Genomic DNA, 72089 nt, shown 5'->3' with positions numbered 1-72089 from the left:
TCCGACAGGTGTAATTGTTTTACACTGTCGGATCTTAGGATGCAATACCGCGGCCGCCGCTGGGGGGAGTTCGCGTCGTAAACCAGCGTCGGGTATGCAAATTAGGAGTTACGGCGATCCACTAAGCTTTTTCCCGTCGTTACGTCGCCGCGAGTGTTAGTTTGCCGTCGCAAAGATAGGGCACCTTTAACAAAGTGGAAAATTACTCCACCATGTAAAAGTATACCCGTCTTTCCCACGTCGCTTTTGAATTTTTTTTATTTTTTTCTTTTTCCCGGCGCAAGTCTTTTTTTCACGTCGCGATTCACAAAACGTTGGCGCGTCGTAATTTCGCACAAAGAACGTCGGGAAATTTGCGTCGGGAGCATGCGCAGCACGTCCGGCGCAGGAGCGTGCCTAATTTAAATGGTACCCGCCCCATTTGAATTGGCCCGCCTTGCGCCGGATGGATTTACGATACACCGCCGCAAATTTCCAGGTAAGTGCTTTGTGGATCGGGCACCTAGACAGAAAATTTGCGGCGGTGTAACGTAAATCGGTTACGTTACGCTGCGCCCGGGCTACGTGAATCTGGCCCTTAATTCCCTTCATATTTGGGGAAATGGGAAGAGGAGATAGGCCCGCTCAGAGATGAGGAACATGGAAGGAAAATTCTGAGAATAGCTTGTTTTTCTTTAGAAGATATAAAGACAGTGGAAATCTGCTATAAACTCCTAGCGAAATGGTATGTGACCCCCCCCCCCCCCAGAGGGTGCACAGGATCGGGCAGAAGGACCCCCAACTTGTTGGAGGGGCTGTGATCCCCGGGGACCTTTGCACACCTCTGGTGGGAATGCACAAAGATCCAACCCTATACAGGAGAACAGGTTCAGAAGAACCCTTGGGATTGTCTATTTCATGATGCAAGGAAAACGGTCCCTCAATATAAGAATTCTCTAGTTCCTCTCCTTTTAAATTCAGCTAAAAGTTTGAGCCAGAGCTTCGGGAGGATTCAAGAAGTTCTGAGCATGAAGGACTGGGTTGTAAGGGTTGAAATGATAAGAGCCATAGAAGAAACTATGCATATAGAAGAGGACTCACTGGAGATATTCCGGAATATTTGGGAGAAATGGAGGGAATTCAGGGAGTCGGGAAGTTGGAGGAATTGAGGAAGGTATAAGGAAGCGAGCAGAGGAGGGGGGTCTTTTTTTTTCCTGGGGGTTGCGTGGGGGGAGGGTCTGGTGGGTAGCGGGAATAAATGTTTAGAGTGTAGATAAAGGAATATGATTTTTTTTTTATCATGTGTATCTGTTTATATTTGTCTAAACAATAAAAAAGAGAATATTCAATAATTGGGGATTTTAATTATCCAGACATATAACTAGATTCAGTAAGAGTTAGGCCGGCGTATCAGTAGATTATCAGTAGATACGCCGACCTAACTCGGAATCTGCGCCGACCTAAGTTTAAGTGTATTCTCAAACTGAGATACACTTAAACCTATCTAAGCTACGACAGCCTGCGCCGTCCTATCTTAGGGTGCAATATTTAGGCTGGCCGCTAGGTGGCGCTCCCATTGCGTTCGGCGTAGAATATGTAAATCACTAGATACGCCAATTCATGAACGTACGTCCGCCCGTCGCAGTAAAGATACGCCGTTTCCGTTAGAGATAGGCCGCCTAAAGATAAACATGCCCCCTAGGTGGCGTAGCCAATGTTAAGTATGGCCGTCGTTCCCGCGTCGAAATTTGAAAATTTTACGTTGTTTGCGTAGGTCGTCCGTGAATAGGGTTGGACGTAATTTACGTCCACGTCAAAACCAATACGTCCTTGCGGCGTACTTTGCCGCAATGCACACTGGGATATGTACACGGACGGCGCATGTGCCGTTCGTAAAAAAACGTCAATCACGTCAGGTCACCCCCCATTAACATAAAACACGCCCATTCAGCCTAATTTGAATTAGGCGCGCTTACGCCCGCCACATTTACGCTACGCCACCGTAACTTAGCAGGCAAGTACTTTGTGAATACAGTACTTGCCTAGCTAACTTACGGCGGCGTAGTGTAAATACCATACGCTCCGCCGCAAAGATGCAGCGGGATACTTGAATCCAGCTATTAGACTTGTTTGGAGGGAACCACGCATTTGTCTAATGCCCTGTACACACGATCGGTTCGTCTGATGAAAACAGTCTGATGGGTTTTCCCATCAGTTATCCGATGAAGCTGACTGATGATCAGTCGTGCCTACACACCATTAGTTAAAAAACCGATCGTGTCAGAATGCGGTGACCTAAAACACAACGACGTGCTGAAAAAAATGAAGTTCAATGCTTCCAAGCATGCGTCGACTTGATTCTGATTATGCGTTGATTTTTAACCGATGGATGTGCCCACAGACGATTGTTTTTTTCTATAGGTTTTTTATCCATCAGATAATTTTAATACAAGTTCCTAGTTTTTTGACTGATGGATAAAAAACCGATGGGGCCCACATACGATAGGTTAGTCTGATTAAAATGCTCCATCAGACCGTTTTCATCAGACAAACTGATCGTGTGTACGCAGCATTAGGCTCGCCAGTTCCTAAATGTCTTGCAGGACAATTTCTTGGGTCAGATGGTAGACGCACCAACTAGAAACAAGGCATTACTAGATCTAGGGCCATATTCTCTCTAAATATCCGCCTGCTGCGCTTAGGGCACTTACACTCCGCTGTCCCAACTTACTGGAGCAGGTGTTGTATTCCCCAAACACTTGCTCCATAAGTTGGGACAGCGGAGTGTAAGTGTCCCGGCGTAGCCTGGCGGATCTCCAAGGGGGCGTCTTCTATTCAAAAGAAGCGCGCCCCCGATGCGAAAGAACTGGGCATGCGCCGGGCTGCAAAAAGCCCAGTGCGCATGCTCCAGTTCTCGGCGGAAAACGTCAATGACGCCGACGTGTGCGTCATTGATGTAAAGTCGTATTCAAGAACGACTTACGTAAACGACGTACCCGACGAAAAAACACGACGGGGACCCGACGCCATCCGTAACATGGCCTACGCGAGACTTGCGGAAACTTACCCCTCATATAGCAGGAGTAAGTTTCCGCTTACGCAAACGACGTTAGCGACGGTTACGCGACGCGAACTCGTTCGGGAATCGGCGTAGAAGGATCATTTGCATACGCAAATGACTCCTTCACGTAAATGCCATCTAGCGGCGGCCGGCGTCATTGCATTTAAGATCCGCCAGTGTAAGTGACTTACAGATGGCGGATCTTAAGTGTATCTATGCAAAAATGATTCTAAGAATCAGGAGCATAGATACACGGGCCAAAAAAGGGAGTTACGATGGAGTATCCTGAGTTACTCCATCGTAACTTTACTGAGAATATGGCCCCCACTGATTACCATCAATATAGACCTGATCATGGATGTGGAAATACGGGGCACTTTAGGAAACAGCGATCACAGGTCAATTGGCTTCAGTATAAATCACACAAATAGGAAACATAAGGGGAAAACAAAGACACTGAATTTTAACTGGTTGCCGACCAGCCGCCGTCGTTTTACGGTGGCAGGTCGGCTCCCCTGCACGAGAGCACGTAGCTATACGTCAGCTCTCGTGCAAGCCACGCGATCGCTCGTTACAGAGCGAGAACCGGGAGCTGTATGTGTAAACACACAGCTCCCGGGCCTGTCAGGGAGAGAAATGCTGATCTTCTGTTCATACAATGTATGAACAGAAGATCAGTAATTTCCCCATGTCAGTCCCACCCCCCCACATTTAGAACACACCCAGGGAACATATTTAACCCCTTCCCCACCCCCTAGTGTTAACCCCTTCACTGCCAGTGGCATTTTTATAGTAATCCAAAGCATTTTTATAGCACTGATTGCTATAAAAATGCCAATGGTCCCAAAAATGTGTCAAAAGTGTCCGAAGTGTCCGCAATAATGTCGCAGTACCGAAAAAAAAAATACGCTGATCGCCGCCATTACTAGTAAAAAAAATATTAATAAAAATGCCATAAAAATACCCCCTATTTTGTAAACGCTATAACTTTTGCGCAAACCAATCAATAAACGCTTATTGCGATTTTTTTTTTACGAAAAATATGTAGAAGAATACGTATATTCTTATATATAAGATTTTTTTAACAATAGCTCATCCTTGCGGGCCACAGAAGAGATAAAGGCCAGATTTCTCAGGGGATAAAGAAAAAGAAAATATAGATTTTTTACAACCTGAGCTCATCCCTACCCTGAGCAGAGCTCTGGAATTTGTTGGGGGCCAAAGAGGAAATATATATATATATATATTCACTACACACAGCCACAAAGGTAGGATCATTCTTGTTTGGCAGTGTCTTATTGCTCGGACGAACACACTTACACTGAATTTTAATGGTTCAAAGAATGTCCGGCAAAATGGTCGGCCCTTGCGCACATTCACTCCATTAAATCTGGCCCTCTTTCAAAAAAGTTTGGACACCCCTGGCCTAGGGAGACACTGCACCACTCGGGCTATTATTCACTACTATCATCTCTATTGAGCACAAACTACTTCAAGCCAGGGAAAGAGGAATATTTCACTAGATGGGCAGAAAAAGAGGAAATACAATTACAAGATGTAATGAAAGGCAATAGGATTTGCACCAATGCGGAAATTACACAAAATGGGGAAATAAGCCGTTAGATAAATGGAGGTACACACAATTACAGCATTTTACACAATCACTGCCACAACCGTTACGGGGAAAAGGACACATGAGGACAACAGAGAAACTTTTCTGCTCTCCCCTTAGCTTAAATCAAAGTACCGTATTTGCCGGCGTATAAGACCACTGGGCGTATAAGACGACCCCCTAATTTTCCAGCTAAATTGTTGGTTTTGGGATATACTCACCGTATAAGAAGACCCCCTTCCTACTAGTCATGCCTCGCCTAACCTCACCTCACTGTGCCATTACATGCCAGACTGTGCCACCATTACATGCCAGACTGTGCCACCATTACATGCCAGACTGTGCCACCATTACATGCCAGACTGTGCCACCATTACATGCCTCACTGTGCCACCATTACATGCCTCACTGTGCCACCATTACATGCCTCACTGTGCCACCATTACATGCCTCACTGTGCCACCATTACATGCCAGACTGTGTCACCATTACATGCCTCAGTGTGCCACCATTACATGCCTCACTGTGCCATTTCATGTCTCGACGATCCCTTACCTTATCCCTGACATGCAGAATCTGTCAGACCGCGGCCGTCCATTATCACTTCTTCTCTATCTCCAATCACTGGAACAATTCTGCCAGGTTCTAATCTGCATGATGGGTTACCGATGTATAAGACGACCCCCGACTTTTAAGAAGAATTTCATGGGTTAAAAAGTCATCTTATACGCCAAAAAATATGGTACATCAAAAATGTATAGAATCCTAATCAAGGAAATAGAAATTTAGGGCCAGATTCACAGCCGAGATACGACGGAGTATATCTCAGATACGCCGTCGTATCTCTCAGAGTTTCTATGCGACTGAATCATAGAATCAGTTACGCATAGATATCCCTAAGATCCGACAGGTGTAATTGTCTTACACTGTCGGATCTTAGGATGCAGTACCGCGGCCGCCGCTGGGGGGAGTTTGTGTCGTAAACCAGCGTCGGGTATGCAAATTAGGAGTTACAGCGATCCACGATGGTTTTTCGCGTTCGCTACGTCGCTGCTAGTCTAGTTTCCCGTCGCAAATTTAGTCGTCGTTTTGGGTGCCCTAACTTTACACAGCTCACATATGTGCTGTATAAAGTATGGCCGTCGTTCCCGCGTCAAAATTTAAAAATTCACGTCGTTTGCGTAAGACGTCCGGGAATACGGAAGTACGCTACGCACGTCGCCGTTCGAAAAAATGACGTCACTTCGCGCAAAGCACGGCGGGAATTTCGAAACGGAGCATGCACAGTAGGTCTGGCGCGGGAGCGCGCCTAATTTAAATGGCACACGCCCATTTAAATTACGCGGGCTTACGTCGGAACCCGCCTGCGTAGGTTTTCATTGCAAGTGCTTTGTGAATCAGGCACTTGCGATGAAAACTTGCGGCGGTGTAACGTATCTATGATACGTTACGCCGCCGCACTTCTACGTGAATCTGGCCCTTAATTCCCTTTATATTTGGGGAAATGGGAAGAGGAGATAGGCCCGCTCAGAGATGAGGAACATAGAAGAAAAATTCTGAGAATAGCTTGTTTTTCTTCAGGAGATATAGGCCCGGATTCACGTAGGAGCGAGCATCTTTGTGCGGGCGTAACGTGTCCTTTGACAGGCAAGTGCTGTATTCTCAAAGTAAAGTTGTGGCGGTGTAGCGTAAATAGGCAGGCGTAAGCCCGCCTAATTCAAATGTGGAAGATGTGGGCGTGTGTTATGTTAATTTATTGTGACCCCACGTAAATGACGCTTTTTTCTTTGAATCAGGCGCCAAGATACGACGGCTCAGACTCAGAGATACGATGGCGTATCTGGAGATACGCCGTCGTATCTCCTACGAGAATCTGGCTCATAAAGACAGTGGAAATGTGCTATATACTCCTAGCGAGATGGTATGTGACCCCCCCCCCCCAGAGGGTGCACAGGATCGGGGCAGAAGGACCCCCAACTTGTTGGAGGGGCTGTGATCCCCCCGGGGACCTTTGCACACCTCTGGTGGGAATGCACAAAGATACAACCCTATTGGCAGGGAATCTTGGCAGCAACCTACCAAATCACAGGAGAACAGATTCAGAAGAACCCTTGGGATTGTCTATTTCATGATGCAAGGAAAACGGTTCCTCAATATAAGAATACTCTAGTTCCTCTCCTTTTAAATTCAGCTAAAAGTTTGATCCAGAGCTTCGGGAGGATTCAAGAAGTTCCGAGCATGAAGGACTGGGTTGTAAGGGTTGAAATGATAAGAGCCATAGAAGAAACTATGCATATAGAAGAGGACTCACTGGAGATATTCCGGAATATTTGGGAGAAATGGAGGGAATTCAGGGAGTCGGGAATTTGGAGGAATTGAGGAAGGTATAAGGAAGCGAGCAGAGGAGGGGGAGGGGGGTCTTTTTTTTTCCTGGGGGTTGCGTGGGGGGATGGTTTGGTGGGTAGCGGGAATAAATGTTTAGAGTGTAGATAAAGGAATATGATTTTTTTTTTATCATGTGTATCTGTTCATATTTGTCTAAACCAAGGGTCTCAAACTGGTGGCCCTCCAGCTGTTGTAAAACTACAAGTCCCATCATGCCTCTGCCTGTGGGAGTCATGCTGGTAACTGTCATTCTTGCAATGCCTCATTGGACTTGTAGTTTTGCAACAGCTGGAGGACCGCCAGTTTGAGACGCCTGGTCTAAACAATAAAAAAGAGATTATTCAATAATTGGGGATTTTAATTATCCAGACACAGACTGGTCGGAGGGAACCACGCATTTGTCTTATGCCCTGTACACACGATCGGTTCGTCTGATGAAAACGGTCTGATGGATTTTATCCGATGAAGCTGACTGATGATCAGTCGTGCCTACACACCATCAGTTAAAAAAACGATTGTGTCAGAACGCGGTGACGTAAAACACAACGACGTGCTGAAAACAACGAAGTTCAATGCTTCCAAGAATGCTTTGACTTGATTCTGAGCATGCGTTGATTTTTAACCGATGGACATACCCACAGACGATCGTTTTTTTCTTTAGGTTTTTTACCAATGAGGCCCACACACGATAGATTAGTCTGATGAAAACGGTTCATCAGACCATTTTCATCAGACGAACTGATCGTGTGTACGCAGCATAAGGCTCGCCAGTTCCTAAATGTCTTGCAGGACAATTTCTTGGGTCAGATGGTAGACGCACCAACTAGATCTACTGATTGCCATCAATACAGACCTGATCATGGATGTGGAAATACGGGGCAATTTAAGAAACAGCGATCACAGGTCAATTGGCGTCAATTAGGAAACATAAGGGGAAAACAAAGACGCTGAATTTTAAAAGAGCCAACTTCCCTAAACTACGATTCTTGCTAGAAGATATAAATTGGGATACAATCTTAGAAACAAAGAACACGGAAGAGAGAAGGGTTTGCTTTAAGAACATATTAAATAAGGGCATTAGACAACGTGTCCCATTGGGAAATAAATTTAAAACAGCGAGCAAAAGTCCTGGATGGCTTAACTCTAATGTACAAATGCATATAAAAGCAAAGGAGAAGGCCTTCAAAAAATACAAGGCTGAGGAATCATCATCAGCATTCAGACTTTACAAAGAATGCAACAAGAAATGAAAGGGTGCAATTAGGGCTGCTAAGATAGAAACACGAAAGACACATAGCGGAGGAGAGCAAAGAAAATCCCAAGAAATTCTTTAAAGCGGAGGTTCACCCTAATATATTTACATCTGACCAACTTCCTTATAGTTGTAAGAAGCACAGTCTGCAATTTTTTTTTTTAATGCCGCACGTACCTTGTAATTAATCTTTTCAATCTGCTTCTCCCTGCGGGAGTAGGCGTTTCTATACCTAAGAGCATCTGGGAGGTCGGCCAGATGATTGACGGCTGTTCCCCCCGGCGGATAAGGCCCCGCCCCCCGTATTTCGTAGGCCCGCACGAGTCACGGCGTTTCCGGAAAAAGCCGAACATTCAGAGCGCATGCGCCGTATAGAGCCGACTCACATCTCTGTGTGTTCGGCTTCTTTCGGAAACCCCGTAACTCGTGCGCGCCTACGCAATACGGGGGGCGGGGCCTTAACCGCCGGCGGGAACAGCCGTCAATCATCTGGCCGACCTCCCAGATGACAATCCCCCTAGGCATAGAAACGCCTACTCCCGCGGGGAGAAGTACATTGAAAACATGGATTACAAGGTACGTAAAGGATAAAAAAAAAAAAAATTCCGAACTGTACTTGTTACGAATATAAGGAAGCTGGTCAGATATACATGTCAATTAGCGTGAACCTCCACTTTAAGTATGTAAAAAGTAAAAAAAGGAGGATGGACCATATTGGCCCATAAAGAATAAGGAAGGACATTTGGTTAGGAAGAATGGGGAGATGGCAAAGGTATTGAATTTATTCTTCTCCTCAGTCTTCATGAGGGAATCGGGGGGCTTCAGTAACCAAAACTGCAGTGTTTATCCTCATGACACGTCACAGTAAGCACCTCCATGGTTAACAGAGGACCGAATTAAAATTAGACTTGGAAAACTTAACATTAAGAAATCACCGGGACCAGACAGCTTGCACGCGGGGATACTTGGGGAACTCAGTCAAGTAATTGCCATTGTTCCTAATTTTTACTGACAGTCCACTGACCGGAATGGTACCAGCTGATTGGAGAAAAGCCAATGTAGCACCAATATTTAAAAAAAGGGCCAAAATACATCCCTGGGAATTACAGACCAGTCAGCCTAACATCAATAGTATGTAAGCTCTTGGAGGGGATGATAAGGGACTATATACAAGATTTTAGTAATGAGGACGGTATCATTAGCAATATTCAGCATTGATTCATGAAGAATCGTTCTTGCCAAACCAATCCATTAACCTTCTATGAGGAGGTGAGTTGCCATCTAGATAAAGGAAGGCCTGTAGACGTGGTGTATCTAGATAAAGGAAGGCCCGTAGACGTGGTGTATCTGGACAAAGGAAGGCCCGTAGACGTGGTGTATCTGGATAAAGGAAGGTCCGTAGACATGGTGTATCTGGATAAAGGAAGGCCTGTAGATGTGGTGTATCTAGATAAAGGAAGGCCCGTAGACGTGGTGTATCTGGACAAAGGAAGGCCCGTAGACGTGGTGTATCTGGATAAAGGAAGGCCCGTAGACATGGTGTATCTAGATAAAGGAAGGCCCGTAGATGTGGTGTATCTAGATAAAGGAAGGCCCGTAGATGTGGTGTATCTAGATAAAGGAAGGTCCATAGGCGTGGTGTATCTAGATAAAGGAAGGCCCGTAGATGTGGTGTATCTAGTGTGACGCTATGCGAGGTGCGATACATGATCATAGGTACATTTCACCTCGCATACGTTCTATCATGAGAGACTGAACCGGAATCCATTCCAGGTTTTACAGCCTCTGTGCCTGGCTAGGATTCCGGTCCGGATGTTTGGGTCCACTGGAGTCCACAATCAGCTGGACTTTAAATGTCCAGGAAGAGAGCACAACAGGGCTCTGGCTTGAAACTCAGGAAGGGACCTGAGTGAGGGGGGCGCTGAGTGCTGGACTGAAAAGGTTTGCTTTACTACATGTTTTGTGGGTGTCAGGGACTAGCCCCACACTGTATAGAGAGGAGATCCTGTTTGTTTAGTTTAGCGCCGGACGGCAAGGATTTAATTTATTGTTTTGTTTATTTTAATCTGCAAACCGTTTATAAATAAAATCTGGCATCCGCCAGACTTAAAAGAAAGTGCCTGCTTACAGACTGTGATTTCAGAAAAGGTGATCCCCACGAGCTAATCCCTCACACTAGATAAAGGAAGGCCCGTAGATGTGGTGTATCTAGATAAAGGAAGGCCCGTAGACGTGGTGTATCTGGATAAAGGAAGGCCTGTAGATGTGGTGTATCTAGATAAAGGAAGGTCCGTAGACGTGGTGTATCTAGATAAAGGAAGGTCCGTAGACGTGGTGTATCTAGATAAAGGAAGGCCCGTAGACGTGGTGTATCTAGATAAAGGAAGGCCTGTAGACGTGGTGTATCTGGATAAAGGAAGGCCTGTAGATGTGGTGTATCTGGATAAAGGAAGGCCCGTAGACGTGGTGTATCTAGATAAAGGAAGGTCCGTAGACGTGGTGTATCTAGATAAAGGAAGGCCCGTAGACGTGGTGTATCTAGATAAAGGAAGGCCTGTAGACGTGGTGTATCTGGATAAAGGAAGGCCTGTAGATGTGGTGTATCTGGATAAAGGAAGGCCTGTAGACGTGGTGTATCTAGATAAAGGAAGGCCCGTAGACATGGTGTATCTAGATAAAGGAAGGCCCGTAGACATGGTGTATCTAGATAAAGGAAAGCCAGTAGATGTTGTGTATCTAGATAAAGGAAGGCCCATAGACGTGGTGTATCTGGATTTTGCAAAAGGATTTGACACAGTTCCCCATAAACGTTTACTGTACAAAATAATTCCTGTTTGCATGGACCATAGGGTGAGTACATGGACCATAGGGTGAGTACATGGACCATAGGGTGAGTACATGGACCATAGGGTGAGTACATGGACCATAGGGTGAGTACATGGACCATAGGGTGAGTACATGGACCATAGGGTGAGGACATGGACCATAGGGTGAGTACATGGACAATAGGGTGAGTACATGGACCATAGGGTGAGTACATGGACCATAGGGTGTGAGTACATGGATTGAAAACTGGCTACAAGGGCAAGTTCAGAGGGGGGTGATAAATGGGGAGTACTCGGAATGGTCAGGGGTGGGTAGTGTAGTCCCCCAAGGTCCTGTGCAGGGACCAATCCTATTTAATTTGTTCATAAACGACCTGGAGGATGGTGAAAACAATACAATCTCTGTATTTGCAGACGATACTAAGCTAAGCAGGACAATAACTTATCCGCAGGATGTGGAAACCTTGCAAGAAGATCTGAACAAATGAATGGAGGGGGGCACATACATGGAAAATAAGGTTTAATGTGGAAAAATGTAAAATAATGCATTTGGGTGGCAAAAATATGAATGCAATCTACTTACTGGTGGGAGAACCTCTGGGGGAATCTAGGATGGAAAAGGTCCTGGGGGTCCCAGTAGATGATAGGCTCAGAAAGAGATAAAACGATAATTCTCCCGCTCTACAAGACTCTGGTCCGGCCGCACCCGGAGTATGCTGTCCAGTTCTGGGCACCAGTCCTCAGGAATAGTGTTGAGCAGAATATGCCATATTCGATTTCGCGATATATCTCGAATATATATTCGAATATTCGAGATATATTCGCTAAATTCGAATATTCGTGATATTTTATCGAAATTAATTGATTGCGATTTTTCGCTATTGCGATTGCGAAAATAATTGCGATTTTTTGATAACTGCGGTAGGAGCGCTCTGATTGGCTTAGAATATTCGTGATATTTTATCGAAATATCGCAACATGCGAATGCGATATTTATTGCGGAATTTCGAGATATGCTGGAGGAGCGCTCTGATTGGCTCAGAATATTCGTGATATTTTATCGAAATATCGCAACATGCGAATGCGATTATTTATTGCGCAATTTCGAGATATGCTGGAGGAGCGCTCTGATTGGCTCAGAATATTCCTGATATTTTATCGAAATATCGCAACATGCGAATGCGAAATTGATTGCAGATATTTCGAAAACTGCTGTAGCAGCACTCTGAAATTGAATATGTATGATATTTTAACCAAAAAACATATTGCGATTGCGATTTTTCGATCGCGCATGCGCACTTGCGCGAACAACACGCGACCATTTCCTGGAGCCTTGCCAGTTTCCAACTTATGATCGCAGCGCAATCACACAGCAACATGGTTGGAAGCAATTTCACTAAGTCTGAGGAAAAGTTGCTGATTTGTGTAAGTATTTTGACCACTGTTATTTCATCATCTTCAACTGCATTTTAGTCTAGTTTAAAAGTTAGTATATATGATCAGATATTAGTATTTCACAAAAAATGTGTCTCCTACTTTTACAAAACTACAAGTCCCAGCATGCCTGGACAGCTGCAGACACCCTGGTTGGCAAATGTGTATTTAGGCACTTTTCCTTGTTATTTAGCATAATGAATTTAACATTTTATTGGACATAGGACGTATGCGAACGTCCTGACTTCAGTGTCCTCAAGGCCCAAGGACGTTCGAATACATATTGCCCTTTAGATGTTGCAGAACTACAACTTCCAGCATGCCTGGGAATGCTGGCACTTCTAGTATTGTAAGTTCTGCAGGCCCACATTTTTCAGGCCTTTATGCACGGGTCTCTAAACTGTGGCACCCTAGATGCAGCAAAAGTAAAATTCTTAGCATGCACTGACAGACCGTGGCTGATGGGAGTAGTAGTTTTGCAACAGCTGGAGGTGGACTGGTCTTGAAACCCAGAGTTAGGTAACAAACCCGTAGTGTTTTGCAACCATTCTGCCTCCAGCTGGTTATTTTCTGTTGAAAAGCCTGTGGCGTGCAAAACACAACCCAAAAACTCCACCCGGTGCAAGGAAAAATTTGCACACACCTAAAGAGTGACATCACAAAAAACTGCGACGGTTGCATACGTCAGTGGTCCTCCGAAAAGGTCCCGTCTCTGACCCCCCGGGGCGTTAGGCTCCTAGGCTCCTGACAGGGAAAAGAGTTACTGTGGTCCATACAGCCGAAGCCATATGGACCCATCTCGGTCCAAGCAGCGCAATCAACACGCGAACAACACGCGACCATTTCCTGGAGCCTTGCCAGTTTCCAACTTATGATCGCAGCGCAATCACACAGCAACATGGTTGGAAGCAATTTCACTAAGTCTGAGGAAAAGTTGCTGATTTGTGTAAGTATTTTGACCAGTGTTATTTCATCATCTTCAACTGCATTTTAGTCTAGTTTAAAAGTTAGTATATATGATCAGATATTAGTATTTAACCAAAAATGTGTCTCCTGCTTTTACAAAACTACAAGTCCCAGCCCAGCCCAGCATTTTAGTCTAGTTTAAAAGTTAGTATATATGATCATATATTAGTATTTCACAAAAAATGTGTCTCCTGCTTTTACAAAACTACAAGTCCCAGCATGCCTGGACAGCTGCAGACACCCTGGTTGGCAAATGTGTATTTAGGCACTTTTCCTTGTTATTTAGCATAATGAATTTAACATTTTATTGGACATAGGACGTATGCGAACGTCCTGACTTCAGTGTCCTCAAGGCCCAAGGACGTTCGAATACATATTGCCCTTTAGATGTTGCAGAACTACAACTTCCAGCATGCCTGGGAATGCTGGCACTTCTAGTATTGTAAGTTCTGCAGGCCCCCATTTTTCAGGCCTTTATGCACGGGTCTCTAAACTGTGGCACCCTAGATGCAGCAAAAGTAAAATTCTTAGCATGCACTGACAGACCGTGGCTGATGGGAGTAGTAGTTTTGCAACAGCTGGAGGTGGACTGGTCTTGAAACCCAGAGTTAAGTAACAAACACGTAGTGTTTTGCAACCATTCTGCCTCCAGCTGTTTTTTTCCTGTTGAAAAGCCTGTGGCGTGCAAAACACAACCCAAAAACTCCACCCGGATGCAGTGAAAAATGTGCACACACCTAAAGAGTGACATCACAAAAAACTGCGACGGGTACATACGTCAGTGGTCCTCCGAAAAAGGTCCCGTCTCTGACCCCCCGGGGCGTTAGGCTCCTGACAGGGAAAAGAGTTACTGTGGTCCATACAGCCGAAGCCATATGGACCCATCTCGGTCCAAGCAGCGCAATCAACACGCGAACAACACGCGACCATTTCCTGGACCCTTGCCAGTTTCCAACTTTATGATCGCAACGCAATCGCAGAGCAAGATGGTTGGAAGTAATTTCACTGTATCTGAGGAAAAGTTGCTGATTTGTGTAAGTATTTTGACCACTGTTATTTCATTATCTTCAACTGCATTTTAGTCTAGTTTAAAAGTTAGTATATATTCATAATTATGCAAATGATAATGGCTGCTATATTTATGTAAAAAAGGTGGCGACGGAAATGGCAGTATATAAAATCTGTCATGTTACCCCTGTCATTGATTAATAAGGCGAGAATGCTTCCAATTGTTGAATAGCATACATTTATGTCATATATCCATAAGGCTGTCAACAAAAGTATTACAATATACTTTGTTCTTCATCTTGCAGAAGTTCCTGGAAACAGGATACGATGAGCTGCGGAGGCAGCAAGAAAAACAGGGAGTTATAAGCTCCCTGATTGAGGAACTAGGCGAAGAACACACTCGCATGGCGATCCTCAAAAAGTGGTCCGACCTGAAGAGGCGCCAGATGAACCGGGTCAGGCGTATCCGGAATAAATATCATCCTGGTAAGTTATTGGTCACAGTTATGTTTTTTTTTCCCTAAAGTGTATTTTGTGCGTGTACTCGAGAGAGGAGCCGGACTGCAGGAGTTGGGAGTAGGCAGGCCTCCCCCAGAGGTAATCTGCCACCTTTCTCCATGCCCCGGGTGGCAATGGCGGGTGTGAGGGGGTCCTCCCACACAGACCGTCCTACCTGCTCCGCTTCGAAGCCCCACGGGGCAGAGGGACTCCCTATAAGGGAGTGAGAGGATTTGCCCGCTCAACCAGCCCCGTTAGTCCTTCGCCTCTCTTTTTAGAGACCGCATGGTCAGAGTGCGTGCATGTTAACCCAATTGCGAGTGCGTGTGTAAGTGTGGTGGTTTTTGTGGGAGGGAGGTGGGCATACTAAGCGCAGGCTTACCTCGCATAGCACACCCACCGGGGGCCGAGCTGAGACCACCAAACTCAATTCACATGTAGCCGAGAGCGGGATCCGAACCCCTAGCTGCAGAGGTGAATGGCTTGTCAGCGCAGTGGCAATCGCGTTGAGCCAGCCCGGGTCCCTTGGGGACAGTTATGTAAGGTCATATGTAATTAATGTAAGGTCAGATGTTGTTAACCAAGACGCCATGTTGTTGTAACATATATCACCACCAGCCAAGGTATTCATAGTACTGTTGGAAAAAAACATGGGACAGCAGACAGGAACACAGAAGTTATGTGGGAACATACTTTTCCCATTGCTTTGCATGGGACTTTAAACAAAAAGCCCGACCCTCACCAATGGGGTTAGTTAAGGGATAAATTAACGATCCTATACTTTAAGTGGACGTATAGATAACATGTGACCAAGTGTTATCGAAATATCTACAGCTGTTATGAAATAACATGTATTTCCCATAGAGTTGAATGGGACTTTAAAGAAAAACCCTGACCAAGGCAAATGGGGGTGGGTATGGGTTAAACCACCAATCCTATATTTGTGGCTGACATATAAGTAACCTGTGTGCCAAGTTTCATGTAAATATCTTTAGCCGTTTGGACGTGATGGTGGAACATACATACATACATGCACACACACGTTGAGTTTTATATATATAGATTCCCACTAAATTCCTGTGTTAGGCGTGGGGTTGTTATAGTAATCCTGTGTACTCCATCAAGTACTTTTTTTTAACATGAGATCGTCTGAACAAAACAAAGGAGACAAAAACAGCTCATTTTACCATGGTGGCAGCCCAGCTCACGCTCAGTCCCCTGTAGTGCCCACAAGACCCTTTAATATAACATTGTCCCATTGGTTAACTGTCTATATAAATTAATTTGTATTCATATACAATACAGTAGAGTACACAGAATTTGCATACGTCATTAGAATTTTTTTTTATAATATATGAACATTGTGTTATTATAGGAGCTCCGCTACCAACTGTGCGCCCCAAGCGCACAAGGCGACAGGCCGCAGAGGAGGAGCAGGAGGAGGATGTGGAAGAGGAGGAGAGGGATGAGGAGGAGCAGCCAGGGCCATCCACATCACCACCCCCAGTTCCTGTGGAGGAGCAAGAGGAGGAGCTGCACCCCCCCCCGAAACTTCTGGTGGAGTAGTGGGTGACGAGGAAGAGGAGCAGGATGAGACGGTTAATTATACCGTCAATCAGGAGGGTAAATATGTGCACATATATTAATAAAATTTCAACAATAAAATGTAGCTCTAAAAATGGACAGCATTTAAAGCAGGGCTGTGGAGTCGGTAGATAAATTTTTCGACTCCGACTCCTCAGTTTTATGTACTTCAGACTCCGACTCCCCGACTCCCCGACTCCCCGACTCCGACTCCTCTGTATTAATATGCGAATGTATTTTATAGATTCCTTGAGGGAAAGAAACGCAAACTACCACAGGACTACTGGCTGGGAAGCCAACAGTCTACTGTATTGCACAGTTTAAGCAAAAGACAAACACAATGAAAACAATCAAGTGACTGGATAGTAGCAGCAGGCTTAAACATCAGGAACATGATCTTTAACAGTTCAAAAATACAGACCACATTATGTGGCTGTTTTAGAACCAAAACAAAGCTTATCTATAATGAACCCAAAAAAAAAATATGAAAAACCTAGAAATGGTTTATATTAATCTTGAAATGTAGTTCTAGGCTTAGCAAATGCAAATAAATGCAATGTAGAGTTCTAAGGAAGAGAATTGCCTCTGCCAGATCCTCTTTCATAGAGTCTCTTAAGTCAGACTTTATTATTTTTATGGCTGAAAATAATCTTTCGTAACGGTCTTTGAAATCCAAATGTTTTTTTCTTATATCCTAACAGTTCTAAAAAAGCTAGAGGTGAAACAAGCTGCCATGAAAAACCTGACGAAGAGAGTAATGGCAAATGAGCAGCAGATACTGTTTTTGATGCGCCAAAATCAACAACTGGTGCAACAACTGGCGAAAAACATGGATGAGGTGACAGAGCTTCAGAAGTTAATGTCCTAATTTTTTTTTTTTTTTTTTTTAATAAAAAATGTTATATTTTGCAAAGGTTTCATTTCTTATTGAAATTGTTAGTTTTTTAAACACATCTAACTTCACATCTAACACATCAACATCAACATCAACATCAACACATCTAGCTTAATAATAACCGAAAACATTTTATACTATTACTAGCTGAATACCCGGCGTTGCCCGGTCTTCCTATCTTAACCTTTTGGGGAGGAAAATCATAGTAATATAAATATACCCATCTTTTATATAAGGGTGTTGGTAAGGGTTAATTTAACTGTTATATATTTTTATTTGGCATATAAGTAATATGTATAGCGGGTATTATTGAAATATCTCCAGGCGTACAGAAGTTATGTGGGAACATACATTTTCCATTGATTTGCATGGGACTTTAAAGGAAAACCCCGACCCTCACAAATGGGGGTAGTTAAGGGATAAATTAACTATCAGTGGTATCAGTGAACAGCAGTGGTAATAGGAGTATATATAGAGTGGGAATTAACTTTTTACATAGGTGTCTTGACAGAGCAGCAGCAGCAGTAGTAGTATTAACAGTAGTAGTAGATACAGAGTCATATCACTTGGGCAGGAGGTGCCATGATGAACAGCAGTGGTAATAGGAGTATATAGAGTGGGAAATTACTTTTGACATAGTTGTCTTGACTGAGCAGCAGCAGCAGCAGCAGCAGCAGTAGTAGTATTAGCAGTAGTAGTTGATACAGAGTCATATCACTTGGGCAGGAGTTGCCATGATGTACAGCAGTCTTAATAAGAGTATATAGAGTGTGAAATAACTGCTGACATAGGTGTATTGACTGGGCGGCAGCAGCAGCAGAAGCAGCAGTAGTAGTATTAACAGTAGTAGTTGATACAGAGTCATATCACATGGGCAGGAGTTGCCATGATGTACAGCAGTCTTAATAAGAGTATATAGAGTGTGAAATAACTGCTGACATAGGTGTATTGACTGGGCGGCAGCAGCAGCAGAAGCAGCAGTAGTAGTATTAACAGTAGTAGTTGATACAGAGTCATATCACATGGGCAGGAGTTGCCATGATGTACAGCAGTCTTAATAAGAGTATATAGAGTGTGAAATAACTGCTGACATAGGTGTATTGACTGGGCGGCAGCAGCAGCAGAAGCAGCAGTAGTAGTATTAACAGTAGTAGTTGATACAGAGTCATATCACATGGGCAGGAGGTGCCATGATGAACAGCAGTAGGAATAAGAGTATATAGAGTGTTAAACAACTGCTGACATAGGTGTATTGACTGGGCGGCAGCAGCAGCAGAAGCAGCAGTAGTAGTATTAACAGTAGTAGTTGATACAGAGTCATATCACATGGGCAGGAGGTGCCATGATGAACAGCAGTAGGAATAGGAGTATATAGAGTGTCAAATAACTGCTGACATAGGTGTATTGACTGGGCGGCAGCAGCAGCAGCAGAAGCAGCAGTAGTAGTATTAACAGTAGTACTTGATACAGAGTCATATCACATGGGCAGGAGGTGCCATGATGAACAGCAGTAGGAATAGGAGTATATAGAGTGTCAAATAACTGCTGACATAGGTGTATTGACTGGGCGGCAGCAGCAGCAGCAGAAGCAGCAGTAGTAGTATTAACAGTAGTAGTTGATACAGAGTCATATCACATGGGCAGGAGGTGCCATGATGAACAGCATTATTAATAAGAGTATATAGGGTGTGAAATAACTGCTGACATAATTGTCTTGACTGATCCAGAGGAGTCATCGGAGAAAATCATGTGGTCAGATGAGACTATAATATAACTTTTTGATCATAATTTCACTAACCGTGTTCGGAGGAAGAATAATGATGAGTACCATGCCAAGAACGCCATCCCTAATGTGAAGCATGGGGGTGGTAGCATCATGCTTTGGTGGTGTTTTTCTGCACATGGGACAGGGTGACTGCACTGTATTAAGGAGAGGATGACCGTGGCCATGTATTGCAAGATTTTGGGCAACAACCTCCTTCCCTGAGTTAGAGCTTTGAAGATGGGTCGAGGCTGGGTCTTCCAACATGACAATGACCCAAAGCACACAGCCAGGATAACCAAGGATTGGCTCTGTAAGGAGCATATCAAGGTTCTGGCGTGGCCTAGCCAGTCTCCAGACCTAAACCCAATAGAGAATCTTTGGAGGGAGCTCAAACTCCGTGTTTCTCAGCGAGAGCCCAGAAACATGACTGATGTAGAGAAGATCTGTGTGGAGGAGTGGGCCAAAATCCCTCCTCCAGTGTGTGCAAAGCTGGTGTAAAACTACAAGAAAGGTTTGACCGCTGTAATTGCAAAGAAAGCCTACTGTACCAAATATTAACATTGATTTTCTGTGATGTTAAAATAGTTATATTCAGCACTGTAAATACATCAGGTCCGGGGCTTCATCAGGGAATGCATGGCAAGGGACCCTTCAGCGCCCTGAACCGACGACGGGTGCCAGAAAGTCACCGCCGATCCAGGACTCATTCATCTTTATGAATGTGAGTCTGTCCACGGAGTCTGTGGACAGACGGGTCCTCTTGTCCGTGACCACCCCACCTGCCGCGCTGAATGTCCGCTCAGATAGTACGCTGGAGGGGGGGCAAGACAATAACTCCAGCGCATACTGAGCGAGCTCGCGGCAGGTGTCCAATCTGGCAACCCAGTACTCCATGGGGTCGTCGGTGCTCATACTGTCAGAAGCACCGACGGACGCCATGTAGTCTGCCACCATGTGGGCCAGCCGCTGGTGGTGACTGCTGCTGCTGCTGCTGGTGGTGGTACTGGGTCGCTCGGTTTGGAAGAACATCCTCATCTCTTCCATTAGGTCCCCTGCTCGGCTGCAGCTGGGTGCAGCCACCTGCTGGGTGAGATGAGGGGGGACAACTGGAGGCCGGGGAGTTGCCTGCTCCAACCGTCTGACAATGGCTGCCTGCAGTTCCTCCATCCGGTGCTGCCTCCGGCTGGCTGGAATGAACTGCTCCAGTTTCCCCTTGCACCTGGGATCCAAAAGGGTGGCCATCCAGAAATCATCCCTCGTCTTGATGGTCTTAACCCGGGGGTCCCTCCTGAGGCATCTCAGCATGTGGGCAGCCATGGGGAAGAGCACAGCCCGCTGTGACTCCTCAATGCTGGCCAGGTGAATGAGGTGCGACTCTTCTTCCCTGAGGCGCTGCTGGTCAAACTCAGACATGCCCAACCCCCGGACTATCGGTGCCCCCAACACCGGCTCTCCCTCCTGACCAGGCCCTGACTCCGGGACGACACCAGCAACCACCTCCTCCTCCTCTTCATCATCATCCTCCTCCTCCTCCTCCTCCTCCTGGTCCTGGCCCTGGTCTCGGTGGAGCATTGCTGACTCCTCCTGCTCCACCAAGGCACTCTCCCCAGCCTCGAGCAGGCGATCTAGTGTCCTCTCCAGCATGAACAGTATTGGCAGCACGCTATTGAGGCCAATTTGCTCACTGCTGACCATCTTGGTCGCCTGCTCGAAGGAGGACAACACTTGGCAGACCTGGTTTATCTGCCCCCACTGCGCACAGGCGATGAAAGGGAGTTGTGGTGAAGCCCTCTCAGTGCCTAGTTCCATCAGGTACTCCCTCACCGCCCTTTGCTGCTCCCACAACCTCTTCAGCATGTGGAGGGTGGAGTTCCACCGCGTCACACTGTCCACAATCAGCCTGTGAAGGGGCAGATTGTACTTCCGCTGCAATTTGGACAGGGACGCGGTAGCGGTTGGGGAGCGCCTGAAGTGGCTGGCAATCCTACGCGCCTTTGCCACAATGTCACTCAACCCTGGATAAGTGCGCAGGAACTTCTGCACCACCAGGTTGAGGACATGTGCCAGACAGGGCACGTGCGTCAGACTGCCAGCATGGAGGGCGGCGAGTAGGTTGCTGCCGTTATCGCAGACAACCATACCTGGCTGGAGCCTTCGGGGTGTCAGCCACTTCTGGACCTGAGCTTGAAGTGCTTTCAGCACTTCTTCTGCAGTGTGTCTCCGGTCCCCTAAACTAACAAGCTGGAGCACGGCCTGACAGCGCACGTGCCCCACACTTGAGTAGCTACGGGGGCGCTTGCTGGGAGGCTCAGCAGCTGCGGAGACAGTGGCTTGAGGGAGACCAGCAGTTCTCCCCTGGACACCCCGGGGCGGCACCACAAGATCGGTTGCCGACGATCCCTCACCGACGCCTCGGAGGGAAACCCAATGGGCCGTGAAGCTGATGTAGCGTCCCTGCCCATGCCTGCTGGTCCAGCCATCCATTGTCAGATGAACCCTGTCGCTGACAGCGTGATCCAGCGACAGGGTTACATTCTGCACAATGTGCTGGTGTAGGGCAGGGACACCAGTCCTGGCAAAGAAATGGCGGCTGGGGACACGCCATTGGGGTTGGGCCTGCTCCAACATCTGCCTGAAGGGGTTGCTGTCAACTATGTTGAAGGGCAGCAGATGTTGGGCAATAACCCTTGCCAGGAGCCCATTGAGGGAACGCACACGTCGGTCTCCAGGGGGGAAGGGAGTGGTGCGGTCAAAGGCGTCTGAAATCGACGCCTGGCGCCGGACGGCAGTGCGGGACACAGACGTGGAGGGTGCTGTGGAAGTAGAGGTCTGGCTGCCGGTACCAGTACCTCTACTAGAGGGAGCGGGGGGGCATGACCTGCTGGAAACAGATGAAGATGTGGCAGGGGCTGCTGTACCCTGCTCACTTGTGGTGGTGGCGCTGCTACCACCACCACGCTTCATCTCGTCATACAACGCCCAGTGGTTTATCCTCAGGTGCTGGTTCAGGGCTGTGGTACCCACCCGAGCCAAACACTTCCCTCTCTTCACCCTCACTTTACAAATCCGGCAGATGGCCACGGTAGGGTTGTCTGCCACCAGGGTAAAGAAATTCCAGACAGGTGACTTCAGCACCGCCCTCCTGTCAGATGGGGTGACGCTTACTTGCACCTGCTGGGATTCGGTGCGCACAGGTGGAGCTGCCTGCTGCTGCTGCTGCTGCTCCTCCTCCTGACACCTCCTGCTGCCATCACCAGTGGAGACCCTGACGATGGTCTCCCTGGTGGTGACCTGGCGCACCGTTTCACCAGGGTGCCTACCTTCCCCGTCGTCACTGACGTAGTGAGCCGACGCGTCAGATGGCAACCATGATGGGTCACCCTCTTCGCCCCCAGAGATGTCAGACCAAGGGCTGAGATGTGTTGGTCTGAGGGAACCACGTGACATGGAGCCTCTAGCCTGGCTCCGCTGTCCCCTCACCCACGCCTGGGTCTGACTAGGTGCTGCTGTTTCCTGCACCAAAACAGCAGCACCAGTTTGAAGGGATGTCTCTGGGATACTGCCAGCAGGTATCCCATCCTCCTCATCCATCCCTTCAAAAAGGTCCTGACCATCAGGACAGAGCTGGAGGTCTGCCTGATGCATGGCCTCCCCCAAGAGATCCCTCTCACTGTCGCTGTCGAACAGTAAGATGCTGGACTCTTGGGGGCTGGGGGGGGGTAGTACAGGCAACGGTGTAATGGTGGTACTACTGTGAGTCGGGACCGACGACTCAGTGGCACTGCTGTGCCCCATGTAGTCCACCACTACTTGAGCCTGAGATGGCAATATCGGGCGGCTGCCCGATGGGAAGAACTCCCGGATCAGGCGTACTCCCCTTGCACCCGATCCTCTACCACTAGTAGGGGCACGAGAGGTACCCCGTGCTGGCAGCGATCCAGCACTGGGAGTAACTCCCCTACCCCTACTGCCACGGCCACGGATGCCGCTCATAATTGCTGATATGTGTGTGGGGGGGTTAAACTTTATTGGGGGGGGAAAATGTGAACAAAATGTGTTTTTGTGTATTTTTTACAAGACAGGCACGCAGACAAAGACGTACACAGACAGCTACTAAACTATAAGAAAAGTAGTACACCAGACAAGGACTACAAAATTAAAGAAAAAAAAAAAAGCACTAAACAAACACTAACTTTTTTTTTTTTTTTTTTTTTTTTTAAACACAAAACACAGACACTAAACACACACTAAGCTAAGCTAGATGAAATAAATGTACACTAACAGTGTGTACACTTACTACACAAAATTTAACTAAACTGAACACAAAACTTAGCTTTTATAAAAGCTCTTTAGGGAAAACTAAACAAAATTTGAACTGAGATGCCTATCAAATATCACTGAACAGCGAACCTGCAAGATCTAACAGTAACACAAGATGAACAAAACTTAGCTTTTAGAAAAGCTCTTTTATAAAGCTCAGCAAAATGTGTTCTGAAATCTCTTGCAAATATAACTGAACAGGGAGGATTGCAGGATCAAACAGTAACACAAATGAAAAAAACAGCACAAAACAGCACAAAACGTAGCTTTGAAAAAAGCTCTTGGGTCTATTGCTTTGAAAAAAGCAGTTGATATACTGGAAAAGATCCACTGGAATCACTAAATAGCAATGCTGGTGATGATCTAAATCAATCAAGAACAAAGACACAGGAAACCAGGAAACCAGGAACACAGAAACAGCCTCCACACTCTATAGCAAGCTTCTGAATCTGCAATGAAATGGTGCTGGGAGTGAGCTTATATAATGTCCATGCAGGCAGGTTCCTATTGGTTGCTAACCTGTGACGAGTGTGGAAGGAGAACTCTGATTGGCTCTGATGCAAAAGGGCGGAGCAAATAATCGCGCAATATTCCTATTGCCGAATATTCGCATTGCGAATATTCGGCAATATAAAATGATCGCTTCAGCTACTCGGCCCAATGGCTCTAATCATACCAGCAATGCTTTCAGACGTCTATGGAGATCACTAGGATGTGATCTGTTTTAAAAATGAAACTGTAAAAATCGCTCTGATGCGGAAGATCGGGGCGAGGAAAATAATCGCGCGATATTACGTTTGCCGAATAATCGCATTGCGATCTTTCTGGAAAATTCAATGAACGCTTCAGCTACTCGGCCCAGGGTCTCTAATGATACCAGCAATGCTTTTAGACGTCGATGGAGATATCTAGGATGTGATCTGATTAAAAAAAAAAATTGTAAAAAATCGAATATTCGGAATTGCGAATATTCACCGCGAATTTCGAAATATAGCGCGATTTCTCGAATATGCTATATTCGAGTCGAATATTCGCAATGCGAATATTCGTGAGCAACACTATTCATCACCCTAGGCAACCATCTACTTAACCCAAAAACCCATCCATCACCACAGACTCCCATTCCGTCACCCTAGGCCAGTAATGGTGAACCATGGCACCCCAGATGTTTTGGAACTATATTTCCCATGATGCTTATGCTCTTTGCAGTGTAGTTGAGCTTCATGGGGATTGTAGTTCCAAAACATCTGGGGTGTCAAGGTTCACCATTACTGCCCTAGACACTCATCTACTTAACCCTGACACCCATCCATCACCCCAGGCTCTCATCCCATCACCCTACGCACCCGTCTACTTAAATCTGATGCCCACCCATCACCATGGGCTCTCATCTCATCACCCTAGGCCCTTAGATACTTAACCCTGACACCCATCCATCACCCCAGACTCCCATTCCGTCACCTTAGGAACCCATCTTCTCATCCCTGACACCCATCTACTGTATCACCCCAGAATCCTATCCTATCACCCTCGGCACCCATTTAGTTAACTCTGAAGTCCATCCATCACCCCAGATTTCCATTCCATCACCCATGGCCAGTGATGGTGAACCTCGGCACCCCAGATGTTTTGGAACTACATTTCGCATGATGCTTATTATGCACTCTCCAGTGTGGTTGAGCATCATGGGAAATGCAGTTCCAAAACATCTGGGGTGCCAAGGTTCACCATTACTGCCATAGTCACTCATCTACTTGACACTCGCATACTCACCCCTGACACCCATCCATCACCCTAGGCTCTCATCCCATCACCCTCAGTACTCTCCTACACACCCCTGACACCCATTCATCACCCCAGGCTCTCATCCCATCACCCCCAGATTTCCATTCCATCACCCTAGGCCAGTGATGGCGAACCATGGCACCCCAAATGTTTTGGAACTACATTTCCCATGATGCTTATGCACTCTGCAGTGTAGCTGAGCATCATGGTGATTGTAGTTCCAAAACATCTGGGGTGCCAAGGTTCACCCATCCATCACCCCAGACTCCCATTCCCTCACCCAACGCACCCGTCTACTTAAATCTGTTGCCTGCCCACCCATCACCTGCAGGCTCTCATGCCATCACCCTAGGCACTTATCTACTTAACCCTGACACCCATCCATCACCACAGACTCCCATTCCATCACCACAGACTCCCATTCCATCACCTTAGGAACCCATCTTCTCATCCCTGACACCCATCCATCACCCCAGATTCCTATCCTATGACCCTAGACACCCATTTAGTTAACTCTGGTGTTCATCCATCACCCCAGATTTCCATTCCATCACCTTAGGCACCCATCTACTCAATACCAATACTCATCCATCACCCCAGACTCCCATTCCATCCCCCTAGGTCAGTGATGGTGAACCTCGGCACCCCAGATGTTTTGGAACTATATTTCCCATGATGCTTATGCACTCTGCAGTGTAGCTAAGCATCATGGGGATTGTAGTTACAAAACATCTGGGGTGCCAAGGTTCACCATTACTGGCCTAGACACTCATCTACTTAACCCTGACACCCATTCATCACCCCAGGCTCTCATCCCATCACCCTTGGTACTCGTCTACTCACTCCTGACACCCATCCATCACCCCAGGCTCTCATCCCATCACCCTTGGTACTCGTCTACTCACTCCTGACACCCATCCATCACCCCAGGCTCTCATCCCATCACCCTCTGTACTCGTCTACTCACCCCTGACACCCATCCATCACCCCAGGCTCTCATCCCATCACCCTCAGTACTCACCTCTCACACCCATCCATCACCCCAGGCTCTCATCCCATCACCGTCAGTACACACCTACTCACCCCTGACACCCATCCATCACCCCAGGCTCTCATCCCATCACCCTCAGTACACACCTACTCACCCCTGACACCCATTCATCACCCCAGGCTCTCATTCCATCACCCTCGGTACTCATCTACTCACCCCTGACACCCATCCATCACCCCACGCTCTCATCCCTTAACCTTCAGTACTCACCTACTCACCCCTGACTCCCATCCATCATCCCAGACTCCAATCCCATCACCCCAGGCACCTGCCTACTCCTCCCTGTGCCCCTCCCCCCAGGTATCCCCACACACCTATTAGACATGGAGGTATTGATGAATATGGGAGTGTTGATTATGGTAACTAAGAATATGCCGTTGACTGGTCTTTGTTCTATTTAACAGGTCAATGGACTCTTCATGAAAGAGACAAGTAAGTTCTGTTATTTTTTTATTTGTAAAACTTAAATATTTATATTTCCATCTTCCACCATTCCTTCCTTTGCTCCCGGTCTCAATTAGTCTTCCACCAGATCCCAGGATCATCTACAAGTGTAGCCAGTTTTCCTTTATGTACAATGAAATAATCAGTTTAACCGAGAACTTTTCCTGCTGCTCTTATTGGCAGAGCTGATCAGATCTCCAGATATAACCCATTAACAATTTTGTTTTAAATATTATTTTTCTCTTATTAACCACTTACCCCCCGGACCATATTGCTGCCCAAAGACCAGAGTACTTTTTGCGATTCGGGACTGCGTCGCTTTAACAGACAATTGCGCGGTCGTGCGACGTGGCTCCCAAACAAAATTGGCGTCCTTTTTTTCCCACAAATAGAGCTTTCTTTTGGTGGTATTTGATCACCTCTGCGTTTTTTATTTTTTGCGCTATAAACAAAAATAGAACGACAATTTTGAAAAAAATGAATATTTTTTACTTTTTGCTGTAATAAATATCCCCCAAAAATATATAAAAAAACATTTTTTTTCCTCAGTTTAGGCCGATACGTATTCTTCTACATATTTTTCGTAAAAAAAAATCGCAATAAGCGTTTATTGATTGGTTTGCGCAAAAGTTATAGCGTTTACAAAATAGGGGGTATTTTTATGACATTTTTATTAATATTTTTTTTACTAGTAATGGCGGCGATCAGCGATTTTTTTTTCGGTATTGCGACATTATGGCGGACACTTCGGACATTTTTGACACATTTTTGGGACCATTGGCATTTTTATAGCGATCAGTGCTATAAAAATGCATTAGATTACTATAAAAATGCCACTGGCAGTGAAGGGGTTAACACTAGAGGGTGGGGAAGGGGTTAAGTATGCCTGGGTGTGTTCTTACTGTGGGGGGGGGTGGCCTTACTAGGGGAAACACTGATCTTCTGTTCATACATTGTATGAACAGAAAATCAGCATTTCCCCTGCTGACAGGAACGAGAGCTGTGTGTTTACACACACAGCTCCCGTTCCCCGCTCTGTACCGAGCGATCGCGTGTGCCCGGCGGCGATCGCGCCCGCCGGGCACACGCACGGGAGTCGGGGGCGAGCGGGGGGCGCGCGCGCGCACCTCCGGCGGCGCGCGTGCGCCCCTAGTGGCGGAAAAAAGGCAGGACGTCATATTACGTGGTCTCGCCTAGGAGAGCCACCTTGTGGACGTATTATGACGGTGCAGCGACGGCAAGTGGTTAAATATTTCACATTCCACTTTATATTGATTATTTAAAGACCCTGCCAGTAGGTGGAGCCATATTGTTCATTTTTTTACTTAGCTTCTCCCACCAGTTGGATGTATTACCAAAGAAGGACATAACATTTGCTATAGTTTGTGTTTCTTTAGATATTTTGATTATACAGGGTGGGCCATTTATATGGATACACCAAAAACAAAAGTTGGATTCATAATGGCCGACTTCAAAATGGCCGCCATAGTCACCACCCATCTTGAAAAGTTTCCCCCCTTACATATACTAATGTGCCACAAACAGGAAGTTAATATTACCAACCATTCCCATTTTATTAAGGTGTATCCATATAAATGGCCCACCCTGTAGAAACAGTACATTTTGTCTATTTTAGTTTATTTTTGCAGAATCATTGAGACATTTGACCTCATTCTATAAATTCTTCTTATAATTCTGTCATTTCAGGGAGCAGTATATTCCAGAGTTATAATACCTATGATTTTTTTGGTACCGATGGCCAACTTGTGTACCAAGCCGCCGAGCAGCGGGAGTGTTGTGGCCCTCGGATTGATTGCAGGGTTACCAACACCCAAGGATATAATGTCCTCAACCTTCTTGTGCCTTCAGAGTGCTGTAGCTGTGACACCACGGTATGAAAAACTGACTTGCCATACAGTGAGGACCTGTGAAATGAGTGACAACCCTTTAAGAAGCATCGATTGTAAGCTCCATGTCTAGGCCCATTTCCTGTACGTTACAGCCCCTCTAATAACATAAAAGACATGGAACTCTACGACTAGTTGCAGACCCACTAGGCTATAAATGTGGTGATGAGGCTCTTTTCCCAAACAATATGGGGACAAGATGTCTTGCCACAGACCTTCACTGTCCACCTTTCCTGGCTGCTGTAGCTGTGGCACTAAGGTATGAAACACTGATTAGCTGTACAGATTGGACGTGTGAAATAGGTGACAACCCTTTTAGTAGCATACATTGTATGTCCCGTGTCTAGGTCCATTTCTTATATGCTACAACCCTACGATAACATACAAGGGATGGACCTCTAGGATTAGTTTCAGATCCCTTTATCCACTGGGCTAGGAATGTGGTAATGAAGCCATTGTCCCCAAGAACACAGGAACAAGATGCCTTGTCACAGGCCTCTTTCCTGGCAAGGTACCCTCCTAATGTTAAGGGCATGTTGCCTAGTATGGTGCCAGAGGAAGGCAGTGCACGATCACTGTCCCTTTTTCCTGGCCAGTAGGACACATGCCTAGATAAGGGACTACGTTTTTTGTATGTGTGTGTGTGGGCTACCTATTAAAAATCCATACTCTATTTAGAATAGGAGCCTGGTAAAGATTTTGAGGACCCACAACATTTTTTTTAGTCAGCAGGGCATGTTGCCTGGTATGTTTCACAAAGGGGGCTGCGTGCTTGTCTTCCTGCCCCCACTTTCCAGGTCATATGGGCTGTATGCCTTGATAGGGGTATGGATTTTGGTTCAAGGCATGGACCTCTAGGACTGGTGAAATACAAGACATTGTCCTCTAGGACCGGTGAGATACAAGACATGGCCTTCAAGGATTTGTGAGATATAAGGCATGGCCTTGTAGGACTGGTGAGATACAAGATATGGCCCTCTGGGATTGGTGAGATACAAGACATGTCCCTCCTGGACTTGTGAGATACAAGACATGGACCTCTAGGACAGGTGAGATGTAAGACATGGGCCTCTATGACTGGTGAGATACAATACATGGACCTCTGGGACTGGCGAGATACAAGACATGGACATCTAGGATTGGTAAGATACAAGACATGGTCTTCTAGGATTTGTGAGATACAAGACATGGCCCTCTAGGACTGGTGAGATACAAGACATGGACCTTTACGACTGGTGAGATACAAGACATCGGCCTCTAGGACTGGTGAGATACAAGACATCGGCCTCTAGGACTGGTGAGATACAAGACATGGACCTCTACAACTGGTGAGATACAAGACATGGGCATCTAGGACTGGCCAGATAGAACACATGGGCCTCTAGGACTGGTGAGATACAAGACATGGCCCTCCATGATTTGGAAGATACAAGACATGGCCCTCCAGGATTGGTGAGATATAATACATGGCCCTACAGGATTCGTGAGATACAAGACATGGCCCTCTAAGACTGATGACGTTTAAGACATGACAGCTGATATCCAGGGTTTTGGGAAATACAAGACATTTACTTCTTAGGTAAGATTCAAGGCATGATCCTCCAACTGGTGTTATACAGGTACGGTCCTCTAGGACTAGTTATATATGATGTATGGTTAGCTAGGTAGATGATCTTCAACAACTGGTGAGATAAGACCTGAGGCACTAAAGCTTTAATGATAAAAGTATTGGTCTTTTAGGACTGGTTAGATATAAAGCATAAACTTATAGAGCTGGTTATATGAAAGCCATGGACATCTAGGATCGGTAAGAAGTACAAGACACATGCCTCTAGGACTGATGTGATACTACATATGGTTCTCTAAGACTGATGAGAACAAATGCACAGCTTTGTGGACTGTAGAGAATGATAAAATATAAAAAATGTTCATCTAGGTGGAGCTGGTTACAAGGTGTAGTCCACTAAAGCTGGGTATATATGTATCTTTTCTTTAGGAATGGTAATTAATGACAAGTAACGGGTCCAGATAAACTTTCAGGATAGTTCAAGTGCAGTTTTGGATTAGATGACCAATCTCATTAGACAACTTCCTGTGACAATGTATTATTATAGTTGCAGGTCTCCTGTTCCTCTGGGGAGCTCCTCGGCTACATAGTCAAAGAGTGGACAAGTTTTACCTTAAGCTTCGACATCTTGGATCCATCGGGACTTGTTTGTCTTAAAGTGAAAGGTCCAGGATGGGGGGAAGGCTTCATGTCTGACCTCCATTATAAGGTCAGTCGGTCATCAAGTATGAAATACTTTATTCTTTAGAAATAATAATTGTAAAAAGTGTAATTGGGATGCCTATGCCATGTGGCTGAGGTGTGGTGATCTGTCATGGTTCACTTCCTACTCACTGTGGCCTTCTCTTGGTTTGTTGTCCATGGAAAGGAGGATAAACATGTTCACTATTGGTTTTCCATACAAATCGCCCATTTTTATAACAACATGCCCCCCCCCCCCCAGTCCATTACCAGGCCCTTTGTGTCTGGTATGAATATTAAGGGGAACCCCAAACCAAAAAAAAAATGTGTTGGGGTCCCCTCAAATTCCATTACTCCTGAACCATACCAGGCCACATGCCCTCAACATGGGGAGGAACATTGGACTTGTCCCTAGTGGTCAGGGATCCACAAATATTTTGCTATATTGTATAGTGTGACGGTATTGGTATGATATCCCCGTCAAATATTCCCTTCTTCCATAAAGAACATCACCCAATATTCCACGAGGAGGAACATTCCTGGAATCGCCCCAATAAGCCACACATGAGTCAGCGCTTACTGCTGGAACAAGACAGTTTAATGGCAGCTTACTGCTGGTATATATACAGTTTACAAGCTAAATCCTCAATCAAGGAACAATGAAATCTCCACCCCCTTTTCACACACAGTGGGAGCTCTCATACAGATTATAGGCAGACACTTCGGAGTCGACCCTGAAAACATTTCTTTAGATAATGACATCAGTGACGTTAATTACTAGTTGTACCGAATACATTATCTAGACAGCTTGGCCCCGCATACAGAAGAGGTAATTACCACAATGAAGCAATCAGAATAATTAACATGAACCACTTCTAATCACAGCAAACAGTAAACACGGGTCTCCATCATATCACACAACACAATAGATCAATAAACCTTTCAACAGAGGAATGAGTCACACCTGAAACCACCTGCCACCTCCAACACACACACAATCACCAGCAGGGAGAATGACACTGAAGCATCCTTCACATATAGTTATATTGAATTCTCAGAATTCACATTCTGGTCGCCCGTAAATCTGCAGGATTACAACATTTGGTATTTTCTGTAATGATATCCACTGAAGCTAATCAGTACATACAGTAATTGCAGAGTCACCTCCACCGCCAAGGACATTCCTCTAGACAGGATACCTGTAAATGGCAAAGTCATGAAAAAGTTACGTATACCAACAATTTGAGATGTCCCCAGAACAGGAATAGAGGGGAAATCTTCCAAAAGGAAATGTTCTGACTTTAGATGTGCTTTAACCCACCGACTTGAACCTCCGTCTCCAAACCTACTATGTCCTTTGTTGTGTGAAAGGGAGTAGAAGGAAGTATGGAGTTCTATGATGGTGGAAGCAGTCTGACTCATGAACATTGCTCTGAGGCCCCGTACACACGGTCGGACAAAACCGATGAGAATGGTCCGACGGACCGTTTTCATCGGTTCACCTCTGAAGTGGCCTGATGGTCTGATGTGTGTACACACCATCAGTTCAAAAATCCGATCAGAACGCGGTGACGTAAAACACACGACGTGCTGAAAAAAACGAAGTTCAATGCTTCCAAGCATGCGTTGACTTGATTCTGAGCATGCGTGGGTTTTGAACCGATGCTTTTCTGTACTAACCATCGGTTTGGTCCGATCGGGCAGCGGTCCATCGGTTCGGTTTTGAAGCATGTTTTAAAATTTTGGACCGAAGGAAAACAGACCGATGGCCTATACACACGGTCGGTTTGGTCCGATGAAACTGAACTTCGGTTCATTCTCATCGGTTCGGTCCGACCGTGTGTACGGGGCCTAAGAGATATTTTAGAGAAGAGAGATTAATGACAAATTTGGTGGGGGGCTCTATAGAACCAAATGTGTCTCCCCATAATGGGACAATTATGAGTTATGGGAATCCTTTAAGGGAAGTTTAACACTTGGTCCGGTATAAGCAGATTCAGTAATATTTGGAGAGTTTACGTAAAAGAGGAACTAATATTTATAACTTTATATAGGAAAAGTGTAATGTCCTCTCTTTTTATAAATTTAAGTTTTCCATGTAGACACTCTGGTGGTCATCTCGATCCCCTCTCTTCTCCATCCAGGTTCTCTCTGCTGACAGAACAACACAAATCGGGGTCATCACACGTGTGTGGCGGGGTTTAAGCAAGGAGATGTTCAGCTATAAAGACAACTATTCTATCAATTTCCCGATAGACCTCCATGTCTCCATGAAAGCCGTGCTGATGGCCTGCGCCTTGTTCATTGTGAGTCTAAGAACACTGCAATGTGTGTGAGGATGGAGAGAATACTGCAATTTGGGGAATAATCTGTACTGAATACGCATCTCATCTTTATATCCTTTTATACACTTTCTGTGTTCTGTGTCCTCTGTACACTTCCTGTGTTATCTGTCCTGTGTCCTCTGTACACTTCCTGTGTTATCTGTCTCATGTCCTCTGTACACTTCCTGTGTTATCTGTCCTGTATCCTCTGTACACTTCCTGTGTTATCTGTCCTGTGTCCTCTGTACACTTCCTGTGTTATCTGTCCCGTGTCCTCTGTACACTTCCTGTGTTATCTGTCCTGTGTCCTCTGTACACTTCCTGTGTTATCTGCTCCGTGTCCTCTTTACACTTCCTGTATTATCTGGCCCGTGTCCTCTGTACACTTCCTCTGTACACTTCCTGTGTTATCTGTCCTGTGTCCTCTGTACACTTCCTGTGTTATCTGTCTTTTATACACTTCCTGTATTATCTGTCCTGTGTCTTCTGTACACTTCCTGTGTTCAGAGTCCCATGTCCTCTGTATACTTCCTGTGTTATCTGCCCCATGTCCTCTGTACACTTCCTGTGTTATCTGCCCCATGTCCTCTGTACACTTCCTGTGTTATCTGCCCCATGTCCTCTATACACTTCCTGTGTTATCTGTCCTGTGTCCTCTGTAAACTTCCGATGTTATCTGTCCTCTGTATACTTCCTGTGTTATCTGTACTCTGTACGCTTCCTGTACTATCTGTTCTGTGTCCCCTGTATACTTCCTGTGTTATTTTTCCCATGTTCTCTGTATATTTCCTCTGCTATCTGTCCTATGTCCTCTGTAGAGGGTGACTCTCCCCAGAGAAGACACAGTCAGCAATTAAATCCTGACAGAGGGTCCATCCTTCCCTGTTCCACCAAAACCTAAATAAAAACACAGTTTTTCCTTTAGATACCCTTTAGGATCGTCATTGGAAGTCATGAGACATTCATTCGGGGTGACCGGAACTCCTCTGTTTTTTTTTCCAGGACCTTCTGATTGAAGAGCGCAGGCGCCAACAACAGTCCCAATCTAACAGTTAACACTGATTGGAGGATATCCCAGCCAATCCGTGGACTCGTCTCTTATAAAGGATCATATGTGTTCTGTACATGTCATACATCGAATGAATGGGATGTATGAATATCTTCTGGTTTTAATTTTCTTAATAATAAAAACATACAAGGGAAAAAGAAGGCAGGGCCAATTTTATTATATATGACATCATATGATAAAGGACCCTCAGAGCTCTGTGTCTTAGCTTAAAAGACAGCACAGTACAACTGCAAACTTCCTACACAGCCATGTGATAAGGGCAGAGTCAGTGCTATGATAAGGGCGGAGTCACTGCTATGGTGGAAATTGTGAAAACAACAGGAGCTTTCTTCAGCACAGCTGAGAAGGATGGAACAGTACAAGTGAAAAGAAGACTGGTACGCCACCTACTGGCTGAAAATAAAAATATATTAATCTACGATGTGTCATATTGATCTGATTGATGAAGGAAATATATGAATATGTAGAGTCGATATGGATACAAATGTAGATTATTTTATTTCTGATCATAATCAATAAATCCATAAATAAAATTTGTAATTGCTGCTTCGCCTGATGGAAAGAAAAATGTGTTGTACTTTGTTCTGCAGTGTCCAAGCATGCCAGGGACCCAAACCCAGCAGGGGGTGGGAAGGGGGGGTCTTCTTTGTCTGGGTTCGCCCGGGAGCAACATATAGAGATTGGTGCAGCCTCCCTATTGGTCAGGGAAGCCACCCATCATATTAAAGAACCAATAGGAAGGACTGGGAAGTTGTAAAATGTGGATATATGTATGGTCTGGATGTGGCTTCAGCTTTCTGTCCATATGGATCTACAGAACACATCCACCAAAGGAGGTCTCTGGTCATTTCATTGTATACTCAGATAGGACTTCCTGGCTTTATGACAAGTTCATCTTTCCAAGCCCCCTCCCCTTCTGATCACCCATCTTCCACAGTCCCCTCCCCTACAGTGCATCTATACTTCTCACTACCCTCCCCTGCATTGCACCTTTCCTTCTTAGACCCTCCCATGCAGTGTACCTATCCTTCCCAAAAACACCCCCCTGCAGTGCACTTATCCTTCCCAGAACCCTCCCCTGCAGTGCACTTATCCTTCCCAGAACCCTCCCCTGGAGAACACCTATCCTTCTCAGAACCCTTCCCTGCAGTGCACCAATCCTTCTCAGAACCCTCCCCTGCAGTGCACCTATCCTTCTTAGTCTCCTTCTCTGCACTATCCTTCTCAGTCTTCTCCTCTGCAGTTCACCTTTCCTTCCTAGAACCCTCCCCTTCAGTGCACCTATCCTTCCCAAAAACACTCCCCTGTAGTGCACTTATCCTCCCCAGAACCCTCCCCTGGAGAACACCTATCCTTCTCAGAACCCTTCCCTGCAGTGCACCTATCCTTCTTAGTCTCCTTCTCTGCACTATGAATCTCAGTCTCCTCCTCTGCAGTGCACCTATACTTCCCAGAACCCTCCCCTGCAGAACACCTATCCTTCTCAGAACCCTCCCCTGCAGTGCACCTATACTTCCCAGAACCCTCCCCTGCAGAACACCTATCCTTCTCAGAACCCTCCCCTGCAGTGCACCTATACTTCCCAGAACCCTCCCCTGCAGTGCACCTATACTTCCCAGAACCCTCCCCTGCAGTGCACCTATACTTCCCAGAACCCTCCCCTGCAGTGCACCTATACTTCTCAGAACCCTCCCCTGCAGTGCACCGATCCTTCTCAGAACCCTCTTCTGCAGTAAACCTACCCTTCCCAGAACCCTCCCCTGCAGTACACCTGTCCTTTTCAGAACCCTCCCCTGCAGTGCACCTATCCTTCTCACTCCCCTCCTCTGCTGTGCTACCATCCTATTCAGTGTCCTCCCATGCAGTGAGTACACCTATCCTTCTTAGGCTCCTTTGATGCACCAATCTTACTTGGGTACCTCTCCGTCAGTGTATCCATCCTTCTCAGTCCCTTCCCCTGCAGAGAACCCAACCTTCTCAGCCCCCTCCTCCTCAGTTATATCCATGTATGGGGATGAATAAAGGATGAGGTGCTCTCGAGTCCTGTCTGCGGGTGACAACGTTGCTGCTATATAAATATTATGGTGAGTGAGTGTTGTCACCCTAGGACAGGAAGTATGTCACTGGCAGGATCAACGTGCAGAAATAATGGAAAAAAAACACCCGACCAAAAAAATAAAAACAAATGCAGCCACCCATCTAAGGACGTGTGAGGTGTAATATATGACATGTTTGTTCTTGGGGTTAGTTTACTGCTTTTGGGCACCATTCTAAATAAAATAACACTGCATTACACATAATGTGCATTGACATGCGTTGTGCTGACATGCTGGTTACCAAAAGGCATTGTTGTAGTAGTTCAGTCCTTAAACATGCCCCTCCCCCTTTCTCCATTCCTGATCCCTCTTCCCCTCTCCCTGATTTCAGATGTTTTTGTGATGAGCCCCTTCCTCTCTATGTACCTCCGGGGCTTTTACAGGGAGAGATGAGAACCTCTGGTTTGGTTACCACCAGATAGAGAAAATGCTGATCAAGTGAAGGAGAGGGAACTATGGTGGTAACATGATGTACAAACCCGGGGACTCAGCACAGGGATGGTGGGAACCTCTGATAATGGGAATAGCGGGTGTACAGACCCAGGAACTCAGTACAGGGATGGTGGGAACCCCTCATAATGGGAACAGCGGGTGTACAGACCTGTGAGGGTTTACCACCATCCCTTTACGGATTTCGCACATCAGTACACCCGCTGTGCCCATTATGAGGGGTTCCCACCATCCCTGTGCTGAGTTCCTGGGTCTGTACACCTGCTGTGCCCATTATGAGGGGTTCACACCATCCCTCTGCTGAGTTCCTGGGTCTGTACACCTGCTGTGCCCATTATGAGGGGTTCCCACCATCCCTGTGCTGAGTTCCTGGGTCTGTACACCTGCTGTGCCCATTATGAGGGGTTCCCACCATCCCTGTGCTGAGTTCCTGGGTCTGTACCCCTGCTGTGCCCATTATGAGGTGTTCACACCATCCCTGTGCTGAGTTCCTGGGTCTGTACACCCGCTGTGCCCATTATGAGGGGTTCACACCATCCCTGTGCTGAGTTCCCAGGTCTGTACACCTGCTGTGCCCATTATGAGGGGTTCCCACCATCCCTGTGCTGAGTTCCTGGGGCTGTACACCCGCTGTGCCCATTATGAGGGGTTCCCACCATCCCTGTGCTGAGTTCCTGGGTCTGTACACTTGCTGTGCCCATTATGAGGGGTTCCCACCATCCCTGTGCTGAGTTCCTGGGTCTGTACACCCGCTGTGCCCATTATGAGGGGTTCCCACCATCCCTGTGCTGAGTTCCTGGGGCTGTACACCTGCTGTGCCCATTATGAGGGGTTCCCACCATCCTTGTGCTGAGTTCCTGGGTCTGTACACCTGCTGTGCCCATTATGAGGGGTTCCCACCATCCCTGTGCTGAGTTCCCGGGTCTGTACACCCGCTGTGCCCATTATGAGGGGTTCCCACCATCCCTGTGCTTAGTTCCTGGGTCTGTACACCCGCTGTGCCCATTATGAGGGGTTCCCGGATCTGTACACCCGCTGTGCCCATTATGAGGGGTTCCCACCATCCCTGTGCTGAGTTCCTGGGGCTGTACACCTGCTGTGCCCATTATAAGGAGTTCCCACCATCCCTGTGCTGAGTTCCCGGGTCTGTACACCTGCTGTGCCCATTATGAGGGGTTCCCACCATCCCTGTGCTGAGTTCCCGGGTCTGTACACCTGCTGTGCCCATTATGAGGGGTTCCCACCATTAGGGTTGCCACCTCATCCCTTTAAAAAGGAACACATATGAATTACACAGGTTCTGTGGCTAATTAAGGTGGTAATTAGACTCATTTGGTGCCTTACCTGCATTAAATTAACCTCAGAACCTGTGTAATTCATATGTGTTCCTTTTTAAAGGGATGAGGTGGCAACTCTACCCACCATCCCTGTGCTACTGAGCCCTACAATAAGTCTCTCCTGTTGGTGTGAGTGACATTAGTAGTATGGTGTAGTATCAGTTGTATGTGATCCAATCATTGTACATCCTTGTGAGGTTCGTCTCCTCCATGCAGCTTGTGTAGCACACTCCATGTGGACCCGTCTCTCCCATCTGATTCCAGTATGAGGAGGAATCTAGTCATCTTCTCCGCTGGATCTCCAGGGAGGTGAGGTGACCTCCATTATTGGTTCATCTCCCATCCATCATGTATAGTCCCAGCCATTGGGTGTGGTGATGATTGGCCCCAGCTGGGGGTATCAGTGGTTGGTGGGAGGGGTATAAAGGACGGCTCTCTCTCCCTCATTCATTGTGTCTCTTATGGGGAGGATGGGTTTTCTGGTGAAAGGTGGTTGGGTGCTGCTCCTGGCTGTGGCCTATTGGTCAGGGTTTGGCTGTGATGGAGTCTTGGTGAGACATGGCCGCCAGTCTGATAGGTGGAGGAGCAACCAGCGGGCTTTACCTGGCCAGGGCTCTTCTAGATGGGGCTCCAGAGACTGGAATGCTAATCGCCCTGTTGTGGGGGTTGGGGCCTCTAGGGGTTCACTTGCTGGACGTGTTGTTGGGGTTCCACGAGATCTGCCGCAGCCTGGAAGCTCCCCTATCAGCCTCCAGTGTGGAGAGGACAACATGGTGGTCACCGTCCAGAGGGATTTCTATGGGATTGGGAAGCTGGTCCAACCTTCTGACCTGAGCCTGGGGCCCCGTGGCTGCGAACCCGACCCCCAGAGTACAGACACCACTGTTACCTTCCAGATCAACCTCCAGGACTGCGGCAACACGGTGCAGGTAATCTTCACATGTTCCCCCTGTGTCATGTATTCTAGTCAATTGGGCCCCCTAGTCTTCCCCTTCCAGTAGTCTGTCATGTACAGAACGTTGTATACTGCTTCGCTCACCTGGAAGCACAGGTTTGTCCTTATGACCCTGTAGCTGATGTTTCATTGAGCTAGATTGTGCATTGTTGGGGAGGACGGTGCATCCTCTGTAGGGTATTTTGATATCTGTCCCAATAGGGTTTTTTTTATTTTACGTCCTCTCCCTTAGCCGAAAGTAAAGCAATCCACTGGTTGTCACCAGAACAAGCGTTCCCGTAGGATATCTGCAGAAATCAAAACCTGATGGGTTCTGATCCACACCACTCTATCCAAATGTTCCTTCACTTTAAGCACCGACCTTATGGAGTCCCTTCTCCTCCTTTGGGATGGTGGGGGGGGGGGGGCAAATGGTAAACTATTTTATAAACATATATTCCTCACATTATATATGCAGTGTATGTGTTTATGAAATGATTGTATGAGATCACGCAAGTCCCGCCTCCTGGATTGGCTCTTACCTATGATAGACAGCGCATGTCCTGGTATTGGACAAGTGTGCTGTCTATCAACCGTGCCAAACCAGGAGGCTGGACTTTGTGTGACAGATTCAAAATACACTGCCCAAGCGGAGCTGCCAAGGTAAGCAGAGCTGGCCACCATGCCTTGTGTAGTGTACTATGCAGCATCTGGAATTCTGGAGTGTTTGATCGACCCCAAATAACTTGTGGAGTCCGGACATCCATCCACCTCGGAGCCTTATATTATAACCTGCTGGGACTTGTAGTTCTCCATCGTCTCCTGGGGCTCAGGTGCATGCAATCCACCATCTATGGGACTAGTCCCAGCAGTGAGAAACTGGACAATGATGGTGGATTGCATGCACCTGAGCCCCAGGAGACGATGAACTACAAGTCCAAGCAGGTTATAATATAAGGCTCCGAGATGGATGTCTGGACACCCATCCACCTCAGAGCCTTATATTATAACCTGCTGGGACTTGTAGTTCTGAATTGTCTCCTGGTGCTCAGGTGCATGCAATCCACACCCATCCACCTCAGAGCCTTATTGTATGTATAACCTGCTGGAAATTGTAGTTCTCCATCTTGTCCTGGGACTCGGGTGCATGCAATCCACCATCTTTGTCCAGTTTTTCTCTCACAGCTGGGACTTGTAGTCTCATAGATGGTGGATTTCATGCACCTGAGCCCCAGGAGACAATGGGGATAACTACGAGGATGAGTGATCATGCCTTTTTTTTTTTTTTATGCTGGGACTTGTAGTAGTGTTGTACTTGTAAGAAGAGCCTGGAGGAGTGTGTCTGTATGCCCTGCCACCCTGTGTTAGTCTGGGGGGGGGGGAGTGATTGCTGTGTCCACCACCCCCCTGCCATGTGTATAGTGTTGCACTGTAGTTGACCTGATTGGGGGGGGGGGGGGGGGGGGGTTGCAGAATGCAGATATGTGCTATTTACAGGGTGCAGATTTTCTTTTTTCTTTTTATCTAGCAGGAATGACACCTAAACACCTGATAAATGCCCATTTAGAGTCCTTCATTACTAACAGTGTAATTTTTTTAGTTTGTTTGCACCCATCTGTGATGCTGGGGCTATATACTCTGTCCTGTGATGCTGGGGCTATATACTCTGTCCTGTGATGCTGAGCTATATACTCTGTCCTGTGATGCTGAGCTATATACTCCTGAGAGGGGACGAAGTAGGTGGATTATATAAGGGGTGTGGGAGGGGCCAAGCGTGGAGGGGCAGGGTCTTGCGTGCGCCCCCCCCCATCCTAAAACTTCACCAGCCACCACTGGTCCTACAATCTGGGGACAGACTCAGCTGGCTCTGGGGACTGTCCCTGGAAACCGGGGATGTCTGGTCGCCCTACTCCAGACTCCTTTTGTAATGGTGTGAGTGAATAACTTGTATAGCGCTACAAATTCTCACATGTGGGTTGAAAATTACAGATTTGTGTCCGGTCTCAGAAATGGGCCAAACAATGGCAGCTTCCTTGTAAGTCTGTATCCTTCTCTTCTCTGTGCAGATGATGCAAGACTGGCTAATCTACACCACCAACCTGACCTACAGCCCAACCTCCTCCATTCCAATCATCAGAACCAACCCAGCTGTGGTCCCCATAATGTGTTTCTACTACCGGTGAGTCAATACTACTGGATCAGCTTACACTGGGGGGCCATGCAGGTCCCCGCTGGTGTTCAGCATCTGGTCAATGTCTAAGTTTGGATGGCGTGGGGGAAGGTTAAACCCCTTGTGATGCACAGGACAAATTAATATGAATTTGTCATAGTAAATGACTTCCGTTGACTCATTCCTGACCTTGATCCTGTTCTCTGTAGGCATGGTAATGTGAGCAGCCAGTCCATTAAGCCAACGTGGGTTCCATTCAGCACCACTGTGTCTTCAGAAGAAAGGTTGTCCTTCTCTTTGGTCCTGATGTCTGGTGAGGAAGATGGGTAATCGGGGGGGGGGGTGTATTGTTGGGCCTTTACTAATCCCCCCCCCCCTTTTTCCTTATGTATACAGAGGGCTGGAGTGGTCCCAGAAGTTCTCCCATCTATCAGTTGGGGGATATTCTCTACATAGAGGCCTCTGTGGACACCCACAACCAAATGGATATGATCCTGTATGTGGACCGCTGTGTGGCCACCATATCTCCTGATGCCACCTCTTCTCCAAGTTATGACCTCATTGCAGACAATGGGTATGTTCTGGTGGGGGGGGGGGGGTGTTGTGTTGCCATGACCCAGTTTTAAGTGACCATCTTCTGCAGGTGTCTGGTGGATGGAACACAAGCTGACGCCTCCTCGGCCTTCATCGCTCCAAGGGTCCAGACTAACACTCTACAGTTCACGGTGGATGCCTTCCGGTTCCTAGGAAATGATGTCTCTCTGGTGAGGACTGTTAGAATTGGTTGCACAGATTGGTGCCTTCTAGGAATGTTTAACCTACTAAAACCTTCTATTCCAGATCTACTTGACCTGTTACCTGAGAGCTGCTGCTGCCACCCAGGTCCCAGATCCCATCAACAAGGCCTGTTCCTATAGTAAAGCCACAAACAGGTGAGACTATCGATGGTTGAGTGTCCAGGGATTGATGATCTCTGTATTCCCTTTTGCATGGATCCAGTGACTGGAACAAATTTGTTCCAAACGTGGTGGATTTCCAAAACCAGTGTTAAAAATATTGATGAACCATAATTGTACACAGGCATCCTCTGTAGGGCCCTTACCATAGCATGCATATTGGTATCATCGTGGCTGGCCTGGGTAAGCAACCTCATGGGGCTGAAACTATCTAATCTCAGGTGCCAGCATGATCAGAATTGTGGATATGGTGCTCCGAATTCTGCTTTGGAAATCAAAGCTGCTCCTTAAAAGATGAGCTGTGCTGACTCCTGGTATCCTGTTGATTGGCAGCTAGTCTTGCTTCCAAAACTATGGTGGGTACCTGTGATACCGGGCAAGTCTACCCTGGAATAGACATGCTAGACTTGGGCTTTGTGCAGGCTAAAATAACCTGAGGAGTTTTTGTTCTGCCTGGACTTTTCCAGCATGTAGAACATTTTTATGTGGGAGGGATACTGGATGTTTTTGGATTTCAAATACCCTTGAGCAGGGCTTAAGGCAAGGTGTGAATGAATGAATGAATGAAAACTTATATAGCGCGACACATGCGAACTGAATCGCCTCTGGGCGCTTGTTGTTCCTGTCTCCTTTGATATCAAAAGAGATGAGTTTTGATCTTTTTCCTGAAGGCTAAGTGGTTTTCCTCCAACCGAATGCTGGTTGGTAAAGCGTTCCATAGTCTGGGACCTTGGACCGCAAATCTTCTTTCTCCTTTGGACTTGTAGTTGGCTTTCGGTATCTGAAGAAGATTTTGATTGGTGGATCGCAGAATGCGATTGGGATTATGAGCTTTTTTATTTTTTCGCATAGATAATGGGGAGCATTCCCATGGATACATCTATGCGTTAGACAGAGTGCTTTAAAAGTGATTCTGTCTTTTACTGGCAACCAATGAAGGGATCTCAGTGAAGGTGAGATTGATTCCCAGGGTTTTTTCCCAGTCACAAGTCTGGCGGCTGTGTTTTGAACGACTTGCAGACGAGCGATTTGGTACTTTGGGAGTCCGAGGTAAAGGGCAATGTGGTGCAAAGGGGGCATGTGCCAGGTTTGTGGACAGGTGGGTGCACTGGGTGGTGCAGCTGCTTAGACTTTCTCACTAAGTGGAGTATTCTCCCACTGCCCCTGATTCTTCAACCCCCTCCAGTCACTTCCATTCAGTTAGGTCTGCCACTTACTGGTAAATTGGTTCTCTCCACACTTCAACTCATTCTCCTTTTTGGCCACTTCACCACCTTGGTTACACTAATTTATTTTTTCTCCCTGGTACATCGGCACCTTTCACTTCCCTCTGTGTACTACATGTCTCTAGGGCCAGATCTAGATAGTAGGGCACACAGGCACAGTTTTTTTTTTTTTTTTTTTTGGGGGGGCGAATACTGTAAACCAGTGGCGTCACTAAAGTTGGTGTCGCTCAGTAAAACATGGTGTCGCACCCCCTTAATGCAGTACCCTCTTCCAAGTATAGTTCCCCACCTCCATCAGTACAGTCCCCCCCCACCTGTCACAGCAGAGGATGTACACCCCACTCCTGTTACTGCACCAGCTCGGGTACATCGAACATGAAGAATGGATCATGACAGGAAGCGGCACCAGTGAGAGACAGAACACCCATGGCACCAGAAATGGAGATGGGTTTCCAGCTGAAAGGGGGGGGGGGGGGAACTTCCAGTCGGCCAGTGCTCCCCCCCCCCCCCCCCCCTTGGATGGTGGCACCCAGGTGCAGACCACCCCCCCCAGCAATGCCACTGCTGAGCAGAAATCCCCCTTACAACAAAGTCCCACTAACATTTGCGTTCCCTAAGGACCCTTATCGGTCCTCCTTGCCTTTAGTGGGCAGGAGGGGTTGACTTCAGTTACAGGCATTGGGTGGTGAGGTCACTCGCCTGAGGATGCAGGCTCAGGAATCGACTCATTCATCAACCATGTATCTGCCAGCAGCTGGGTAGAGGCAGTACAAGCATGCATTTTGCCATCCACCTGAACAAGGAGATGCAGCCACTCTGTGCTGTTCAATGGCAAAGGTATTAATGGCATGTCAACATAAATGGGTCTGCACCACATCTGCCCTGCAAGTGAATGCAATGAACATGATTGGGGTGTTTGTGGGTCAGCTTTTTCGGGGGTTGGAACAGGCAGTGGTAACCGATTGCCCCCTCACCACTTGTCAAACAATGATGGCCACACATCCCAACCAGTCATAGTACTTGTCTTCCCCCTTCCTCTTAAGCCCCCTAGAGCCCTTTATTTACCCACAGAGCCAATTCCCCCCCACCTCCATCCCACTGATGCAGTAGATACCATCAGTTTTCTGCCACTGTTGCCCCATTTGTGTACCCATTTTTAACTTCAGTTCACTGCAGTATACCACAATTAATCTTTAGTCACATGTCCCAAATATTGCAAACCTCACACCACTATGGGCCCCATCCACTCCTTCATAGGGTTGCCACCTGTACCGGATTCATCTGGACAGTCCAGGTTTTGAATCATGTGTCCAGGTTTCAGTCTGCTTGCAACCCAGACACATTATTGTCTCAGGCCTCTAAAGTGTCCAGGTTTGTCTTGGAGAAATGGTGGCAACCCTACTCCTGGGGGTGGGTGTGGTTTGGCTTCTTGGCCCTGGGTGCTGGATGTCCTTGTCTTGAGCCCCAGGCCGAGTACTTTCTACACCTATCCTAATAAAAGTAATGTAACCTCCATGTACTGCTAGCAGGAAACTGACACTGTTGCTTAATGTGCAAAAATGATACTGACTTATCAGCTTGTTCTCTCTCCAGCTGGTCTGCAGTTGAGGGCCCCAGCAGTATCTGCCAGTGTTGTGGGACACCAGGAACCTGCAGCAACCCCACTGGTCTTACAGGAGGAAGAAGCCGATTTGGAAGACCGAGAGCCTTTGGGAAGAGAGAAGCCTTGGATGGTGAGTCTTAACCATGCAGCTGCCATGTACAAAATGAGTATGGCCATAGGGGCCCCAATGTTGTAAGGATACATTTCCTGTAATGCATCTCCCCAGGGTACAGGTATGGGAAAATCCTGACTGGTGTTGGGATAACTTGGCCCAGACTTCTCATACTAGGAAATGTGACTAATGATCTGAGGGACACGGGGGGGCAATTTAAGAGGAAGCCTAGAACCTGGATGGCTTCATATTGCCATCCCCTCCCTAGTTGTAAAGCTTGGAAGGGAGATCTCCTCTTAAAGGTCAGATGGCAATATAAAATCTTCAGGTTTCAAACCATCAACCAATAACTATACAGAATGTTGAGGTGGACATCAGAGCTGGACTGGGACAAATTTTGGCCCTGGACTTCATCCAGACTGGCCCACTTAAATTTTGCAAACTCAGTGTATATGTAAACTTTCCACTAAGTATAACAAAAAATAGGATCCCCAGAGAGCCCCCCCCCACTACCATCAGTGTCCCCAGAGGACTGGAAGTGAGAGATGTCATCTCTCTGCTGCACAGTGAAGGTGGAACAGTGGTGATGCAGGGCAGGCATTGAGAGGTCATCTCTGTTCTCTCACCTGCCCTGCTTTCCCGCGCTCTGGCCATGGCCCTGTGGTTGGGGGACTAAGGGCTATGGCTCCCAGATTTGGGGCTATAGCCCCAAAAGCCACCCCCTAGCAACATCACTGGCTGTCACTGAAACCAGTCCACTGAGCCATCGACCCACCGGGAAACTCCCGGTAGTCCTGATGGCCAGTACATGCCTGGCTAACATGACATTTTGAAACCCTAATGGAGGGTCTACACTGGATTGCTCGTTTAAGTAGGAACTGCTTTCTCACTTGAAAGCTCTTGGTTGCATTGGTAGAGGTGTTTAGCTGTCTCCTGACCCTTGCTTTTCTCCTGCAGACTCTATCATGGAAGAGGGACAGTCGGTGACCACCTTGGGACCTCTGCTTGTGATTGGGCCAAAACAAGGTGACCTTGCAGCTGCAGTGATGAAGGAAGAGGCCGCCCCCGCAGAGCTCTGGTGGTTGGTGACTGTCGGGTGTGTCAGTCTTCTTGTGGTCACTGTGTGTACGGTGTTCATTCTCAAGTCTCCAAAAAAGCCGCAATATGTACTGTCTGTTGAAGAAAAATAAAGAAATTCTCATTTAATCTGGTCTATTCTTATTTACAGTTTGTGTGGGTTTTTTTTTTTTTTTTTTTTTGTACATGTCTTTAACGACTTGACCACCATGCCTATTCTGGCACTTCTCTCCTTCATGTGAAAATCACAATTCTTTTGCTAGAAAATTAATAAGAACCCCCAAACATTATATATTTTTTTTTTTTTTTAGCAGACATCCTAGGGAATAAAATGGCAGTCATTGCAATACTTTTTGTCACACCGTATTTGCGCAGCGGTCTTACAAGCGCACTTTTTTTTTTGGATAAAAATCACTTTTTTGAATTAAAGACAACAATACATTTTGCCCAATTTTTTTATATATTGTGAAAGATAATGTTACGCCGAGTAAAATGATACCCAACATGTCACGCTTAAAAATTGCGCCCGCTCGTGGCATGGCGTCAAACTTTTACCCTTAAAAATATTGATAGGCGACGTTTAAAAAAATTCTACAGGTTGCATTTTTTGAGTTGCAGAGTAGGTCTAGGGCTAGAATTATTGCTCTCACTCTAACAATCGCGGCGATACCTCACTTGTGTGGTTTGAATACCGTTTTCATATGCGGGCGCTACTCGCGTATGCTTCTGCGCGCGAGCTCGTCGCGATGGGGCGCTTTAAAAAAAAAAATTTTTGTTTTCTTATTTATTTTTATTTAGTTTTATAATTTTTTACACTGAAATAAAAAAAAATTGATCACTTTTATTCCTATTACAAGGAATGTAAACATCCCTTGTAATAGAAAAAAGCATGACAGGTCCTCTTAAATATGAGATCTGGGGTCAAAAAGACCTCAGATCTCATATTTAGACTTAAATGCAAAAAAAATAAAAAAAAATTAAAAATGTCATTTTTCCGGTAAGCGGCGGAGGGCGCGGGAGAGGCCCTCTCCCACCACCGATAACGGCGATCTCGCGGAGACCGCCGTTATCGTGTACACCACCGCCCCCTGAAAATATGAATATCTCGGTTGTGGCAGCAGCTGCTGCCGTTATCGAGATATTCAACTTTAAAAACAGTCTTTTTGACATGGGGCGGTGGTTAATCTTGGTCTAACGGTCAAACATCTTGGGCCAGATTCACAAAGAGATACGACGGTGTATCTCCTGATATCTACAGATAGGACCAGTGTAAGTCAGAGATACGACGGTGTATCTCCTGATATCTCCAGATACACCATCATATCTCTGACGTAAACTGGTCCTATCTATGCGCCTGGTTCATAGAATCAGTTACGCATAGATAGGGCTTAGATCCGACAGTGTTACAATGTGTTACACTGTCGGATCTTATTTTCGATTTAAAAATGGCGCCGGGGGCGTTCCCGCTGATTTACCTTGAATAATATGTAAATCAGCGAGATACGCAAATTCACGAACGTACGCAGTCTTCTTACGACGTTTCCGTAGCGGCTTTCCCGTCGTATACTTACCCCTGCTTTTATCAGGCGCAGCCAATGTTAAGTATAGCCGGCGTTCCCGCGTCGAATTTGAATTTTCTAACGTCGTTTGCGTACGCTGATTCACAAACACGCGTGTCGCAAGTCACGCTCACGTCGAAACCTCTGATGTCCTAGTGATGCCAGTGGGAGCAATGCACGCCGGGAAATTCCCCGGACGGCGCATGCGCATTTAAATCGGCGTGGGAACGTGCCTGATTTAAATAGTACAATCCCCCCTAGCCGCAGAATTTGAATTCCGCCGGGGGATTTAGGATCCGCCGCCGCAAGTTTGGAGGTAAGTGGTTTGTGAATTAGCCACTTGCCTCTCAAACTTGCGGGAGCGGATCTTAAATCACGTGGATCTATAGATCCGCTGACCTACATGAATCTGGCCCATAGTGCTAAAATATGACTGTACAAGCTTATGCTCCCTGATGTCACATATGACAAACGCGTTGGGCCAAGATAACGCATGTGTCTTTGCTGTGCCTACTTGCCACAGTAATTTTTTTTGTGGCACTTGGTTTGGAACCTCTATCGTGCATCCTAGGATTGCAATGCATACAAAGCGCATATCTATTGCCTATGTACCTATACTAGTGCCTATGTACCTTACAGTACTGGTTAAAATTATGTGTAGATCAGAGTGAAGTTAAACTCTGATCCAGATTGTTAGTAGCAAATTGCGGTCTCTGTCTCAGCTTGGCTGTGCTGTGAGACAATTCTGTTGTACTGGGGTGTTCTTCCAACCCTGGTACTGCAGGTGGCAGCAGTGGAGTCAAGGTTTGGGTGCTCTTTCCCAGCAGCCAATCACGAGGGTTTGTCCTCATGGTGCATGCTGGGAGGGGTATTTATGGGGCAGACATCATTGGTTCTTCGTCCAGTGTGGCACCCACCTTTGGGGTGGCCACATCACAGTGTTATGGCCTACTGGGGTGTGCGTGCCACGCAGTGTTCCTAGTTCCCATTCTTGAGGATCCCAAGCTATATTGCTGTTCGGTGGGGAGTCGGTCTGAGGAGCGCCATTGAGAGGCTGGCGGTCCAAAAGGGCCCCGATAAACCACCGGGGATCAAGGTAGCCGGATGCCGAGGGATTGATCACCTGTCAGTCGGTACCTGGGCGACAAGTTGAAGGAGATCCAGATGTAACTCATTTAAGGAGATATATCTCTGAGAATTCAACCCAGAGGGGACCTGTGGCAGAGGTATCTTCTGACTCTCTTTGTGAGGGGTCTGAATGAATGAAAGACTTGTATAGCGTGGCAGAGACTTTATCCTACAATTGCCCGAGTGATACTCCGGCTGCCAGGTCAGTGAGAGAGGCCTGTTCGGGTACACTAAACCCATTCCGGCAGGAGTGGCGCAGAGAAGTGTTACGTTTGGAAGCAGGACTGTTCCCGATCATTATGCCTGAAACTGCTGTTCTTTCTCCTTTCAACTTTCCTTTCCTTTAACTAAGGGGACCCCCAGATCCCAGCCCCCCATGTGAATTGGTAATGGGGTACATTGTACCCCCTACCATTTCACAAAGAAAGTGTAAAAAAAAGAAACCGTTGGGAAAGTCCTTTCTTAAAATAAAAAATTCCAGCGGTGGTAATCCACTCTCGGTCTCCGCTCCAATGCTGTCGGTATCCTGCAATGGGTGATCTCCTCTCCGGGGTCCAGCGATGAGAAGATCTCCTCTTCATCCAGGATCCAGCGATGAGATGTCCGCAGCGTAGCTCATCACCTGACTCCACCGGAGACACTCTGGGAATGATGCCGCGGGAGCCAGTGACAGCTCTTATGTAGGTGAGGGCGGGGTCTCCCATCACGTGACCCCGTCCCCCACTGATGCAAAGGAAAACCCAGGCTTTCCCAGTGACTTGCAGGTGACACTTTGTGTAGGGACAGTTCTAAGCACGGTAAAACAAGCGCTACTTCACAGGCATACTATAGACACCCCCCCCCCCCCCAGGTACGAAATTTAAAGTAATATTTCACTTTTATTGTTTCACTTTAAGCATTATTAAATTCACTGCTCCCGAAAAAAATGACATTTTTAAAAAAAAATTTGCATTGATGCATGTCCCCTGGGGCAGGACCCGGGTCCCCAAACTTGCATATTAGCCTTTTAAAATTAGCACTTTAGATTTCAAATGTTCGAGTTCCAGAGATGTTAACGGGGTTTTAAAGTTCACACAAACGTTTGGTCTTGCCGCAGGTTCTGGTGCGAACCGAACGGGGGGCGTTCGGCTCATCCCTATTTAATACGAGCAAGGAGCTGGACGTACTGGGCTTGGGTTTGGGTTGGGTTGGGGTTGGGTTTGACTTGGGGTTGGGTTTGGGTTTGGCTTGGGTTTGGGCTTGGCTTGGGTTTGGGCTTGGCTTGGGGTTTTGTTTGAGATCACCCAACATTAAGGAAGTTCAGATGAGGAATGTGAACACCACTGACATCAACATGAAGATGAATTGACTCTGTAATATAAATCATAATAGAGAAATATGGGGAAAATATTATTACTATCTCCATCCCAGAATAAGTATAGAGATAAGGAATTCTGACACTTTTCTGATTCTTATTCCCAGCATGCTTGTTCCGGGTCAATGAAATCTCAAAAAGAAAATGTTTTATATATATATATATATATATATATATATATATATATATATTTATTTATTTTGGAGCTTACTGATCCTTAGATGTGGTGGCTGCATTGCTTTCTGTTTTGTTTCCTTTATTTTCCCCTGGTGATCCTGCCAATAACATCCGTCCTGTCTTAGGGTGGCTCCTCTATCTATGGAGGGGCAGTGGAGACTCCCTTGGACAGCAGCATTCTCTGGAGAGGGGGGGGGGGGTGGTGTTAGATGGACTGGTAGATTTAGATGGACTTTACACAAGTGACTAACAAATTAAAGCCAAACTCCAGATAACACTTTATAAGCTGTTACACCAACATCTGTGTCTCCTTTTGGGATAAAGGTTTTACATAAATTAATAAAAGCTGACCATTGTAAGCACCCCTGTCAGTAGTAAATGCCACTTTTGTTGGACAGATCGGTCTGTTATAGGAAGTCGGGAAATAACAGCAGAACCAAATTACAGGGGGACTCCAAAAAACAAAGACTGCTGTGTTCATGTCAGTGACAGATACCACCATATATATCATTTATTTATTTTGCCATTACTACCACTTTATATGTTCTTATATTACACACAGCCAGTGAACTAGAATTTTCAGAAGAAGGCCTGCAATGGCAGATTTCATACTTCTCCCAGGAGTCACCACTTCCTCCAATTATTGGCTGATCAATGAACCAATCCCACCACCCATTACTGTGATGTCACCAGACTCTGGGTGGAATTCTCACATCTCCCCCCTCCCCCCAGATATCTTTATACAACCTCCCCCTACACATAACCCAGCATGGAGGGGCTCAGTGAAGGTGGTGGTGAAGGTGTGGAGGTGTCGGATCGGATCACACAGATCATAAAAGGAGATCCGCCCGGCCTCATAATCCAGATCTATCCTGACTCTGTTACTGGAGAGATCGGTTGATAAGGGGGTATCTTCCCAGTCATGTATCACAGAATACTGATCACCACCCCAGTACAATCCCCAGGACTTCTTATTCCATCCAATCAATGACTGGAATTCTCCCCTCTCTATACTGGGGTAACACATCCCAACTCTCCAGTTATCAGATCCCCCGACATCCACTTCCCAGTAATGTCTCCCTGAGGAGAAACTCTGACTGCTCAACACCTGAAGTGTCCAATCCTGGAATCTCTCTGGTGTTTCTGGGTGATTCTGTTTTCTATGTGACCTGGATACAGTTTTCCTGTCATCTGATATCTGTAGATCATTACTAGCCGTGTTTCCATCCAGTAATATGTCTGCAGCTCCCTGTATGGGGAAGTATACATTTACCTCTGTTATTATATCAGATAAACCTGTGTGTAAGACCCCCGCCACACCCAGACCCCCTCCATCATGGAGGAGCTCCTCATGTCTCTCGCTGTCCTCATTATCTCCATCCTCAGTATCACACAAGTCACCTGTGTCTGATTCCTGTAAGACAGTCAGTGGATCCGTCATGTTACACAGCTCCTCAATGTGACGCAACTTCCTGGACAGCTCCTCCTTCTTTATTTCCAGATCCCGGATGGAGATGGAGATCCGCTCTGCCCTCCCGGAGATTTCCCTCAGGACTCTCTTCTCCAGATCTTCCAGACGTCTCCTGAGATCTCTAAACAGGACAGTGACTCTCTCGGTGTCACCAGCTGCTTCTTCTTCTACTTTCCTCCTGTGTTCCTGCAGACTCTGGACTCTTTCCTCCGTCTCCTCTCTCTTTGTCAGATGTTTCTGCAGAACATTCCTCAGTGTCGCCTTCTTCTTCTCAGAAGCCTCATCCAGTGACTCCATCTCATGTCCTTTATGTCCTCCAATCACATAACAAGACATACAGACACAGGTCTTATCCTCAGTGCAGTAATACTCCAGGATCTTCTTATGGACGGAGCATTTCCTGCTCTCCATGGACAAGGTGGGGTCACATAAGACGTGTTCTGGGGACTTTTTGTGGACTCTCAGGTGTTTATCACACAGAGAAACCTCACAGTGTAGACAGGATCTAACAGCAGGTACAGGAGAGTCCACACAGTGAGTACAGAAGACCCCGGACTCCTCCGATTCTGGCTGAGCAGACAGGAAAGTCTCTGCTATGTTACGTAGTTTCATGTTCCTCTGCAGTGCAGGACGATCCGGAAACTTCTCTCTGCATTCAGGACAGGAATATCCTCCAGACCCCCCCTGTGTATCCAGCACACAATCCATACAGACCCGGCAGAAGTTGTGACCACATCTCAGGGTTACAGGATCGGTATAAATGTTCAGACAGACGGAACATTCCAGCTCAGCTCTCAGATCAGCAGACGCCATCGCTGACAGCAGCAGAAAGAAATTAAATGAACATTTCTGACACCGGAGAAGAATGCATTGGGAGGGGGGAGGGGTGACATCCTCCTACACATCACAAACAAACAGAAGATTTCCCAGCACACTGATCAGCCAGCCTGCAAAACAACCAGATTGTCCGTCTAACAATTCACATTAAAAGCAGAAAGTTTAGTTAGCACACATTTGTAAATCTATGTTGAAGTCACAGTGTCCATGCCAAGGCTCCCCTGTGTACTATGGTCCTATCTCTATAATTTCCAGACTCTACCAAGTTGGGCACATATAGCAGTGGATAGACTAAGGGCAGGAATGCCTGGAGAAAGCCCATCCCTCCTCAAAGACACAGGGACGCACTTGACACCCATCAAGAGCACAATAGTAGTTGAGGGCATCCAGTGCGTCCCAACCTAATTCAACCAACTGTACAAAAAAGTGGGAACCACCCCAACCTATAACTGGTCTTTGAAGCGAGGTGCACATGGAAGGACAACTAAATCCTCTGCTTTTAATGTGAATTATTAGAATTTGGTTGTTTTGCAGGCTGGCTGGTAAGTCTGCTGAGCTGCAGCTTTACCCGTGTTCCTGTTCCTGTGCCCTGAATTTTGATTGCTGTGTTTAACCCGGCTTATCCTGACCACGCTTGCATTCTACCTGTCCTGACCCCGGCTTGCGTTAAGACTTTCTTTATATCTTCTCATTCGCCTATTTTCCTGTTTCCAACCTCTGCTTGCACCTTGACCATTCTGCCTGCCGTTTATTCTTATATCTGATAATTTGTTGTTGCTGACCTGGCTTGTCTGACCCTGCGGCCAGTCATCTGTCAGTTCTGCTCTGCAGAGCACCTGGTGACACTGGTCCTCCATCTGCTGTAAGTAAGGCCCCTGAATGGACAGACCAAAGAAAAGAATAATGCAGGGCCGGCATGACAAGGGGGAGAGGAATGGCAAGGGTTAAGCTGAGGAGCGAGGGAGTGTAATGTAGGAGGTGTAGGAATAATTGTGTAGCTGGGGGCGGAGCAATATAAAAGGAGTGGGCGGGAACGGAGGAGGCATTCGGGGGAAGTTTTAGTGAGAGGAAGCTTTCCCACCCACCCTCCCTGTGTTTCTACATGCAGTCTTGTCTGTGTTGTTGGTTTTGTTCTTTTTCTTTCAGGGTTCTGGATTCTGGACGTCATAACAGCTGGAGAAGGCGGTGTCTTTGACGGTGGCTAAAATCAGATGGTATGGTAAATGGTGGGGGCTCATCGGTGGTATGTGCCTGTCATTGTTGTGGGGCCCAAAGTAGCTGCCTAATATTTGCCAACTATCCCAGTTTAAATTCCCTTGCCCCTTAAAGTTTTAGTCCTGTGCTGTGTCCTGGTATCTCAGCGTGAAGTGCTGCTACTAATGCTGCCCAGCTATGCTCTATTGTTGTGTACCGATGACTCCCCTGCAGACCCTGGGCCAGATTCATGAAGCACTTACACCGTTTTTTTGGTAGATGCACGGCGTAAGTGCAGATTTGCGCCGGCGGATCGCTGCGCCTTACCCAGAGAACCAGATTATGCCTCCAAATAGACTTCATCGCCTCGGTGTAACCTTTCCACGCCGGCGCGGCGTTGGCGCAGATTTACGCTGGTCGGATCTGGCGCAGCCATGGTTTTTGTGTTTTAAATATGCAAATTAGGTTTTTGGGCCGATTCATCAACTTAAGCTTGACCGGCGCAGGCTACTCCCGGTGAGTGGAGCTGAAATTTCCGGTGCAAAGTTACACCTCATAAAAGCAGGGGTAACTTTGCACCAAACTTGCAGAGGTCAGCTGGAGAGCAGCTAAAGCAGCAGCGTTACAAACGAACTGAGCAACAACACTTGCTGGACAACACATAGAGGCGGTCCCCATGTTGGGAGAGGCCCTCAATAATTACAGCCCTCTCCTCTGGGCTGAAATTGGTCATCCGCCCACCTGAGGATTCCTCATCAGCCATAACTGCCCCACCACAATGCAAACCACCTAGCTTAGAAAAAAAAAAGCTTCAGTACATTTGCACCTGCAGGGCGGAAGTCTGGGCTGATTCATGGACTGGGCTTTGGTAGTGGGTCGGCGTAGCTCAGGGATCACGCCGGGGCGCAGTTCTGAGCATGTGCAGATTGGGGTATTTACCCCTGGATGTCACTGAGCATGTGCGGTCTAAGATGCGCCCCGGCGTGACCCCTGCGCCACGGTCGGCACTTCATTAGCATAGGGTGACTCCCAGTTGGCCTTACCCCGCCTTACGCCGTCTAAAATCCGCCCCGCTGGGGCATCGTAGACAAAAAAAGTTTCTTGAATCACCTAACTGCCTCTCCGCGCTGGACCGGTGTAGTCTAAAAATGATGCACCACGCCGGTGCAAATCTACACCCCTGTGTTTACATGTAAATAACCGTTGTAACAGAACGTCCCACACTCCGCTTGAGTGCTTCCGTCATATACCGCTTCCTATCAGTCTGGATATAGATATCAGATATTCCAGCTGCTCACAAGCACACAACGAGACGAGACTTGTTTGTCTGCTGAACATGGAGTGTTAATTAGAACCAAGAATACAACCTTATATACAGTTAAAGAGGAGGTAACCAGAACATAAATTAACATGAGCTAATTAACAAATCATTTACCCAGACTAGGCGACTCATAGATGTGACATTTCAGGGTAGACGTCACGTCTCCTCGCTCACCTGCTTTACAATACACATTATCATAAGTGTAAACACAGGACATCTTCACACAATAGCAGGGTTAATTAGCACAGAGAACAGACAGATGGATGGATGGAGGTGAGGACATTAGCATCTCCTTACACTGTATGTCCCAACAGTATGAATCAGTCACTCTTATAGCATTTCCCAGGCTCACAAAGAGCACCATTCCCCCAAATGCCAGGGCCCATGATCGCAAGGCAAGAGGCGAGCATTCAGTCCCCTCCAAAAGCCTCTGTCCCGGGTGAGTCTGTCACGACCATCATTCATATGTAAATAGCTGATGCCGGCGGCATTTATATGTAAATAAAGGTCTGCAGTGAAAAGATGATGTGCTGTAACCTCTAGCAACCAATTAGTGAGCAGTATTACTGTACAGTAATCTCTAGCAACCAATCAATAAGAAGAAATAATGTGCTGTAACCTCCAGCAACTAATCGGTGTGCTGTAGCCTCTAGCAACCAATCAGTACGTGGTAATGATACGCTGTAACCTCTGGCAACCAATCGCAATCACTGCCCGATCTGATACAGTAAACTGATTTTAAATCTAGCTGGTATTTATTCTAGGTCTCAGAGCAGGTGGAGAGCAAAATTGCATTGGGGGTGGGGGGGGCAAGAATTTTTTTTTTGCCCAGGGTCCAATCAACATTAAAGACGGCCTATGGGTGTAGTTCACATTATTGCTGTGCAGTTCAGTGCAGTCAGTAAAAGTAGAGCATGCTGCATTTTTCTGCACCGCAAAAATGCAACGGCATCTATTGGTGTGTGGATCAGGGGCGGACTGACCATTGAGTCACTCGGGCACTGCCCGAGGGCCCCATGCCACTAGGGGGCCCCATCAGGGTTGCCAGGCTCAGTAAAACCAGGGACAGCATGTCAAAATCTGTGTTTTTTTACATCTGTCCCTGATATGTCCAAAACCGACATGCTTTTGATGTGAAAATCCCGAGATTTTAGCTGCACTGCCTCCTGGCGTAGTGGCCATCTGTAAGCCCAGGGGCCCCATAATCTTCTATTGCCCAGGGGGCCCCATGAGTTGTCAGTCCGCCCCTTGTGTGGATCATCTTTCTAAAAAAATGCAGATCCACTACAACGCACCACAGTGAACATAGAAGCCCAGGGAAAAAAGAAGAAGGGACCTTACAGGCATGGGCGTCCGCTCCATAGGGCAAGGAGGGGCAATTGACCCCCCCTGGAAAATCGAGAAGGTGTTTGAGCTGTCAGAGCGGTCCCGGGCCGGATGTCACACAGGCACAGCGAGCAGAGTGAAGCCGCCTCCCCCTTCAGTGTTTATGTGTACACAGGGGGAGGGAACCTGCTCTGCCTGTGCCGCGCTGATGTTGGATCTGAGGTACTGAATTGAAATGGGGAGGGGGGTCCTTCTGTGCTGAAGAAGGGGTTTGTGCTGAATAGGGGGTCCATCTGTGCTGAAGAGGGGGTCTGTACTGAAGGGGGTATGTGCTGAAGGGGGGTCCATCTGTGCTGAAGGGGGGGTATGTGCTTAAAGGGAGTACATCTGTGCTGAAGGGGGATATGTGCTGAATGGAGAGGTCTTTGCAGAATGGGGGGTCCATCTGTGCTGAATGGAGGGGTCTGTGCAGAATGGGGGGGTCTGTGCTGAAGGGGGTCCATCTGTGCTGAATGGAGGGGTCTGTGCTGAAGGGGGGTCCATCTGTGCTGAATGGAGGGGTCTGTGCTGAAGGGGGGGTCTGTGCTGAAGGAGGGGTTCATCTGTGCTGAAGGGGGGGTGTGTACATTCTCTAGGCTATATTTATATGGGCATGGAGTGAAGCTGAATTATCTCAAGAGCTATTTCACACTGCCAGCTGGCAGAGTTATCGGTAAAGCGGCACTAAAAAGCGGCGCTTTACCATCGTTTTAGCTGCGCAATTCGGCCGTTAGAGCGGCGCTTTTAACCCCCGCTAGCGTTTGAAGAAAGGGTTAAATGCAACTGTGTATCGCCGCTGCCGAAGCGCCCCCCCCCCTGAAAAAATTTCAGCGGACGCCCATGCTTACAGGACGAATGCAGATAGAAAAGCGCGCGTCAATTGCATGTAAAACGCACATCAAATGCATGTATACGGAAAAACGCACAGTAGATGTGCAATTTTTTTAGTGTGAATGGGTCCTTATGGACCTTGACAGGCAGTGACCACGCTCCGGGGCCCCCCACCCGTTGCTTAGCAATGGGGTAAATGTTTTTTTCCTGAGAGTGGGCTGGCCGGGGGCGTGGCTGAGCTGCCTCCTGTGTTGGGTATGTGACGGCCTCCAGACCTGCATTTCTAGCAAACCGGTTCCTCCACTATGTTTATCTATCTTCTCCTTTTCCAGTGTCGCTAGCCTGGGCGGCTTTCATTTCTATTTATTCAGCTGTCAGTCCAACCCGCGGTCTTGCTGCCTTCCCTCATTGTAAGTCCTTGTCTCTTAAAGAGGACAAGACCTCAGAAAATTACTCTTTTTTGGGTTCCTTTGTTAATGGCGATTCTTCTTACTTGCCGATGAGTTCAACCCAATGCTCAGAGTCACAAAGATCTAAAGAAGGGTACGAGGGGGCAATGAGGGACATTTGGGGAAAAGAGTGCTTTAACCACTTCCATACCGGGGGGCACTTACGCACCTTCCTGCCCAGGCCAATTTTCAGCTTTCAGCGCTGTCGCACTTTGAATGACAATTGCGCGGTCATGCTACACTGTACCCAAACTAATTTTTTTTATCATTTTGTTCCAACAAATAGAGATTTATTTTGGTTGTATTTTATCACCTCTGCAATTTTTATTTTTTGCGCAACAACTAAAAAAAGACCGAAAAATGTGAAAAAAAAAATATTTTTTCTTTTTTTCTGTAAATTTTTTGGGCAAATACGCAAGTTTTCTACTTCGATTATGGGCACCGATGAGGTAGCACTGATGGGCACCGATGAGGTGGCACTGATGGGCACCGGTGAGTTGGCACTGTCGGACACTGACATGCGGCACTGATAGGCGGCGCTGGTATGCGGCACTGATGGGCACTCATAGGCGGAACTGATGGGCACTGATAGGTGGCACTGATGGGCACTCATAGGCGACACTTATGGGCACTCATGGGCGGCACTTATGGGTACTTATGGGTGGCACAGATGGGCACTGATAGGTGGGCATGAATGGGCACTGAGGGGTGGCACTGATGGACACTTAGGGGTGGCACTGATGGACACTGAGGGGTGGCACTGATGGCATTGCTGGGCATCACTTGTTTATCCCAGTGCCAGTCCCATGTTGCCAGTCAGTGCCCCATGGGCACTGATTGGCATCTATTCTCTTTTTTTTAACTGCCCTTTTTTTTTTACTGCCCTTCCCTGGTGGTCCAGTGTGGGCTTTCCTGGTGGTCCAGTGTGGGCATCTGAGGGGGGGCTGCGCTGATAAACAATTAGCGCGAACCTCCCCCTGTCAGGAGAGCCGCCGATCGGCACTCCTCTACTCGCGTCTGTCAGACGCGAGTGAGGAAGAGCCATCAACGGCTCTTCCTGTTTACATTGTGATCAGCCGTGATTGGACACGGCTGATCACGTGGTAAAGAGCCTCCGCCAGAGGCTCTTTACAGAGATCGGAGATGCAGGGTGTCAGACGGGCATGAGGCGCAAAATCCAGTAGACGTCCAGTAAAGATTTTACAACCACTTCCCGGATGTCAATTGTCCATTGACCGGGCGGGAAGTGGTTAATGTTGGTTATTTCTCACAGTGGTTTGTTCTTCGGCTGTTTTGCAGAAGCCGAAGCCCTGAACACAAGCCCTCAGCCAAACATAATACCTTATGGAGAAAAAACAGAACTTCTTCTACTCCATACAAACCGAAAGAAACTAGCCAGAACTCACTGGACACCACCACCCATCCTGGGACAAACCATCACCTCTAGCACCAAAGTCAAAAGTCTCGGAGTCATTTTTGACTCTGACATGACAATGGATGCACAAATAGGATCAGTAGTTAGTGGAACCCACCATAATCTACGTCTACTACGAAGAATTGTCCCCTTCATCCCCAAAGAAGACACAGCAGTAGTGGTAGGGACAATCATTAACTCTAGGTTAGATTATGCAAATTACCTCTACCTCGGACTCCCAAAATACCAGTTGGCCCGTCTACAAGTCGTCCAGAACACGGCAGCACGACTCACATTTAAGGCCATATGCCTGATGCACAAATGAGTACACGGAACCGCCCCCAATACTTATGTGAGAAAATAAAACAACAAAACCCCAATCGAGTGCTTCGATTAACTAACCAAACATTATTACAAATCCCCAAAGCCGCTACAAGACCAAAGAAGAACGTCGATTTGCATTCCAAGGACCTCGACTGTGGAACGCCTTACCAACTGACATCCGAACGGAAATTGATCACCTGGCCTTCAGAAAACAACTCAAGACCCACCTTTTCTGAGGGAGAAACAGAAGGAAAATGGATACCAAGCGCCTTGAGGCTATTCAGTTCGCAATTGTTGCGCTATACAAGTTATTCACTCACTCACTCACCCAATGCCATTTTATTTCTCAATTTTTGCCATGGGGTTCCCCTTAGAAATCCATCCCAGACCCAAGGGGCCTGGGATGGATTGGGGGGGACCCCTGCGGCATTTGTTTCGAGTTCAGGGAAATTTAACAGTTGATGACTCATAAGTAGTGATGAGCCCGATGTTCGAGTCGAGCATTATCGGGCATTCGCTGCAAATTTGAACGTCACAAAACGCCCCACAATGCACTGAAAGATCTCAGAGCATTGATGTGTGATGATTGGCCAAAGCATGAACCTGACCTACATGTTTTTGCCAATCACAGCATACTCTGCTGAGAGAGCCATAATTGGCCAATCATGGCTCAGGGGGACTAAGTCCACGCCCCACACTATATAAGGCTGCTTACATAACAGCCCCGTGTAGTGTTGGTTGTTGGTGTAGACAGAGAGATAGGCCCCGTACAGACGACCGAACATGTCTGCTGAAACTGGTCCGCGGACCAGTTTCAGCAGACATGTTCGGTCGTCTGTACGGCCGAGCGGACAGGTTTCCAGCGGACATTTGTCCACCCGACCGTTTTCGAGCGGACAAATGTTTCTTAGCATGCTAAGAAACATGTCCACTGGAATCCTGTCCGTCGGACATGTTCGGTCGTCTGTACAGACTCACCGTACATGTCACTTTGACGCATGCGTGGAAGCATTGAACTTCCAGGGCCGCGAACGTCGCCGCGTCATCATCGTGGCGACGGCGCGGCCACGTCACCGCGGATGGTGTACGCGCGGATGGTCTCCGGCCGGACATGTCCGCTGAAAACGGTCCGGCGGACCGATTTCATCAAACAGTCCGGTCGTCTGTACGAGGCCTTAGATGGAGCTAAATTAGGCAGGCAGGTTAGTTAGTGGCAGTGTATTTCATATATATACTGTATATATATATATATATATATATATATATATATATATATAGTCAGTCCAATATATATATATATATATATATATATATATATATATACACTCTGCATTTAGTTTAGACTAGATATTCAGCCAGTGCAGGCAGTGTAGTATTTATACTATATATACTATAGTATATATAACACAGTGTATTGAAGTGGTTAAGGGGAACCCCGCGCCAAAATTAAAAACAAAATGGTATGGGGTCCCCTCAAAAATACATTCCAGGCCCTTCAGGTCTGGTATGGATTTTAAGGGGAACTCCGCGCCAAAATAAAAATAAATGGCCTGGGGTTCCCCAAAATCCATACCAGACACTTTTCTAAGCAAGCAGCCATTGCAGGCCAGAAAAGGGGGGTCGAGCGAGCGCCCACCCTCCTGAACCATACCAGAATGCTTGCCCTCAACATGGGAAGGGTGCTTTGGGGGTCATTCACACAACCCTAGCCCGGTGGTTGTGGGGATCTGCGGGCAGGGAGGCTTATTGGAATCTGGAAGCCCCCTTTAACAAGGAGGCCCTTATATCCAAGTCCCCCCTATAGACCCCCAAAGCACCCTCCCCATGTTGAGGGCAAGTGGCCTGGTATGGTTCGGGGGGGGTGCTCACTCATCGTCCCCCCTTTCCTGGCCTGCCAAGGCTGCTTGCTCGGTTAATAGTCTGATATGGACTTTGTGGGGACCCCTACACCATTTTGTTTTTACATTTTGGCGTGGAGTTCCCCATAAAAGATTTTGGGTGGGACCCCCACGCAACTTTTTTTTAAATTGGCGTAGGGTTCCCCTTAATATCCATACCAGACCTGAATATCTGGGTATGAACGCATGCGGTCTTCAATTTTTTTTTATGTATATTGCTGGGGCAGGCAATGCATTACAGCCGCAAGCAATTTTAAATGACATTTTTTCATTTAAAAAATTTATTTTGCTGCGGTGCTGTTATAAACATCGGAAATGTGTGCTACTTTACAGGCAGACTAAGGCCCCGTACACACGAGAGGATCCATCCGCTGAAAAATCTTAGCGGACCGGTTTCAGTGGATAGATCCCCTGGTGTGTACGTTCCAGCGGATATTTATCCGCGGATCTTTCCGATTTCCAGCAGATAAAAATTTGTAGACATGCTTACAAATCTATCCGCTGGAATCGGCACCAGCGGATCGATCCGGTGGTCTGTACAGACTCACCGGATCGATCCGTCCGAACCCATCCCTCGCATGCGTCGTAATTATTAGACGCATTCGTGGATATCCTTATATGACAGCGTCGCGCACGTCGCCGCGTCATCATCGCGGCGATGGCGCGACACGTCACCGCGATGGGAATTCGGCGCGGATTTCGATCCGATGGTGTGTACACTCCATCGGATTAGAATCCGCAGAGGATTTATCCGCGGATACGGTCCGGCGGACCGTATCCGCGGATCAATCCTATCGTGTGTACCAGGCCTAAGGGGATCCCCAGGGACGACATTTAAAGGAATATTTCATTTTTATTGTTTAATTTTTAGCATTATTAAAATCGCTGCTCCTGGAAAAAATGGTTGTTTTTAAAACTTTTTTTTGCACTGATACATGTCCCCTGGCACTTTTGATTTTTCATGTTCGTGTCCCATAGACTTTTGTCCGCACAAATTTTTTGCTTGTTCGCATGTTCTTGTGCGAACCGAATAGGGGGGGGGGGGTGTTCGGCTCATTCCCACTCATACGTTGTTAAGAACACAGCGGCCGGCTTCCCTGACTACTTCTTAACAACGTATTGACTGTGCACGTTCCCGCCGAGTGCACCGAAAATGTGGACGTTCGAGCACCTGTCAGGCGATGTTCAGGCCAAACTCATGTTCGGCCCAAACTGCTCACCCATCCCTACTGGAAATCTAATGGACTGCTTACAGTATCGTCTATTTTCATCTTCTTTTCTAACTCCACTCAACCAAAAACATTTTGTGAAATATCTCAGGAATTTCAATTACCTTCTCACCGTGATATCTATTGTCAACTAGTAAACTATGGCAAACGGTATTATAATCCAAAGAAAAGCCTTCTTCACGAATCTACGATACATCAAGCGATACGCAGTAGTTCCTATTCAATATCAGACCTTTACTCACCTCTCAACTTTCCTTAATCTCAGGCCTCGTACACACGACAGTTTTCCTCAACAGAATCCATCAAGAAACTCAGTGGCAGAGCTTTTTTGCCGAGGAAAATGGTCGTGTGTATGTTTTTCATCGAGAAAACTGTTGAGGAACTCGATGAGAAAAAAAGAGAACAAAATCTCGTTTTCCTCGTCGGGAGTCTCAATTCCTTGTCGGGCTGGTTTACGACGAGAAACACATTCGTGTGTATGCTTGGAAACCCGCGCATGCTCAGAATAAAGTATGAGACGGGAGCGCACCTTCGGTAAAAGTAGCGTTTGTAATGGAGATAACACATTTGTCACGCTGTAACAGACTGAAAAGTGCAAATCGTCTCTCATCAAACTTTTACTAACACGCAGTAACATGAGCAAAAGCAGCCCCAAGGGTGGCGCCAGTGGAATCGAACTTCCCCTGCCGTCGTATGTGTTGTACGTCACCGCGTTTGAGAACAATGAGATTTGGTCTTGACATTGTGTACGCAAAGAAAGCTTGTCAAGGAACTCGTCGAGGAAAACGATGTTTCATTTACGACGAGTTCCTCGGTCGTGTGTACGAGGCCTCACTTCTGAAAAATTGTCTGGAGGATTTTTCGGAAGGCACTTTATCAGATAAGATTATTGAAGGCCACCACAAAACTTGTGAATTGGAGAGGAACATAATTAACCTTAATGCACAAAGCTTTCATTCCATTTTTGATAAACAATGCTGACTCATCTATATCTGCTCGTTCTTGGTGTGGTTCATCTCGCCCCACATTGCTTCATCGGGACTGTCGAAAAATTGCACTATTTTGGGACCAAGTGGTTAATTTCACTTTTGGAATGACATCTGTACATATTGTCAAGACCCCTATGCTTTGCTTTTTTGGTTATGTGGATAAACTCGACTCAACTCCAGCACCTGACCAACATATCATCTCTAAGTGGTCTATACCATTTCCGCTTACAGCTCGTAAAGTGATACTTACAATTTAGACAACACCCACACCTCCACCGCATACAATGATCAAATGGGATTCAAAACCACTTGCTGACCAGTCATGTACCTGGTACGTCGCTGGACTTCAAGTGGTTATACTGGAATGATATGCAGCTGCAGGCATCATCCTATTATTGATTTTTAGAGGCAGTGGTTGTTTCTCTAGTAAAACCTAACTGAGGCCTGGTACACGCGACTGTTTTCCTCAACAGGATCCATCAAGAAACTTGGTGGCAGAGCTTTTTTGCAGAGGAAAACGGTTTTGTGTATGTTTTTCTTCGAGAAAACTGTCGAGGAACTCGATGAGAAAAAAAGAGAACAAGTTCTCTATTTCCTCATCGGGAGTCTCAATTTTCTCGTCGCGTTCCTCGTCGGGCTGGTTTTCGACGAGAAACACGTTCGTGTGTATGCTTAGAAACCCGCACATGCTCAGAAGGGTGGCGCCAGTGGAATCAAACTTCCCCTTTATAGTACCGTCGTACGTGTTTTACGTCACCGCGATTGAGAACGACAAGATTTTGTCTTGACAGTGTGTACGCAAAGAAAGCTTGTCAAGGTTCTCGACAAGCCTAACAAGGAACTCGTCGAGAAAAATGATGTTTCATTTACGACGAGTTCCTCGGTCGTGTGTACGAGGCCTAACTGCTGGATTAGATTTACAAGAAGTGGAAGGGAACTAAGAGTCTTGTAGAGTGGGAAAATTATTGTTTTATCTTTTTTTATGCATGCCAATATTCTGTTGGCTTTGCTTGAAGCAACCTGACATTGCATGCCGTTGCTGAGCCTGTCATCTACTCGCACCCCCAGATCTTTCTCCATCCTGGGTTCCCCCCAAGGTTCTCCCCCTAGCAAGTACCTTGCGTTCTGGTTTTTAACACCCAAATGCATTACTTTATATGTTTCAACATTAAACCTCATTTGCCATGTAGTTGCCCAACTTATTGTTTTATTGAGTTCTTGAGTTCTTGAGTTCTTCTTGTAAGGTTTCCACATCCAGTGCAGTAGTTATTGCCCTGCTTAACTTTGTATCATCAGCAAACACTGAGGCAGTGAGGCAAACTGATGAAAACGGACTGATGGTCTGATGGTCTGATAGACTGATGGTCTGATGGTCTGATGTGCGTGCACACCATCAGTTCAAAAACCGATCGAGTCCAAAGCGGTGACGTAAAACACAACGACGTGCTGAAAAAAACGAAGTTTAATGCTTCCAAGCATGCGTCGACTTGATTCTGAGCATGCACAGGTTTTAAACCGATGCTTTTGTGTACTAACCATCGGTTTTGACCAATCGGTCAGGCGTCCCTCAGTCCAATAATAAAGCAAGTTCTGAGGCCCTGTACACACAATCAGTCCAAAAAAACGGACTGAAGTTCAGTTTCATCAGTCCAAACCTACCGTGTGTATGGCCCATCAGACTTTTGTCCTTCAGATCAAAGTTTTAAAACTTGCTTTAAAATCGGACTGATGGACTGATGACCGATCAGTCAAAAGCATCGGTTCAAAACCCGCGCATGCTCAGAATCAAGTAGACGCATGCTTGGAAGCATTGAACTTCGTTTTTTTAGCACGTCGTTGTGTTTTACGTCACTGCGTTGGACTCGATCGGATTTTGAACTGATGGTGTGTAGGCACATCAGACCATCAGGCCATCAGACCATCAGACTTCAGCCTTAAGTCCGTTTTCATCAGTTTGGACTGATCGTGTGTACATGGCCTAAAACTTTGGACTGAAGGACAACAGTCCGATGGGCCATACACACGGTCGGTTTGGACTGATGAAACTGAACTTCAGTCCGTTTTCATCAGTTTGGACTGAGATTGAACTATTTATACCAACTGTGATATTATTTATGAATGAATTAAACAGAATTGGTTCCAGAACAGATCCTTGGGGGACCCCACTTACCATACCAGACTATTCTCAGTTCTCACTATTTATCACCACCCTTTGGACATGCCCCTCTAGCCAGTTTTCTATGGTCCATACCGACAGACCTCGGTTTGTAAACGTTAATGGGGGGGGGGGGGACTGTCAAAAATGACTTTGCAAAATCCAGGTATACCACCTCCACAGGCCTTCCTTTATCTAGATGGCAACTCACCTCCTCATAGAATGTTAATAGATTGGTCTAGCGGGAACAATCCTTCAGAAATCCAAGCTGATTACTGCTAATGATACTGTCTTCATCAGCTAAATCTTGCATATAATCCCTTATCATCCCTCCAATAGTTTACATACTATCGATGTTAGACTGACTGGTCCGTAGTTTCCAGAGATATATCTCTTGTGCCTTTTTTTAAATATTGGTACCATGTTGGCTTTTCTCTGATTATTTGGTACTATTCCAGTCAGTAAACGGTCCATAAAAATCAGGAACAATGGTCTAGCTATGACCTGACTGAGTTCTTTAAAGTGGATGTAAACCCACTCTCATCCTTTCTAAACTACTGCCACAGTGCTGATCTATAAGGATATAGATGCCTCATGCATGTAGTCTTACCTGTCAAATGTTTCCCCTCTGTCTGTTATAAGAACTGAAAACTGCACATTATGTGGGTGGGTCTGTTGTCTGGAGCTATGTGGGTAGAGTCATGATGTCAGTAGACTCCCCGCTTGTAATGCCGTCAGCGTTACTCCTTTTACACGGAGCGCAGACTTGTCACTTATGACAGCTGCGCTCCATTCAGACACACGTCCGCGTCACTTCCGGTGCGCGGACGTCTGCGCTCCACGTTGGAACGCGGAAGTGCGTTCCAGCGTGTGGCGCCCAGCTCAGCCCACAGCCCGGGCTATTTAAACTCCCGGGAATGGCGGCAGGGTGTTCGGATATTCCTGTTGGACCCTGCCGCCATCTGGGAACCCTGGACAAGCTACAGACTCTCTGTAGCACCTCTCTCCACAACACACCTCTTCAAAGTCCCGAGTGTTCAGTACTTACTGGATAAAGACTCATCACTTGTGCATACTACATGCTGGATACCACCACCTGTGCGGACATCCCTGGTATAGACTACCTCCTAAACCGCAAGTATATTTAAATACCAAACTACTGCTGTATAAGGATACCACCAACACCTGTGCGGACATTCCCGGTACAGACTATCTCCTAAACCGCAAGTATATCTGAAACCAGCTTGTTACAATAACAGTGATTCCTAGTATATCTCAGAACTGTATCTCTCACTCTATACTTGTTACTATATACTAGCACCACATACAGCAGAGATATTTTCACTCTATTGATACCAGTGTGGTGATATCCTACAGTACCTGTAATACTACTACCCTTAATTGTTGAATTTACTTAGACAAGACTTTTATACTTGTAGTATCTGGATTGTATTCATTAGTTAAGCTTAAGAGGAATTAAGCTATTACTATTGTGTTTTGTTCCATTAGAGGATATGATGATATAACCCCAAACTCTTATTGTTCAGTGAGAGTGATCTGGTGGTTCATTTCTGATAAGCCTCTACAGCTGCGGTCTAAACTTTAAATAGAGTCCTCTCACTGTCAGGGTCGTAACATAATATCCGAACCTCATAAAGAAAGAAAGGATATATATATATATATATCTCTAAAATGGATCCAGCTGACCTTGCAAATCATTTAGTTGCACTCTCTCAAAGGGTTGATAATCTTACCACTAACATGAATGAGTTACGTATGCAGAATGATGCTTTAAGAGATCAAAATTTTGCACAAGCCAGAGAAAGACCTGAACCCAAGGCCTGTTCTCCGGAACTTTTTTTTGGAGATAGAAAAAATTACAGACAGTTTATTAGTTCATGCCGATTGATGTTTGAGCTGCGACCACGTACTTATCATTCTGATAGGATAAAGATCCTCACATTAATTACTTATCTTAAAGGTGAGCCCAGGGTATGGGCTGACTCCTATGTAGAAGAACACGGAGATCTCCTAGGAGATTTTGACACATTTCTTGATGAAATGTCTTTGTTATATGAAGATCCCAACAAACAGTTAACAGCTGAGAATTCAATCAGGAGTCTTAAACAGGGGAAGAGGCCTGTTGAAGATTTTATTTCGGAATTCAAATGTTGGTGCAGGGAGACTCAATGGTCTGATATTTCTCTCAGAAACCAGTTCCGTTTGGGTTTATCTGAGGCCATGAAGGATGAGCTTGCCCGCGTTGACCTACCCACTACTCTGGAAGATCTTATGCACCTCTCAGTGACTATTGATCGTCGCCTTCGTGAAAGAAAGACCGAACGTGCCATTACTTACTCTGTCACTCCCTTCAGGAGGTCTAGATCACCTCCCAAAGATTCTCCAATGGAACTTGGTGTTATCAAAGGACCTTTAACTTCTGCAGAGAAACAGCGCCGCAGAGCTAACAATCTTTGCCTATATTGTTCTGCTCCTGACCATATCGTTTCCACCTGTCCTCTTCTCAAGAAGAACTCAGAAGGTAATTTCTCCCACATTAGTAAATTAAATTCATCTGGAACCATATCTAATCATTATATTTTTGTTCCTCTCACCCTACAGTGGGATCAAGGAAAGATTTCCATTGAAGCAATGGTCGACAGCGGAGCATGTGGCAATTTCATTGATTCAAATGTTGTAAAAGCTAATAAAATTCCCAGTGTGTTAAAGCAAATTCCAGTGTCACTCACTTTTATTGATGGTTCTAACTCTTCTTCCGTTCCAGTTACATCTCAGACAGTTCCCTTAACAGTTACTTGTGCCACTGGCCACACTGAGATTCTCAATTTTGATATTATTTCATCTCCAGTTTTTCCTATAGTTTTAGGTCTACCATGGTTGCATCTTCATCAGCCTACTATTCTTTGGTCCACAAGATCCCTTTCCTTACAGTCTACTTACTGTACAGAATTCTGTCATCCTCCATGTATCATCTCCTTTTCAGAAGTTCATCCTGCTAATCTACCAAATTACTTACAAGATTTCGCTGATGTATTCAGTAAGACTAACGCAGATAAACTTCCTCCACATAGGATTTATGATTGTCCTATTGACTTAATTCCTGACAGTCCTATCCCTACCGCTCGGATTTACCCCCTTTCACAACCAGAGCTTACACACCTAAAAGATTACTTGGATGAGAACCTTAAAAAATGATTTATAAGGCCCTCCACTTCTTCAGCTAGTGCAGCTCTATTTTTTGTAAAAAATAAGGATGGATCACTTCGACCGATAATAGATTATCGATCTCTCAATAACATTACTATAAAGAATAGATACCCATTACCACTCATTCCAGAACTCATTGAACGTTTACAAACAGCTAAGATCTACACAAAGCTGGACCTCAGAGGTGCCTATAATCTGATAAGGATCCGCTTGGGAGATGAGTGGAAGACTGCATTCAAAACCCGATACGGACTTTTCGAGTATTGTGTAATGCCCTTCGGTTTATGTAATGCCCCAGCAACTTTTCAGTGGTTTATTAACGATATTTTTCATGATCTGCTCGACATTTGTGTTGTTATTTACTTGGATGACATATTAATTTACTCTGATACTCTGGAAGAACATCACAAGCATGTGTGTTGGATTCTGGATAGGCTCAGAATTCACTCTCTATATGCAAAACTTGAGAAGTGCGTCTTCAGTCAGACGACTATCTCCTTTCTTGGTTATCAAATCACTCCCGACGGAGTTCAGATGGACCATACTAAAGTGGATTGCATTTTGACCTGGCCTTCTCCCCAGTCTAGAAAGGCCCTTCAGAGATTCCTTGGATTTTCTAATTACTATAGAAAATTCATTAAGAATTTTTCATCAATTGTGAGACCACTTACTAGTTTAACTAGTTCTAAGATACCTTTCATTTGGTCCAAGGAAGCACAGGGATCCTTTGAAACACTTAAGCTCAGTTACACTTCAGCTCCCATTCTCCAACTGCCCAATCCAATGTATCATTTCACTTTGGAAGTTGATGCCTCACATTTTGCTTTGGGTGCTGTACTTTCCCAACGACCCACATTATCACAACCACTACATCCTGTTGCCTTTTATTCTAGAACTTTATCACCAGCTGAAAAGAACTATCCGATTGGTGAGAAGGAACTGTTAGCAATAAAGGATGCTCTCGCAAACTGGAGACATCTTCTGGAGGGTTCCACACACCCTATTACTATTCTCACTGACCATCGTAATTTACAGCACCTTAAAACTTGTAAAACTCTTTCTGCCCGTCAAGTCAGATGGAGTTTATTTTTTGATCGATTTGATTTCGTAATTTCATACCTCCCGGGTACTCAGAATATTAAAGCAGATTCTTTATCTCGTATGAATGAAGATCAATCCATGGACATTCCTCCACTTTCCATTATTCCCTCCAACCGATTCATTGGAACAACTTTGACATTTAATAAGTTGCTCATTCAAACTCTTTCCAAAGACAGATCTCAACTCCCTAAAGGTCTACAACAGGAGTCTAATGGACTATTAACTTTCAACAACAAGATCTATGTTCCACCAAGTTTACAACTCATACTATTAAAACAACTCCATGACGCCCCACTTGCAGGTCATCCTGGTATTAGTAAAACCCTTCATTTAGTGAAGAGAAATTATTGGTGGCCTCATCTGACAAAAACTGTTCACGACTATGTGAGTTCTTGCCACACTTGTGCCACCAAAAAACATTCAAGGAAGCCTCCCTACGGTTTATTAACCTCCATCCCAATACCTAATAGACCTTGGGATGTTATTTCCATGGATTTCATAGTAGATCTCCCTAGATCAAATGGAGCAAACACCATCATGGTCACTGTTGATATATTAACCAAGATGGCCCATTTTGTACCTTTGAAAAAATTACCTACTTCTCAAGAAACAGCAAGGGCTTTTGTATCTAATATTCTTAGATTACATGGTCTTCCATCCCAGATCATTTCAGATCGTGGGTCACAATTTATTTCCAAGTTTTGGAGAGCCCTTTGCCAAACATTACAAATAGATCATCGCAGATCTACTGCTTATCACCCCCAAACAAACGGGCAAACGGAACGTGTCAATCAAACACTTGAACAGTATTTGCGCTGTTATTGCACTCATCTCCAAGATGACTGGTTTGACTTACTTCCACATGCAGAATTTGCATATAACAATGCTTCCAATTCATCTTCTCAGTTTTCACCCTTTTACGCAAATTATGGGTTTCATCCTAAGGCCCCGTACTCACGACCAAACATGTCTGCTGAAACTGGTCAGCAGACCAGTTTCAGCAGACATGTTTGGCCGTGTGTTGGCCCGAGCGGACCATTTTGGGACGGATCGGACAGGTTTCCAGCGGACAACTGTTTCCCGGACTTGTTTTAAAACAGTCCGCTGGAAACCTGTCCGCCCGGACATGTACGGTCGTCTGTACAGACCTACCGTACATGTCCTGCCGCCCGCATCCCTCGCATGCGTCGAATGACTTCGACGCATGCGTGGAAGCATTTTTAAGGCGGCCCGCCCACGTCGCCGCGTCATTGTCGCGGCGACACCGCGTCATCGACGCAGCGACACCGCGGACACGCCCCGCGTAATGTTTACGCGCGGGCTTCTGTTCGATGGTGTGTATAGCCATCGAACAGAAGTCCCCGGGCAGTCCCCGGCCAGACATGTCCGATGGAAACGGTCTGCAGACCGTTTTCATCGGACATGTCCTGCCGTGAGTACTCGGCCTAATAGTTTACCATCTACTTTTCTTCCAAATAATGTTCCGGCTGTTGAGAATTTCTTCTCAACCATAAAAAACACTTTAAATACTCTTCGTTCTAACCTTGAAGCTGCTCAAATTAGACAGAAGAAATACTATGACTCTCATAGAACAATATCACCTTCATACAAGATTGGAGATTTGGTATGGTTATCCACTCGGAATCTGCGACTTAATATTCCTTCAAAAAAGCTTGGTCGTCAATACACAGG

The 72089-nt window shown here is 46.4% G+C and overlaps 3 protein-coding genes across 3 annotated transcripts; 2 read left to right on the top strand and 1 right to left on the bottom strand.

Annotated features, from left to right (window-relative positions):
* Positions 1 to 26793: 26793 nt before the first annotated feature.
* On the top strand, positions 26794 to 34957 carry LOC120933824 (phospholipid scramblase 1-like). The gene is made up of 5 exons (XM_040347222.1): positions 26794 to 26852; positions 28572 to 28756; positions 30886 to 31047; positions 33164 to 33325; positions 34346 to 34957. Exons 1-5 carry the CDS (start codon positions 26840 to 26842, stop codon positions 34397 to 34399), a joined length of 576 nt encoding a protein of 191 aa, XP_040203156.1. The 5' UTR covers positions 26794 to 26839; the 3' UTR covers positions 34400 to 34957.
* Positions 34958 to 38751: 3794 nt separating this feature from the next.
* On the top strand, positions 38752 to 46502 carry LOC120933823 (zona pellucida sperm-binding protein 3-like). Its single transcript, XM_040347221.1, has 8 exons — positions 38752 to 39224; positions 41296 to 41408; positions 41609 to 41712; positions 41796 to 41973; positions 42043 to 42163; positions 42240 to 42331; positions 45175 to 45314; positions 46254 to 46502. Exons 1-8 carry the CDS (start codon positions 38757 to 38759, stop codon positions 46484 to 46486), a joined length of 1449 nt encoding a protein of 482 aa, XP_040203155.1. The 5' UTR covers positions 38752 to 38756; the 3' UTR covers positions 46487 to 46502.
* Positions 46503 to 51299: 4797 nt separating this feature from the next.
* Positions 51300 to 52905, bottom strand: LOC120933822 (E3 ubiquitin/ISG15 ligase TRIM25-like). Its single transcript, XM_040347220.1, has one exon. The coding sequence runs from the start codon at positions 52873 to 52875 to the stop codon at positions 51301 to 51303; it is 1575 nt and encodes a 524-aa protein (XP_040203154.1). The 5' UTR covers positions 52876 to 52905; the 3' UTR covers position 51300.
* Between the last annotated feature and the right edge of the window lie 19184 nt (positions 52906 to 72089).

The sequence above is a fragment of the Rana temporaria genome, chromosome 3 (genome assembly GCF_905171775.1).
Source record: "Rana temporaria chromosome 3, aRanTem1.1, whole genome shotgun sequence".
Classification (NCBI taxonomy): Eukaryota; Metazoa; Chordata; class Amphibia; order Anura; family Ranidae; genus Rana; species Rana temporaria.
This window is presented reverse-complemented; position numbering and strand designations above follow the sequence as displayed.

What these genes read in the sequence shown, in the direction of transcription:
- LOC120933824 (XM_040347222.1), top strand. An exon ending in GCTGTAGCTGTGACACCACG is followed by an intron (nt 28,757 to 30,885) that starts GTATGAAAAACT and finishes GTATTATTATAG; the next exon opens with TTGCAGGTCTCCTGTTCCTC. An exon ending in TGTCTGACCTCCATTATAAG is followed by an intron (nt 31,048 to 33,163) that starts GTCAGTCGGTCA and finishes TTCTCCATCCAG; the next exon opens with GTTCTCTCTGCTGACAGAAC.
- LOC120933823 (XM_040347221.1), top strand. Translation starts at nt 38,757, where the DNA reads ATGGGGAGGATGGGTTTTCTGGTGAAAGGTGGTTGGGTGCTGCTCCTG. An exon ending in CTCTTTGGTCCTGATGTCTG is followed by an intron (nt 41,713 to 41,795) that starts GTGAGGAAGATG and finishes TTATGTATACAG; the next exon opens with AGGGCTGGAGTGGTCCCAGA. An exon ending in GACCTCATTGCAGACAATGG is followed by an intron (nt 41,974 to 42,042) that starts GTATGTTCTGGT and finishes CATCTTCTGCAG; the next exon opens with GTGTCTGGTGGATGGAACAC.
- LOC120933822 (XM_040347220.1), bottom strand. Translation starts at nt 52,875, where the DNA reads ATGGCGTCTGCTGATCTGAGAGCTGAGCTGGAATGTTCCGTCTGTCTG.